A 64,427-nucleotide genomic window follows, 5' to 3' on the forward strand; every position below is an offset into this window, starting at 1 on the left:
ATTTTTATTTTTATTTTTATTTTTATTTTTATTTTTTATTTTTTTTTATTCACAGCTCTGCTACTAAAGTCTGAACAAAAATGCAACCAATGGAAATGCTAAATTTCTCTAGCCATTTTTTTTTTTTAACTTCTCTTGGTAATGAGTCAGAACAAGTTTTAATATGAGGATTTCTCTGAGTAGGGTTCTAGAGTATGCGTAAACACATGAAGGAATAGAAGATAGGAAACAAGGCATCTAAAAGCCTTTGTAGGGGTTATCTTGGCATGTGAGCACGTGAGTAAAAATATATATATATATGATACTTTGTTTTGTCAGAGATGGGATGGGATATTGTTATCAATATGATCTATCTATCAATCTGTTATAGACATGCTATTTGGTGAAAAGAAAGAGAGGGACAAAAAAGACGGAAAGGAGGACAAAGGGGAAAGAAAGGAAGGAAAGAAAAAAGGCTTGATATTGATTCATGAAGGCTGAGTCACTTACTTACACCTTTTTGCTGACGCGATCTTTAGCAAGGAATGCATATAAATTTATCATTCAACTCAATCATTAGGTGGCTCAGCATTCTCTTTCTGACTCGAGTCTTGAATACGATGAATCATTTTTTTCTTTTAAGGTTCGGAATCATGTCACATGATCCTCGCATGATATGAATGGCCGGCCCACTTTTCCTGCAATATTTCAGTGACAGCACGCACGCCAATTTGTGCACGGGTACGATTACTCACACTATAACTGTACTATATTACTCTACTGCTGTGTCTCAAAGCTAGAGAGTGTGGAAGTGGGTTTTTATAAAAGACGTTCACATGAGCATCAACTTCTTCTTCTTCTTCAATTCTTTTCTCTCATTCTTGTAAACGCTTCAGACAATTCTTTATAATCAATCTCTTTCAAAATGACTCTCATCAGCGCCCCAACTCCTCTCATTCCTCTTTATCCTTATCCTTGCATCCATTCTCAACCTCAAGAAGAACGCTCTTACTCTCAACCCGTTTCCTCGGGCCTGTCCTGGCTCCACCAGCCAACGGTGACAGCGCCCGAACTCGCTACTACGACTTCTACCACTTCTGCTGTTTCCTCTAACCAGACACGCTCGCAAAAGTACCGTACACTTGCATCTATCCGCCTTTACTCCAACAACAGCAACAGCAACTATTACAATAATAATGATAACAACAATAACGATTGTTCTGTCGCACCTCTTTCGCCTTCAGTCAAACCCACACCTCTTGACAGTCTCTCCCTTGAGCATCATAGTATTACAGTCGCTGCTGATGTTGCTGCCGCTGTAGGTTTAACAAAGTCAGCCTCCAGCATCACTAGTGCTATTCAGGACATGGACAACAGCCATGGCACCTGCTTCTTAACCTGGATCCACAACCCTGCTAATCTCGATTATATCTCGCTTCGCCTCCGACCGCTTTGTCTCGAATATCCTCTTGTGGATGTGGCAAATGTTTTACGTTGGATCGGCGCAGATTGGTCTTCTGCAGATTGCAAAGCTCTTTTCAGGGCTGTGACTCAATCTTGGGATCAGGGCAAGAGACGCATGTTGGCCTTCTTGCTTATCCGAGACGAAGAAATGAGACAGAAGGCTAAATCAAAGCTCGTGGAATTTGCTCAAAAATCAAGAGCCGCTAAAACCCTTCACCACCAATACCAGCAGCGCCAGCATCAGCATCAACTCCGTCGCCCTATTCAGCCGCAGCAGCCGCAGTTGCAATCGCAGCAACAAACTCTTTTTCAGCAACGTGAGCACCATCTCCAACAACTCCAATCACCCTCAGCTTTGGCTGAAGACAACTCTGTAGAGGGCATTGGAGCTGTAGGGGATGTTGGGGATGTTGGGGATGTAGGAGATGTACGAGCTAATGCTCCTTCCTCTCTCGAAATGTCAACCTTGGAGGAAATTGTAGCCTCTTCTATCATCACTGGTATCGATATATCAGATGCTATTTTATCATGGCAGTCCAACAATTCCCGCGTCTCCAAGACAACAGAAACTGCTGCCCGTGGTCTTTATCAGCACCGCTATTCTCCCTATTAGCAAATACAATCCCTCTTTTTTTTTTTTTTTTTTTCACAAGTCCTTACTGGTTCTTTAAAACTACCAGTCCATTCCATCCAATTTTTTTTTTTTTTTTTTTTTTTTTTTCCTCTCTTTTCTTTTCTTCTTTTCTATTGCAATGAACGAAGTTTAGCAACGACCTTTTTTTTTTTTTATTTTTTATTTTTTTACTTTTTCTTTTTAGTGTGTCAAACACAAATACATGTAGTTTGAGATATGAACAATCAAAACATGACATTAACTCAATAAAATAAAAGTATATGATGCCCTAATGACCCCTGTTATTGTTAAGGAATACGAATGCAAGTAAAATGAATGAACGTCTTCCTAAATTCCTAGACTTTGTAATATTCAAAAATGTTCATGTTGGTGGCGTGCCCAGTCAGTCAAGACAGACGTTCGAATAGCATCTGTATCTGTCCGTTGTATTTTTTTTTTTTTTTGTTGTGTTCCCAGGAATCCATCGCCCCGCAGCAGCTTACAAAAGCTTGGCGCAGTTTTTTTTTTTTTTTTTTTTTTTTTTTTTTTTTAGTTTTTAATTTATATTATTTTTAATAGTAAACAAGGTTGACTTTATTAATACATGTATTATGTATGTCCCACATCCACCTCTGCAAAGCTCTCGACGAGAATGACAGTAAAAATAATAATAACAATGGTAATAAAGCGACAAAACAAGCTCGCTTTTTTTTTTTTTTTTTTTTTTTTTTTTTTTTAGCCGACATGGAAAAGAATCTTCTTCTTATTCTTCTTCTTCTTGCCGGCTCCTGACTCCTCGTCAGCGTCTGCTAGGCTATTCCAACCAGTGACCCAACCATTGGGCATTTCGTCATTGTTACTTTGATTCTTGTTCTTTTGCACTGGCATTAGTCCCAGGGAAGGCCGGCTTCCTGTAGGTGCCTGACTGGCCAAAGAAGGGAAATGTTCTGTTGAAGTCGACGTCGTAGGTCGGCCATAGCTGGCCGTAGACGGCCGAAACTGAGGGGTTGATGTGTTTGAAGCGGAGGACTGTGGGATGCCTGCCCAAGATCCGGGAGTCTGACCGCTCCGGCCGTTACTAGCCACCGAAACTGATTGTTCAGGAGTGCTGTCGGCTGATCGTGGGACAGACCATGCTAGTGTCGGGTTCAATTGCGGCGTGGGATAAAAGACGGGTGTAGCAGATTTTGAGCCTGAAGGAGAATTATTTCTATTCAACGATGAAGCCGCTGCTGCCGCACGATCCCAAGTGGCTGTTGATTTTGGTTTTGTATGCCCCGACCCTCCACGTGTCGTTCCAGAAGATTTGATCACAAGAACACGACGCATAGATGGCGTCGCAATGTCCGCCATCGTAGGGTTAGATGTCACAGCGGACTCTAGTGAAGGAAATTGATTCTGAACTGCTTTGAAATCATTCCAGGCTCGCATCATCTCTGATTTCTTGCTTTCTGAGTCTAAGATTTCATACAATCCTTGGATGATCTTGCCTGTCTTTTCCAGATCAGATCCAAATAAAGATGATAATGAGGCAACATACTGATTTGCGGGAATTTGGGAATTGCGGAACTGAGTCGTTAAAGTCCTAAATTGAGACAATGTGCCTGAAGTACCCTGTAAATATTGCTGTACCCGATCCTGTAATGCCGCATGTTTGCTAGCAGATTGAACATAGCAGAAAAGATGAGAGAGGGTCAGTCTGCGACCCTTCAACAATGCACAAAAAAAAAAAAAAAAAAAAAAAAGATTCTTACTTGAGCGTATCAGGAGCAACGCCCTTAGATGTACTGCTGCTCGAAGCTGGCTTAGGTTGAGCTGCTGAGTTTGATGAGGAGGGGGTAGTGGTAGTCGATGCTGCCGACACAGCAGGCCAATCAGCTGCAGATTGAGTGACAACGACAGGACTGGATGCTCTCAATGGACTATTGGTTCGCTGGATATTGGCGGCTACGCGGGCAGCCGCCGACATGGCAGGGCTCTGAGCACGCACTGGAACAGGCTCACTCAATGAAGAACCGAAACCAGCAGGAGGACGTGTCCGAAGCATAGTTTTTGATCCTGTTGGGGATGATGAAGACTCCAATGACATTTCTGAAAGACCTTCCTGTGCAGCAGCAGAAGCAGCTTCAGTTTCTTCCTTGAGACGCTTCTCTTGCTCCTCAGCAAGTTGTTTTTGAAGTGCGATCTGTTGAATTTGATGAGGCGTAAGCTGAGGCTGGCGGGGTGAGTCCTCCTCTTGATCTCGGCGACCTTGCCCATCACGTTCGCTCTGACGGTTGCCGCGGCCACCGCGCCTCGAGCCCGAGCTCTCACCCGTTGGTTGATAGCCAAAACTGATATCAATCTTGCGAGCATCACGCAGCTTGTTTCGCTGACCATGAGTTGAATTAGGATGCATTTCGGCCTCATGGGCTTTCAAGTCCAAGTCCGAGTCAAATACAACAAATTTTTTCTCCAAACATTCTGGATCCATGCAAGCATAATGTTCAGCGTAAAAATGGCGCTCCTATAATAGATTCCCAAAAAAAAAAAAAAAAAAAAAAAAAAGAGTAAAAGAGTAAAGACTATAAGTAGTTGCTCATGGTTAAGAACTGACATTGATATAGGTATTTATACACATGATCACTTACAAGATCCGGGTACTTGTTATAATATTGATGGCGAATATTTCGTCGAATACATAGGAAGCATTGCTCATGATTTTTTTTGCAGTGCTCAAATAGTTCGTCATCACCATAGAAGCTCTCTTTACAGAAACCACATTCAGGATGACCTTTGAAACCTGAAGGTTCCGACGAGTTTTGGTTTGTTTGCCCAGAGTCACCGCTCCTGAAGTGTCGCATCAGCTGGGAAGCCGTCATGAGGTTATGTTCATGCGCAAAAACTTTTTTGTGACGAACACAAAGGTCACTGCATTACAGATATAAAAAAAAAAAAAAAAAAAATAATTATTATCAAAGTGTTAGCGCTGAAGAATCTCTCATCAATTACAGTATGACGATGTGAAGCATCTTTTATAGCATTATTCCGCATAGCATTACCAAAGCATCAACTTGTGAACCTTCTTTACATGTGACTTGAGCTGATTCCAACCATCTGGACAGGCTACTTCGCAGGTGGGATCTGGACAATTAAACCGCAGCAACACCATGGTATCCTCGTACATTTCCTGGTCTTCAAAGTAAATGTTGAGCTTGCGGTCAAAGAATGCCATAGCTTTGAAGTCGTACTCCTCGAATGGTTTTTCTGCATCCCGGGTAAAAACCATGATGTTTTGCTCCGCCTGGAATTATGAATTCCAGCAAACAAACAAACAAACAAAAAAATAAATAAATAAATAAATAAAAAAAGTTCAGAAGCATGTTCTTGATGACTAAAAGAAAGGAAAAAAAAAAAAAAAAAAAAAAAAAAAAAAAAAAAGCAAATTACCTTGCAGTATGCACAATTCTTTGTTTTGTAAAGCGCACGCAAACGTAAGGAGCAAAGATGACATGTACGATGGTTACAGTCCGAAACTGCGAAAATGACGATACTTTCAGTGCAAATAAAGCAAGAGTGCTGCTCTATGTCTCCTTCTGCTGTCACATCGGCAGCAGCATTGATATTAGCTTCGCCTGTAGCAGTGGCTGTTGCTGTAGTTTTCTTTTCTGGGTGGAGATCAATAGGGTCAGTTGCGGCAATAGTCCGCGGCGCTCGAGGATTGGGAGCTGACTCAGCCTTGTTCTCAGCTTGTTTATCCCTTTCTTTTTCCTTCTCTCTTTTGCGATGATCGTGGCGATGACTGTTGGGTCCCTTGTGATCCTTGACAGATGCATCCTTACGACCAGACGATTCGGGATGTTGGTTGCTAGAACGATTGCCTCTGCGGTTATGATTCCTCTGCGGTGCTCCTGTAGAAGCAGAGCCAGAGCCAGAACCAGACTCATTAGCAAGAGCCGCCGTCGTCGCACGAGCGGTTGAGGAGGAAGAGGGAACGACTGTAGTTGCAGGAATTGAATCCATGGTCCGTAATAGGGCGAAAGTGTAAGCGAATGAACAGACGAAAGTGTAGGGATGACAGTACAAGCCTTGTTTTGTTTTTGTTTCTTGATCTCTATTCTTCTTTTGCTTATAAATCCAAAGATCTTCCTGATGGTAATGATCCAGAGAGTGGTGCTGTTTTTCTATGAGGAGGAAGATAAAAGAGGAAAACGAACTGAAATGAGAAGGATCCAGGGCTGGGTTGATCTGACAAGATGGGAATAACTAATAGGGCAAATATAAAAAAGATTGTATTCCATGGAGCGTATGGAGTACGAAATTTCCCACTCAGTCCCAGCTTGACACGCCGCAGCCAATTTGTTGCTGCATTAATATACTCTTTCACATAGTCTCCCTTGCCCTTGCCGCCTTGCCGCAGGCACAGTCATGAAGCACCTTGGGTTGTAGTGGATATTTAGCATTATAGAATATTTATTGTCAACATGTTTTTGGTTCTTTTTTCTGCTTAAAATAACAAGGCTTTTTTTTTTTTTTTTTTTTTTTTTTTTTCCTCCTTTCTTTCTTTCTTCGGTCGTATGGATTTGTTTTTTCTGGAAACATTGATTGATGTATGTGTGGAATAGAGTAATCAAGGCAAAGTGCAAATGTGGGAGAAAGGAGCCTCTGCATTGTGCATAAAGGATTTGACGACGATAGAGAAAATGGTTTGATCTGCCTTTTTTTTTTTTTTTTTTTTTTTGTTTGTTTGTTTGTTTGTTCGCGATTATGGATTATGGCACAGATGTGAATGACGTTTCGTATGCCTCCTTGGGCATCGGGGGCAGCGGCCGTTCCATAGACTCAGCCATCGAAATCGGACGAGCTCGCATTGACTGTGGTCGTCCAAAACCAAACGATCGTGGAGAGGTGGATGCGCGTTCTAATTTAGCAGAGTGCGTTCGTATGTGCATTGGTTCCCTTGGGTGACCATTACTGTCCACTCGCTCGCGTTCCTTATCCTTCTCACGATCACCATGATGGAAGACGAGGCTAAGTCGTCGTAAGACTCCTCCGCTCGACTCCCGCACACTTCCGAATAGCGAGCGGGCTGCGTGTGCAGCTGCTGATTGTCCGATTCCTCTGACTGAACCCTTGCTGCTCTTTACTGAGCCTTCTCGACTAGGACCTGATGTCATTCCGTTATTATTTCCATGATAGCCATTTTGGTAGCTGCCATTGCCATTGCCATTAGCATTAGCATTAGTATTAGCGCTAGTGGTCGTGTTTGCATGTCCAGTTGTGTTGGATCGTAATAAATCTCCAGTTGTTGATTTTGCTCGGGGTCGAAGACTCTTTCGGCCAAAAGAAGTAAATCCACTCAATGGTGAACGCGTAGACGTTGCAGTGCTACTTGGTCCTATAGTGTTGCTATTACCATGGCTGCTGTGATGATCATCCGAGGTTCCATCTATTCCGGCACGATGATCGGAGGTCATATGGCTCATACTCTGACGATGGGCGATCATTGACGAAGATGGCTGCAGTTGTGATGACTGCATTGAGCTCGATTGAGAATATTGGTGTTGTGACCCACTAAACGAAGGCTCAATGCCATTGTGGAAACCTGACGAAGCAGGTCCAGTGATACCTTGGGCGGACATTCGCTGCATAGCTTCTCTTGCCTGCTTCTCCCGCACAAGATGGTAGATAGATGTTAAAGGAGTTGTGAGGGGTATCTGGAGCTCTGCTTCACGGGCTGCGAAGCTTTGCATCTTCTTTTTGTGAGAAAGTGTACCACTGACAGAATTGTTCAGCGCATGCCAGTTCTTTGCGGCTGTTTGGTATGCCTCACTTCGAATGATTGCTAGCAATCGCTGCTCAATCTCCTGCTCTGTGCCAAATTCGAATCCAGTCATTCCTCGAATGACATTCATATCCAATGGCTCTGTCAGGGGGCTTCGCTGAGGGCAATAGCTGGGCTGTTGATGGTCATAAGACTTGTTCATCCATGGATGGGCCAAAACCTCCGCCATGGTAGCTCTTTGACTCGGTACTGTCACTAACATTCTTGACAGCAAATGTCTGCAGTCTGCTCAAGATAAAAAATCATCCAATGTTATGATAATATGTGTTATAGTGAGTTAGGAAGAGGGAAAAAAAAAAAAAAATAAATAAAAAAAATAAAAAATAAAAAATAAAAAATAAAAAATACATTTATATATAAAGACGCACCATTGCTAAGCCAAGCGGGATATTCAACGAAGCCGCGCTTGATTTTGGCATGCAATGCTGGCATGGACTGATCGTCAAAAGGAACCTTGCCACAAACGAGGACATAGAGGACGATACCAAAGCTCCACACGTCGACCTCAGGACCTGTGTATACCTTGGCGTTGAGTAGCTCTGGAGCTGCAAAATATAGGGATCCGCAGAACGTCGACAGATGGGATCGTGGCGAGTAAAGGTTTGATAGTCCAAAGTCAATGATTTTGATATTGCCTGATTTTGAGATCAAGATGTTTTCAATCTTTAGATCGCGATGAACAATGGAGTTCCTATGGCAGTAGTCTAGGAAACATAACCGTGTAATGTGAACGTTAGAAACTGGGAGGGTGCCAAACAAACGCAGTGTGACTTTTAAGAGCCAAAAATAATTACTAACCAAGGGCAGATGCAATCTGTCGAGCAAATTTCCGAGCATGCTTCTCTTTTAGTTTCCCATGTGAGATAATATAATCAAGCATTTGTCCTCCGTCGACGTGCTCGAGGACCATATAATAATGATGTGGTAGCACCATGACTTCATAGAGGCTGACGATGTATGGATGATGCAGAACCATCATAATGGATGCCTCTCTAATAGTTCTAGTTTCACGATTGTCCTCCTTTTCTTGTTGAGCCGGGGTCATGTTGGGATTTGGCTGAACTCGAGGGATGATCTTAATAGCCACCTGTAGATATCATCAGGAACAAGATTAAGCACGATGAGCATTTATAGCATTTATAGCATTTATAAACCATATCGGATAAAAATGAACCAAAAACACTGTTCCTTTGCGCATGTCCCGAATAAATAAAACACAGATGTAGGAAGCGCTCAAGAGAAAAAGAACGTTCAGGAAGGAATGTGAACAAGTCATGTTCCTGCCTGGAAACTACTTTGTGTTACATCGTGGCATGTGTAGTAAAAGCAAGAAGGGAGACTTCTAGTGGGGATCAGCCATTGCATTGTCCGTACCCATTGCTCAACTGCGTACATCCTTTTTTCTCTCTTCATGCTCTCAAGCTGCCTTTTGATATCTCATCTGCACAAGTTTACCATCATCTAAATCATGCTTGGTTAATCTCCTTTTCTTTCACCTTCCATATAACTTTCCCCAGCCCTCCCTTTTCCCTTCCCTTTTCCTCTCTCCTGTTTCCCAGAACATATCTCAGCATTATATTCAAATAAAATAAAAAATAAAAATAAAAAATGTGGTGGACGAGGGCGTGATTATGTTGAAGGCTAGAAAGCCAAAGTACTGCTCACAACTCATTATTAACATTGGAAAGTTCGCTCTTTTTTTTTTTTTGTAATTGTTGTTTTTTTTTTTTTTTGTATTTGTGTGCTCATTCATTCATTACCTTATCGCGGGTTCGGCTGTGAACTCCAAGTTTAACTTTTCCCATGCTTCCTGCTCCTAGCGTCTTGGACATATGATAGTTGCCCAATACACGGCGAGGCTTGATACGAGACGGATCTTCAGCATTGGGGTCAGTAGGACCACCTTGAGGTTGACTATCAGGATGGCTGTGGCTACTAGCAGTATCCCGGTCGCCATGATTGATATTATTAGTGTTATTATTGTTATTGCTCTCTGAATGATGATGGCTCGTCGGTAGAGGAGCGCGGTCGTCAGTATCTCCATTTCTCTCCTTGACATATTGGTGAGCAGTTTGAATGCCATTGGATGGCTCTGGTGTAGTCGAGGTACGAGTGGTGAAGGTGGTGGTGGTGGTGCGTGATGAAGATGGGGTATTATCTTGTGGCAAGATGAGTGCACTCTCGGGATTTGTGGGACGATATCCATTCGTGTTTGAGATCGAGACTGCTGGTTGGTCCGACTCGGAATGGCACTGCAGGTGCTGGCGCTGTTGGTGCTGTTGTTGTTGTTGTTGCTGTTGCTGTTGCTGCTGGGCATTAACATCAGTTCCACCAAAGTAAGATGGCGGTGGACCCATGAGAGTGACCCTCTTGGAAGTGGCTCTATCTCTATTGTCTGGGACAGAAGTCTGATAAGACACAAGCATCTCCTCTTTGTCAAAAACACCTGGGGCCATGGTTATGCTCTGAGGTCGGTCAGAGCCTCTAGAACTGATGGGAGGTGGGGAGGATGGAATTGCAACTGTGGCTGTGGCGATAGAGGTCAAAGGCCGTGAGCTAGAGTCGGATTGAGGGTTGGGTGTATGGATGGTAGAGATGGGGGCAGGGAACATTGGAGAGGCAGGAGAAACCGAGGAGGAGGTGGAGGAGGAAGTGGAGGAAGTGGAGGCAAGGCGATGGGTCGAGTTGTCCGGGGTAGGCTCCAGTGCAGAGGAGACCGAGGTAATTTTGGTGGGTTGAGGGGATGCAGGGGATGCAGGACTGGAGGATGGAGGATGGAAAGAATTAGTGTGGTCGAGATTACTATTCTGTGCGATCACAATGCCTTGGTTACCCGAGGCTACAGCAGCGGTGACTTCTGGTGGGCCTAGATGGCTGGAAGAGGTAGGAGTGGGTGGAAGGTCTTTGTCATAAAAAGGCTGGGAGTTTGTACGAGCAGGGATGGCTGTCTTGATAGCCTTTGCCGTTGTTGGAGCTGCAGGTGATTCTAAGGAAGTAGGGTTTTGAAGGGTATTGGGAGTGGTGATGGGCATGATAGCCATGGCTGCTACATGCAGGGGAGGTAAAAGAAGACTATGGTGATGATGCTAAACAGTCGATTGAATAGGTTATGACAAGATGGAAACGAACTTTGGAAGCAAAGCAATGAGGCTGATGTGAGAAGTGAAACAGAGAAAAAGAGAGAGAGAGAGAGAGAGAGAGAGAGAGAGAAAGATTAAGAATGGTTAGTCGAAAGAATGATGACGAACGACAGAATTGATGTGTAAAGAAACGGATGAAGTAGAAGATAAGAAAGATGGAATGAGACGTCGAGGACCAGATGATACAAGACAACTAAACCAAACAAAGAAACAAAAAGAATATGATATGCAGTTGAAGATACATGCTCGTGTCTGTCTTCAAGATTTGGATTTGGATTAAAAAAAAGCTTTTTTTCTATTTGTCTCCCATGCAACACAGAAAAAAAGAAAGAAAAGAAATGGAGCAATGCAATGCAAGTCAAAATAAATGGACGACAGAGAAAAGATAGACAAGGTTGGGTTGAAGTAGAGACTCTGGAGTATCTTTCGATACAACATCAGCAATCGCTGGCTGCTGCCATAAATAAATAATAAAAGTGAGCATTCAAAAAAAAATAAAAATAATAGAATGAATGGCAATGGAGAGTCTTGGAAAGATCATGGCTGTGTCTCAATTTTTTGTTTTTTTTAATATCTCTTTTCGGGGAACACAATAGGCTCCATTCTACCTATTTAGCACCAGCATCAGGGTCAAGTCTCGATTTCATTCGGTTTATTTTTGTGTGGTCATCGTGTCATCTTGTCATCTCGTGCAAGCTTTTTTGTGTATGTGTTATCATCATGCAACAATTTTTTTTTTTTTTTTTTTTTTTTTTTTTGTGCGAATCCGTCCTATTAATCAAAGCCTTCTTTACTGCTTCTTGCTCGCACTGAGCTGCAGGTCTAGGGGGGGGAGAGAGGTCGAAGAATGAACTGCAATGACACTAAAGTACAAATGATGTACAGAAAAAATAAAATAAAATGAGGGGGGCGGGGACCGGAATACGCGCAAGGGGCGGGAAAAAAAAAAAAAGCAAAGAGCATATAAATCATACAAATATGAAATGGTTGCGCAGGTCAAAGAGTATGATGTATACATATCTCAATACGAACAAAGAAACAATTCAAAAGAGCATTGACAGATGGCAAGATAAACTGGTTTCATCAAAAGATAAAACAATAAAAAAAAACGTGGGAGGAAAAGAGAAAGAAAGAAGGAGAGGAGAGATGGGAATAACGGACAAAGAGTTGATCTGCCTTTTTGTCTTTTTCCCGAAAAAGGGAGGAAAAGGTAGATAAGGAGAGGGTTGTGAATGGATAGAGATGGATAGGAGAGAAAGATGGGATTTTTTTTTAATTGTGTAGACAATTAGACTTGCCTTTGTTATTCTGGTACGAAGAAGCTCTTGCGGTTGGCAAATGCAATATACACAACACAACGGACAAAGAGAAATGAAATCCCCCACAGGGAAATAGACACACAAAAAAAAAAAAAAAGAAGCTTAGGAGAGATCAAAGATGAAAAGAAGGACACATGTATATGACAGATGTGTGCATGTGTGGAAGAAGAAGAAGAAGAAAAGAAAAGAAAAGAAAAGAAAAGAAAAAAAAGAAAAGAAAAAAAAAAAGGAAAAGGAAAAAGGAAAAAGGAAAGCAGAAAGAGAGGAGAGAAAGGTGAATGGACAAAGGAAATGGTTGGATTGTCAATGCTGTCAATTGAATTTAGTTCAACGAAGGAAGCAATGAATGAAGAGAATGACCGAATAAGAAGCAATTCCTTCTATTTTCATCAATGCATGAAGAGTACAGAAGAGGTAATAATTTATCGTCTCTTTCATCTTTTTCTTCTTCTTTCTCTTCTTCTTCCTCCATGTCCATGTCCATACCCATGCCCATGCCCATGCCCATGCCATGTGTTTGAATGGACTAGTTCACTCAAATAAGCCATGTTTATGCCACATGGGAAAAAGAAAAAGAAAAAGAAAAAGAAAATCTATACTTTCTGGGAACTTTTTATTTTTTTTTGCATTGTTGTGTTTGAGTGGATTGGACAAAGAAACAAAGCGATGGATATGCAGGCATTGATCTGATTCCCAAAGACAAAGATCCCCTTTTCTGCATCCATTCCGGTTTCTCAATCATTACATCGTCTTAATGTACATTATAGTTCTTGTGCTTTCATTTGTTGTGTCCCAGAAATAAGTTTTGATGTGTACATGAACTGGGCCTGTAATCCAAGAGATTACATTACACTTGACCTTGACATGGCAATTTCCACTGCAACTTGTTTTTGTTTTTTGTTTGTTCCTGTCTTGTCTTGTTCCTGTCTCATATCATATCCAAATCATATCCATATCACCATATCATAGACATCTCATATCCAAATCATATCCAAATCATATCCAAATCATATATAAATATTACAAATATATAATATATATATAATATATATATTATATATTTGTATATCTGTATTGTATATCTATACAAATTACATTTTTATATATATACTGTATATATTATCGATAGAGTTTGTCTTTATTCAATTGTCATGTTCACGTACAGGCGTTGCGCAACATCAAACCTTGTTTGTACATAAAGACGTGTGCACATGATCTCGACTGTTCTTTACATTGTTTAACACTTCAAATCCCACCTTGGAAACAAACGAAAAAACAAAGAACAAAAAACAAAAAAAAAAAAAAAAACCATTGGAAGGATTCTGCATTTTTATTCCTTTGTAAATAAACATCATAAACTAACCCTCTCTCTCTCTCTCTTCATGATCTCCACTGTCCCTGGAAACGGACTAAAGAGCTGTCTGGCTTGTTCTCCTTCAGTTGCTTTGCCTCGTAGTATGTATCAACATCGATCCATCCAATGTAATGGATGCCACCGAATCCGCCAATATAATAAATCTCCTCGATTTCAAGGTGGTACCACTTAAAGTCGTGGAAGCCTCTATTGGGCAACCACCACTTGGCCTCTGGGTGCTGCTTCAAGAAGCATGCCTCAGCCTTGGCATGCTACAATTATACACATTGTCATCCAACAACAACAACAACAATAATAATAATAGTAATAATGATAAAAAGAAGTGTCAAAAGTACTTTGGTCAGTAGAAGCACAAGAAAAAACAACAAGACAAACATTACTGTCAACTTTTTTTTTTTTTTTATTTTTTTTACCTTTTTCTCCTCAAGAGGAACCAAATGTCCTAGCAAAGTAACGCGAGGATCCACCATAGGGTTACCGCGTTCATCTGGGCCTGGAAGTCTTTTTTTTTTTTTTTTTTTTTTTTTTTTGAAAAACAAAGTGTTATTTTAGCGTTAACAAACACTCCAAAGGCTTTTTTTTTTTTTTTTTTTTTTTTAAAAAAATAATAATAATAATAATAATAATAATCAGCAACGTACTTTCTAATGGCAAGTGAGACGCGGTTTTGGCTTCTCGCGTTCTGAACATTGATTTGCAAATGCGAGAGTAACATCAATGGAGTTCCTGGCTCTTCGCAATCATCAGCATAATAGTCCACGCTTCCAAAGGGATAGCCTAATGTGATGTTACATTACATTAAAAAAAAAAAAAAAAAAAAAAAAAAAAGTTTTCCTTTCTTTATAAGCAACAGCAATGATGAATCATTATATGAATGATTCTCTCCTTCCTCTTCTCCCTTTTCTCTGTTTGCGCGTCAAGAGCAATAAATTTATACCTTCAAGGTCTCCATCCTTGTAGTGGTCGTTCATTATGCTCATAAACGTGCCAACGCCAGTGTTCTTGATGAGCTTGCGGGCAAGACCTGCAGCCTGTTCGTGGGTCTCGCCCATAGCTGAGGTTAAAACGCCATCATGACCACCGTGGCATGGGGCTGCAGGAAGTGCTAGAGCTGCGGTTGAGAATAATGTGAGCGAAAGAGCCGCCGCAAGAGAACGAAAGATGAGCATTGTAAAACTGTCAAGGAATGAAGGAACAAAAACAAAAAAAAAAAAAAAAAAAAGTAAAGTCAATGCGTGAATGACAAAAGAAGGAAAGAAAGAAGGAAAGAACAGAAAAAAATAAACAAAAGCAATAGGAATATTATCTCAGTTCAGTGTCCTTATCAGATCCTTTTTAAGGCGTAAATCTGGTGGGGGAGAAATTATTATTAACATTACTTAAAGAAAGTTACAGTCCTTGTAATACATGCGGAGCATTTTGTTCCATAGCAACTCTCCTAACTCTAATGTAATGCAAAGTGTAAGCCATCTTACATACATTCTATACAGGAATATCTAAATGATAATCCGTTACATGGTGTTCAAATGAATGAACTTCAATTAGTTCTGCAGATCGACATGTGTGTCATCCATGGCGCTCAGCTCGCAACCTAAACCGATCCATAGAAACTTCCTCAAGTTCTTTTTCCATTCTCCAGTGCCAGTCTCTTCACTAGTCTTTTGTTTATTTGTTTGTTATCAGATCCTCTCCTTTTTGGCATATCCGCCTTCTTAAACATTTTAAAAACAAAAAAAAAAAAAAAAAAAAAAAAATTCCTCCATTCACTCTCCGTTCATCTTCGTGTTGGAGTCATGGTTACAAAACTGGGTGCTCTGACATTTAATCAAATACCCTTGCTCTCTATTACTCGAACCTATATAAACACAATGCGTAAAATAAACAAGCCCTATAAACATGTATTCCTTCTAATTCTGAATCAACGTTATGCATAAAACTCATCCCAGTGAATAAATCCGACCCGAATGCTTGGTGTCCTCTCATGCCAATACGACAGCTTGTTCTTGATCTCCTCCTCTTGATCAAACTCATCATTCATTTCCCAGCCTACACGCCAAAGGAACTCCATACCGCATACTGCCTCCATCACATCGTCCAGTTTCACTCCAAAACATCTTGCCAGGTCCAACATCTTTAAGCCTGTGAGGTTATGCGCAATTCCTTGAAGAAACGATACTGTTAATGGCCATCGTCCCAATAGTTGCAACGTCTGTAGTTTCTTTAGAGTTAGAATCTCCTCTATCGGATTGTCAATCCGGCCACACGATTCCTCGCCATTGGCCATTAACTTGAACGCGATGAGGTTTGGACAACATCGCAGTAGGCTGAAATGAAATTCCAGTGCAATATCTCCCTGAAGCTGAAGCTCTTGCAGAAACGGCATATGGATCTGAAGGAGTGGTCGCCCCCATGTCAACGTTGGTTTTGGAACAGATTGACGCACCATTGAAGTTGCTTTCAATACCCTCAGCGACTGACAAAAGCCAACAGCAGCATCATCCAAAGCATTCCGTAGATTCAGATGATTGCCAGAAATATACAGTCGCTCTACAGAGGGTATATGAAATTGCTCTGCCTGTCCGATAGATCGCTTTTCAGAGACAGATCCTTGATGCTGATCCATGAAGCGTGCTCCATAGAGCTTGGCAATACCCTGGAATGTATCCGGCCCAGGGATGAAAAGATCAAGGACTTTAAGCGATCGGCACCGTAATAAAAAGCTAGTGGTATCCTTGGTTGTTTGTCCTTCACCATAATCCATCACAAGTCTATCTAGTCCTTCCACCGGAATAGAGTCAATCATGGACCAAGCCTCACGCCAGGATCTTGTATCAAGAGCGCGGAGTGTCCTGAATGCCTGGGGAAGTTGTACGAGCTCCTTCAAGCTGCTCTGATCAGAAATTTCCATATCCATTAGTCCCGTCAACCCCCCGATCTGGAGCTCTCTAAGTGTACCATGAACACGATCATGTTCCTTGATCCATTCCACAAGCTCTGAAAGGACTTGTGGCGTCACTCTTTTGATATGATGTATCTCCAGTCGCTTGAGGCATCCAAGCATGGGAATGAACCCAACAAATTGTTGAACCCGTATAGATGAGAGACATAGTGAGCTAGCACGACTGCCACAGTGTCTTAGAAATATACTATCCAGCTGTGCTAGTATGGATTGGTTTTGGATCCGAGTGCTCGTTCCAAAGAGTTGAGAGATTGCGCCAGAGGCCAGAAAAGAATGATCAAGCTTCCGATAATGATAAAAGTAGCCACTACCAATTTGAGAAGCGTAGGTCCTATGGCGCTCCTGATTTACAGCATCGATGTTGTCTTGACCATTTTCGTCCTTGTATCCGTCCTCCTCGTTGTCCTCATCCTCAAAGTCGTAAATGACCAAAGGAGGCAGTTCTGCTACAAGATTGGGATCTAGCTCTTTAAGGAAGAGTCGCAAGAGGAAGACGAGGCGCTCAGTCTTTTCAGCTTCAGGCCAGGTGCGATGATTAAGGACAAGGAGGAATGGATTCTGATAGAGAATAGGGGCCGTAAGCTCAAACAGGGCCTTGTTGACGCGCAGCAGAGAACAAAGAGTTGGAACTTGATTGAACTGTAAAAACGAGATAGTGTGCGCTAGACACTCAATAAGTAGCGTTGGTCTTTCTTGTGTGATGGACATATGATCTTTTGGTCTGCGATCAATTAAATAAAAAGATGCAAAGCAAGTAGGTGAAAGAGATGTGAAGGAAGGAAAGAAATGTGTGAATGTGAATGTGCGTGAACTCACGCACGCAGTTGACTGCTCCTTTGACTTCGACGCGCGATTGCGCCAATTGCACAAAGTGTGGCGGTGTTGAGTTGAATTTAGTTTTTATTAATGAATAGGTTAATACAGATGTTTACATTAATGTATTTTAAAATCACACAAACTTATTTCTCTTCCTCCTCGCTTAGTGCGTTATTGCGATGTTGTGATGGATTACTTTTGCCATTTTCATTTTCATTGGACAACTCTTCAAGGGTCTTGCCCTTCGTCTCAGGGATGAAGAAAGTCACCACCAAACCCACAAACATGAACAAAGCAAAGATCTGCAATAACTGAGGGATGAAGTTATTGGGACCACCACGATCCTTGAGCTGAGAAAAGCCAACCTGGGCAATGATGGCTCCAAGTTTGCCTGATCCAGCAGCAATGCCGTGACAAGTTGAACGATAGCGTGTAGGAAAGACTTCCCCGGGGATGACAAACGTCGTGGCGTTAGGACCAAAGTTTTGGAAGAACTGCGTAGCAGCAAAGAGGAAGACAAAGAGTGCGGTCGAGTAATTTCTGATTTGATTATAGGCAAAACCAAGGACACAGAAGAGGATGCAGGACATCGTAAATCCAATTAGCTGGATCTTAATGCGTCCAAGGCGCTCGATCGTGAACACAGTCACCCAATAGCCGGGGACCGAGCCAAGTAGGACAATAATGATTTGACCAATAGCAGCATTCCAACAGGAGCTGAAGTTATCACCCTTGATAGACGAAAACTTGATCGAAGATAGAATAAAAGAGTTGTTCAGACCGATACCATAAAACGCAACATCGAGCGCAAACCAGGCCATGGAGGTTCCAAAGAGAATCTTAAAGTTCTCCCATCTGGAAAAGTAAATGCAAAAATCGGAAAAAGATCCTTTAACAGTGGAAGGATTGTGGGCGGCTTTTTCATCTTCCTCTGATTGAAGATGGTTGTGGCTCTCCTTGAGGACGTTAGCAACATCGCGCTCAGCCTTGTTCACGTTGTTTTCGATATCCAGCACGTAGCGGGGAGTCTCTGGGATGGTCAAACGGAAGTAGACGGCAACAAGCGCGGGGATACATCCAAAGCCAATGAGGATACGCCAAACGTAATCGAGGTTCTGGGGGTTGGCTATGATGCTATCCTTGAAAGCGGCCAGGAGGATGATGGCAACAACACCTGTTGTCAAATAACCAAATCCTTGCATCGCAAAGACTGCAGACATCATGGCACCACGACGGTTTGTGGTGGCAAATTCCGAGGTGATGACAGCAGATAGAGGGTAGTCTCCTCCAATACCGATGCCGACAAGTACACGCCATATGATCAGGGCAGCAGGAAGTGAGAGGACATAGCCGTTTCCAGACAAGGCTTGACCCAAGGTAGCCACAATGATAATCATCAATTCAACGCCATACATTCTCTTGCGACCCAGGCGATCAGCGAGGTAACCAAATCCGATTTGACCAATAAATGTTCCAATAGAAGCAGCAACCTTGATGCCCAAATCCAAATCAGGAGGGAGAGTACCGTCTGAAAAGTAAATGATCCCCAGCATGGGTGTCACCAGATTGATAGCAAAGAGATCATAGGCATCAGTGAAGAATCCTACACCAGCGACGAGACAAGCTCGGATGTGAAACCAACCAAACTCTGCATTGTCGATCTTGGCCAGGGCCTCACGGCGGCGTTCGCTCAGTTGCTGGAAATCCACTTTCGTGCTATTGGTGTTAAAATTAGACATAGATTTTCTTTCTGATTAAAGAGAAAGGCAGAGCGGAACAGATGCGCTTGAAAAGGGCTGGTAGGGAAGAAAGAGAGGAGCAATGATCTAAGAAGAGAGCAAGAGGCAGAAAGAAGAAGAGTCTTTGATAGTACGACTTTTTATAGCGAGCCATGTTATTAAAGAGTTGTGGATTATCTATCCACCATTCTGGCTACTGTTGTCCATTTTTGTAACAGACTGGGCGAAAGGATAAACTCTCGTTGCGATTATGTGCTTGAACACTAAGTAAGAAACGAACAAAAGAGCGTGTTAATTATAATGTTTTCTGCCGAACTTCCACTGACTTGAATGTAAACAGACGCTGGCAACCAGTAAACAGTGAACGTGCCTTGCTCAGTAGAACCAGAACATTGCTTCAGCTTAGTTGAGAGTCTACTTTTTTTTTTTTTTTTTTTTTTTTTTTTCTGTTTTATTGTCTTATCGCTTTATTTGGTCATGATGCGTTGTCCATTCCCCCATCTTTTACTTTTTTTGATGTAATGGCAAGTGTGGTTGGACAATATTTGTGTTTTTGAAGACACGCGCTTGGCTCTTATTTATTTAAAACAAATGTTTTGCCGGTGAGTCTTCATCCAATCGAGTTGTCATGCTATGGACCTAGGACAATAATTGGTTACATAACCTGTCGGTTTATTCTACAAGAATATTATTGCCCAATTAACCTCTGAATTGATGCCGTAGACTGATCTATTACTAAGATTTGTTCAGTTGTAAAATTTAATATATACTGTGAAGATCAACTCACAGATTGTTATCTAATAAAGCCATGGCTGTAATCAAAGTACTAGCCAACAAGCCGACGTGTCCTTAATGCGTTAATGGGAAATAAGGTCTGTAGCTATTTACAGCTGGTTTGTATTATGCTCAAGAAGATTTAAAGGAGACTATCATTGATGCATTCTTCTATGAAAAAAATAAAAATAAAAAAACCCCTACAGCTGTTCTGGTTCATTCGACCCTAAAAGCAAAACCTTTACAATATCGAAGACGGACTTGATACGTTCCAACCATCCTGCGTAGATAATATTGACTAAATCACGAGTGACGACAATGGCATCACCCACATTATTCATGGGGTACTGCAGTATAGGTGGTAAGGATGTCTGAATCAACATGGGCCAACGATCAACAGTGATCGACCTTTGATGACAGACACCTCGAAGGCCCTCTGCACCTCCGAAGCGACCATAACCGCTTTTTCCTACACCACCAAATGGCAATGATTGACAGAGATAATTAACACCGAAATCATTCAGATTGCTCATGCCGACACGGAGACGATCCATGATATAGAGTCCCTCCTTTTGATTGCGTGAAAATACACTAGAGCCAAGGCTGTAAATCGACGAGTTAGCGATTGAAATGGCTTCTTCCAGTGTTGAAAATTTGAAAATAGCCATAATCGGTGCAAACGTTTCTTCCTGAGCAATCCTCATGTTGGGGCGAAGATTCGTGATCAACGTAGGGGTAAAGAACTGACCCTGAGGGAAATGAGGATGAATAAAACCCTTTCCTCCGCATATTAACGTAGCTCCCTTGTTTACAGCATCCTCAATTAGGGGCTCTAAGACCTCAGCCTATTTTATAAAGGATGACAATACGTGATCAGCCCCAGTCATCCGTTTACAAAGCAGGTGATAGGCCTTGAGGTTCCAAACTTTACTTACACGGCCGCTCATGGTCATTGCGCCACAATCAATATTTTCGATCTCCAAAGGCGGGCCTTGTTTTAGTTGCTTGATCCGGCTGCCAGCCATGTCGACAAGCTTGTCATGTAGGTCTTTGTGAACAATGATTCTCTCGATACCAATACAGTTTTGCCCGCAGTTTTGGAAGACGCCTCTCATCAGAATAGGCACAAGGGCGTTCAAATTCACGTCTTTGTTAATAATTGCAACATCTTTGCCTCCTAGCTCAAGTACACACGGTGTTAGATTGGCAGCTGCAGCGGTGGCAACCTTGGTACCGACATGAGGAGATCCAATAAATGTAATGCCGTCAACACCGCTTGCCACCACAGCCTCGCCACAATCTTGAAAGCCCACTAAGAATTGAACAAGTTCTGGATCATGTCCACAGGCCTCTAAACATGTCCGTGCAATCTTGGCAAAATAGACTGTTGTTGACCAAGCGACTTGCTCCGATGCTTTGATCAAAATACCATTTCCAGCAAAGATTGCCGTGATGAGAGGTCCAAATGTGTTGTGGAAGGGATAGTTCCAGGACACAAGAGCAGCAACCACACCCATAGGACGGTATTCCACTTTGGCAGCTTTGTAAAACATAAGTAATCCGGGATCGCGGTATTCATCTCGGAGAGCTTTCTCTCCATGAGCTAATGTCCAACGAATGCGTTCACAAACCGTGAGGATCTCTCCAAACTTTCCATCAACCATCGTCTTTCCTGTATCTCTAGACGCAACCCGACAGATAGACTCTTGGTGAAGAAGAATAAAGTCTAAAAGAGATTGAAGGACGATCTTGCGTTGCGCAAATGTAGTGTTACGCCATTTCGCCTGAGCTTTCCGTGCTTTGTCCAATGCCAGATCCACGTCTGTTTTAGTGTGAGCGCGGATGGTGGCGAGATGACGCCCTGTCGAAGGATCGTAGCAAATGATTTGACCAGGTTGTGTTGAGTCCTAGATAGTGTATATTGGATATAACATGATGTGCCGTTAGTACTAGGGATGTGGTCGTAGCGTACATAAATATGTTTAGATCCATGACTCCATTATCTTACCTGGAGACAAGGATTGGACAAGATACTTCCACCCTTCCAACCGGGCAAAGCCTCTAAAGATAAAATGCATAATGACACGAAGTACAAATAATGGTCAATGTTGTTTTAACACATCAATAATTTAATACCTCTATTATTAAGGATTTTACTTTGGTGCTTTGGAAACGAAAAGTAGAATAAATTTACTTACCTTCGGGCATCACGACGTCGAATGGCACAGACTTGTGCGAACGGAACCGTAAAAAGACATGGCCTGCCAAAGAGACAGTTAACAGACTAAATACACCCAAGAGAGCGATTGAGTTGTCCATGAGGACAGGATGGATCAATGACATTGAAGAAATTGGATGTAGAAGAAATGAGAAATGAGCAGAAAAAAAAAAAAAAAAAATAAGAGAGGGACCAGTTCAGTCTTGTTAAACTTAAACTCACGCCACTTATAACTTGGAACTTACAAGAGTGGCGTGAGCTTTTTGGGAAAGATATGAACTGATTTCCTTTTCTGGAGAGAGACGCGTTACTTTTTCTGTTTCCAAACAGAGCGTCGTAACTACCAAAAATACAGGTATTCGGAGCACCAACTGGATGAACATGGAGAGATCGAGAAGTTGGATCCTTATGAAATACATGCATGACTCAACCTGGAAGATCAGATGCTGGCTGCACACTAATTTTTGGACCAGAACCCTTGTAGAGGTTGGACACATCCAAGTACTTCAGGACATGAGCTTATTCTCAACGGTTTTTTTTTTTTTTTTTTTTTTTCAACTGATTCGACCTAATCGCAATTACGTCATCGTACCAATGGCTCAAATTCATCATATTTTTATTGACAATGCCACTGTCCTGGGAATATCATTTATGAAAATAGATATTGTTCAATTGATCGCTGGATACAAAAGTCACTCGACATTGGGGTTTTTTTTAGGTCTCTACTTCAATAGGTTTGGTGCAGAATGCACCAACAATTTCTCTTAAGAAATGACGAGTTTAAGGAAGTTGATCATGCCCTCCCTTGATATATTGCCCAAATACATGAACAGACAGCGCTACTTACCCACATGTACACAGTCTAATCTACTGTATGGTGATCACTTGTTCTCTTAAGTAATATTAAAAAAAAAAAAAAAAAAAAAAAAAAAAGAGAGAGAGTGACTCAGAGTGTAAATGTATGGCATAATGATATCGAAGAATTAAAAATCACCGTCGCGATTTGCTGAAGAGCATCAGTTCCAGGGGGAAGATTTTTATCTTTATTGTCTTAAAGACACTAAGCCTATATCAGTTTCTTTTTTGATAAAAGCAAAAAAGTAAAGAGCTTTAAAAGTAAGGCTCGCCTCTGCAGGAAACACGGATGCTCTCAATTGGTTGTGACACAGTTTCTTTCATCCAGTGTCCAAGAGATGTTCCGAATTGGTTACCACAGCCATTATCGCTGTAAAGTCTAATCCTGCACAGGTGTTCATTGTTGTAATTCAATGCTGACTCAAAGATGAAGGATTTGCTGCTACGAATATCGAAGCATGCGCCATCATTCTTATAGTTTATTCTGAAGTTCTCATTGTAACAGGCCGTGTCGCTGAATGTTGCAATAACAAATGGAGCGCCATTCAAAGCAATTGTCCTGCAGCCTGCTTCAGCTGCGGCAACTGCCATTAAAGCCAAGGTGAAACCGGTCAACTTCATGTTTTAACTATGTTTTAGAGGAAGAAGTGTGTATGTATGTGAGGACGACATGAGCCTTCAAAAAAATTCGAGTGCCGAGAACAAAGTGAGAGAGTCGCTCTTACCTTGTTTGCGGGTGGAGACTGCGAAGAGAGAGACGAGGCGGCTAATGTCCTATATAGATGAATAGAGAAGCCATGATCTAAGGAGAGGGTATGGGTGATTAGACGAAACGCGGACATGGGCTAACTATAGAGGCAACAAACCAGTGAGATGAATGTAGGCTGTTTACCTTGCTTGCAGATGGAAAGTGATGGGGTAAGGAAAAACTGAGGAGCAAACGGGGCCCTTTATATAGCTGTGCGTTCGCCGAGGACAGAGTAGGCGACATTAAAGGAGCGAGAGAGAGATAGAGGTGAGGACTAGAGAAAGTAGAATGATTGTACTGTACATGTACTATGAACCGCAGTTCTTTCATTAAAGACACGCCGCGTCGGGGTGAAAAAAGTTTATCTTGTTGTCGGTTATAAACGCCGTCTCTTATAACGTCGGTTCCACAAAATTGTATACATCCATCGCCACAATACCATTTCGCGTTACATAGCCGTCAAACTACTGCGGATCTATCGTTTTCTATTCACAAACCAATAACGAAGCGCACTGTCCACACAAATATTTGTACGCGTAGAAAAAAAACATTTGTATCAAGTAAACTCTACTCTCTCCAATGCAGTCTCTTTCTGAGGTACCTGGGAAAGAATGTATATATATAATAATTCAGTACTCTCTCCATTTCTGACAATCTTTTCGAACGAGAGATATGGATAGGTTCATAATCCTGATACTCATTGCCTCACTGGGCTCAAGGTGACTTCTGAAAGTTTTTTTTTAAGTAAATTATAAAAGGTTGCGCAATCCGTACATAACTTCCTATGGAAAAACGCGTCGCCAACGTCCCAGGGCCAAAGGGATTATGGAGATTATTCCAAGTCGGATGAAACATATAAAAAACTGTATAGTAGCTCCTTGTAAGTACAAATTGTATTCGCCACCCGCAGCTTTGCTTATCATCTTTATAATGCTTCAGAGTGTTGTCAGGTGTTGTTACTCATTGATCTTCTTGTTTATTTCTTAGTCGTACCAATACATATGCTTTGTCTTGCCTAGGATAGCGCATACTGGATTCCTAGGCAAGACGCGTACCTTCGCCTTAGTAATTAATAGTAATACTCCCGATTAAGTTTTCCCATCAAGGCTTGAAAAAATTTAGACAGATAAGTAGTTAAGTAGGAGAGGAGCAAAAGTAAGAATAAGATGTGGGTACACACCACATCCGTAGGGCATTTATTCAGATTCATACCAAAGCATAACTATAGGTTTGTCTACGGGCCCCATAAATAGAGTATCCATGAGGCGTGTTTTCTAGAATCTAGAGCGTGTATATTGGGGATCTAGAACGTGCAAGATATACAACCGTCAATATATATATATATATATATATAAGGTATTTTTTTTATGGTTTTATGCGGTGCTCATATCATGAAGAGTATAATCTTATCTTATATTTTCATGGGAATATATTTTAACTTTTATGCAACAGGTGAACTGTAAAATATGCAGCCAAGACCAATGTTAGGATGTAACAAAACTAAAGCAAGGATTAGAGTGGGATCAGGACCAAGGTGAAGTCAGTGTGTCAGTAATCAAGGCCAAGAATACTTTGACAACACTTGCAGGTCGTAGGAGCTGCAATATTCTGAGAAAAAAAATGAAAGTATATGAAATGTACTGAAGATAAATTGATTGAGGTGTAGTAGAGTTCAGAGGCACTCCTTATCTCCAACAATCAAATAAACATGTACAATAAGAAATAAAGCCCTGCCTGCGAAAAAAAAAAAAAAAAAAAAAAAAAAAAAAAAAACACAAATAGGACCATGCCCTTTTATTACGTGGAAGCGAACAACGCGAGAGAAATGGAGAGCACTAATGTTAAAGTTTTGGATACGGTTTGTTTGTTCTTGTACTCTTATCGCTATTAGGGTTACTATGATTACTATTATATGTATATATATTAAAGTTCCAATAAAACCGTTCAGAGTCTTGTTCAAATGCTTCTATCTGTGCGTGGAAATAGTTACTTAAGAAACGCTTATAGGACGCATCATACGTGGCCGCATTATCGTTGGTACATGTGCTATTGGGTAACACTGGAGGTGCGCCATCGAACGTACCATCCCAGCGGTAGCCCATGTCGATGCCGTTTAAATACGTGGCGCAGTCATTGGCTGCGACTGAGAATTCGCTTACCATGGTTGGACCGAATGCCCTGACGCTAGTCGCCACGTCTGTACTCCAGAGTTGACATGCGAACTGTAGCTGTCTAGTCTGGTTCATGCGCAGCAAACCATCGTCAAACATGATATATTGATGGGTATCTAAAGTAGTTATAGTACAACGGTAGTCCCAATAGGTATTTCACGAATTTAGGTTATAAAATTAGCAAACACCCTCTTCTTATATCTGAAATTGTTATACACGTAGAAAATTATTGACACATCAAGAGCTCGCAAGCTAAATAAGTACCCATCATAAGGCGATCAGCCCCTGCTAAGAAGCCGTTCCAAGTACACAGGCCAAGGAAGCCATCGTGAATAATGGCCAATGGGCCTTTGCCTATTCCAGTTGCGGTGCGGAAGACATCAAGTGCCTGTGTATACCAAGGTCATGACTTTGTAACCGCCAATCATAAACCCAGCAGGCTCGTTCAAGAAGCCCATGATAGGGCCATGGGCATAATCCGGACTAGAAAAGAAGGTTACCATTTGCTGGAGATACGTGAGTGTACGTTGTGCGTTTACGGCGCCGCCAGTACCATTGATCCAATTGATCTGTCCTGACCGACCTGAATGGTTCCAAGCATTTTGAGAACCAGGTGCAGCATGAAGTTCAACCATGACGCGGATACCATATCTACGTGCCCATTCAATTGCCCGGAGGAGATAGTTCCACAAGACACTAGGAACATAAGGCTCATCAGCACTAAGAGTGCCCAGAGCCCAAAAGCCAATGGGGATGCGAACGTGATTAAGGCCGAGGCCGCGGATGCGGATAAAGGTCTCTTCACTAACCCAGCTAGTATAATGTTTTTCAAGCAGAGCTTTTGCGCCTTCCTGTCCCAAGTGCTTGCACAACGTGTACTCATCTACGACACCCTTGGAAATATAAGGATTAAAGAGAGAAGGGGTGATGGAGGCCTCTAGAACAAGCCATCCACCGATATTGACACCCGCTTCTTGGTTCTGCCTGAGGCATAGTCAAAGGATTCATCCAAAGCAGGGGTGTAGGCGTTGCATTTTGCAGAGTCATCCTTGGAAGGGAGTGATAGTCTGATTAGGAGTGATAGGTGTGGGAATAAGGACGTTAAGGGTCATTGTTAATGTTATTGTTATTGAGAGGACTTTTTCTCCCATGATGTTATAAGAGCTAGGAGTACGGCGACAGCGGTTGCAATAACCAACAGCTTGAGGAAAGCAATCTTCCCTTGATGTCGTCGCACACACGAGCGTTGATGATATTGTTCAGTACCCATTGTTTTTATAATGTTGCACTGAGATAATGACGAGTAAAATAGAAACAAAAATGGTTTGTTAAGATTGGGCAAGAGAGAGAAGCAGGAGTACAGTCTTAGGAACAAAATTCGGCAGATCATTAAGCTTAACAACTGAGAAATGCACTATAGGGCGAAGAGGAGAAAATGAAAAAAAAAACATGGAGTTGCGCCAAAGGAAAATCCTCTTTGCTCTCTCAGTTATAATTTCTGTGTAACTTGATGATGAAACATTTGGGCCAATGAACGCACGTGCTCCGTTACTCAGTGAAGAATTGAAGCAAGTTTTGCACAATATGAAACGTTTTGAACTATGAATAGACATGGATCAAGTAGATTGGCGTTTTTCATGAAATGGTATGGGTATTTATATACATGTTCATGTACATGAACATTCCTGACTTCATTCTGCTGATGCAGAGAAAAAGCAGGCTGTGCTGTCCTGCGCCAGAGATGTATATTTATATGCCTTTCTTAATCACTCCATCTGTCTTATTTAGTATACAAATGATGATGGAAATGGATTCGGATGTACTTTGAGTGCTTGGCCGGACGAGAAAGGACAGAAGGAAAGGATGGTTAATATGATATTTTAGTCTAACGTGCCAAACATTAAGACAACACAACATGTAATAGCTGTCCATGTGGAAAATACGCAAACATGTTCTCTAATCTCACAAAGATTTCTTTCTCGCCCAATTGCACCGCCAGACAAGAAAGACAGGCACAAGCCAGCCCAGATTCCCAAAAACACTTTTTTTTTTAGTTTGTCTCCTTTAGTCGAACTGCCCTGACTACATTGACTGCTCAATCTTCATCTCATCATCACTATCTTCCTCTTGCAACTATTTAAATTCTTTTTTTTTTTTTTTTTTTTTTTTTTTCTCTCTCTCTCTCCATCCTCTTCTTCATCAGCTTGTTTCCGACATTTTTTAATTTCACATTTTATAACATTCAGGCAATTGCAGCATAGACAATGTCTGCATCAGTGCCTTCTCTGGGTGGGATCCCACTCAAATACATTTCACTTGTTGTGTTATCGGTCCAAAATTCATGTCTCATCATCGTCATGGCTCTGGCGCAGGGTGTCGGTCGCAAGCCTTTTTATTCATCTACTGCTGTTTTCATCAACGAGATCGTCAAGTTGATTGTGTGCACAGCCATGACCATTCATGAGACCATCAAGGACACTGGTCGTTTCTACCCACAGGATTTTCTGAATGATGTCTTTGGTGGCGACGCCTGGAAGCTTGCTATTCCTGCCATGCTCTACGCTATCCAAAACAATCTCCAATACGTGGCTTCGCACGCACTTGATCCTTCAACTTTTCAGGTCACCTATCAACTCAAAATCCTGACCACAGCCCTCTTTTCGGTCTTACTCCTTCACAGGACTCTGCCCGCTCTCAAGTGGTTGGCCCTGGTCATGCTCACAGCAGGGATCGCTCTCGTCAGTGTCGAGGAGTCAAATAACAGAGCCGCACAACGATCTAAAAGCGCTGGGGCAGATCTGGATGCAACTTCGTCGGCTCTTGGCGCATTACTAGAGGAACAAAAGAACGATATCTATAAAGCTGCCGCGCCATCTAATGATCGCCCAGAAGTCTTTGTGGGATTGATGGCGGTCATGATTGCCTGCGTCCTCTCAGGTCTTGCAGGCGTGTACTTTGAAAAGATTCTTAAAAACACTCAGGGATCAATTTGGCTCAGGAATATTCAGCTATCATTTTTTTCGCTGCCTTTTTCATTATTGGCTATTTATCTTAAGGATGGCGAGGGCGTCACGGAACAAGGTTTCTTTGCAGGATACGACATGTTGGTTGTCACTGCAATTGCCTGTCAGTCTGCAGGTGGCCTCATTGTGGCAGTGGTACTAAAGTATGCAGACAACATTCTGAAAGGATTTGCCACAAGTATTTCAATCGTCATCAGTGCCATTGCCAGTGTAGCACTCTTTGGCTCCAAGATCGGTACCATCTTCCTTTTTGGCACTATCCTCGTCCTTAGCGCTACTTATATCTATAACCTCCCAGATAAGCCAGTTATCAAGTAAGTTATCGTGGATAGTTGATAACTTTCTATTATGGGATGAATGACCATTGCTGATAGAGCGTTTGTTCTGACTCTTTCCTCATTTTTAATTCTCTTATTCCCTCAGATATGTAGATCTAGGCAGCCAGTTGGATACCTTCCATGCAGAGGAGAGTCGTCTAGGTTCACCGCACCAAGGAAGTAACGAGACGCTCTCAACACCAACCACAAACAATGGACCATCAGTGCGACTCGATAGAATCCGAGGACAATCATAATTTGCTTTGTTCTTTCACAGCTCTTCCCTTTCCTTTCTTTTTGTTTTGCAAACTTTTTGACCGATGATCATTCATTATAATAAATCCATTTTCTTTTTATTTCTGTTATGACTTCAAATGTAGTGAGTTTTAGAAAGCCTTTTTTGTATGTTGTCTTGATAGGGCTCATGCTCCTTGTTTGTATTTGAGATCATACACACAAAAAAATTCCAGAACAGTCAGGCCCAAAGCTGAAAACAGTCAAAAGTAACATGAATGCGCACAAATAGTTCAAGGGAAGAGAGGCGGTGCGAATGTATGGATCGGAGGCAGTGCGTTTGCTCAGTTGTGACAAAGGCAGGTAAAAAAAAAAAATTGACAAAATGATACGGAAAGTGATGAGCCCTTGCCTCCTCGCCTCGATGTAGACTATTGAATGTATATTTGTGCAAGGAAAATTTAATTTGGATGTACACCTGTAACATGAAGCAGGAAGCTTTTAGCTTACCGTCATCCTGTCACTGTTTCTCGTCTACTACCCAACAACTTTTTCTACACAATTGGCTGAACTGATTCATTTTCCTTTTTTTTTTACTCCATCATCATTTCCTGTCTGTCTCCCCCTTAAACTGTCGAGGCTCAGCGTATTTTCTTTCTTTCCTTTCTCTTCCTTGCCACTTCCACCTGGCCACAACTTTCCTCTTCTGCGACTAGTGCCCAAATACATACAGGGATCATCATGCCATCCACCCCTGTTCGTCCTCTCTCCAATCACTTGGTAATCAACACTCACAATCTCTCTCAGGCACATAATCGAGGCTCTCCCCGATCAGCTAATGCCAACAATGCAATGTCATTTAAAGATCCTCATCGTCCACCAGTGGAAAAGCGCCACAGCTTTGGACCAGGTTCAGGGCATGGAGGCATTAATGGTGGTAGTGCTGGGGGCAATGGCTTCTTCCCAACCCATTCGCATCTCGGACACGGGCACTCTCGGCCACGCAACAGCCTCACCTTGACTCTCCTCCGCATCCTCGCTTCCATGCCGGGGTTCCTGGGGTTAGTTTACAGTCTCTCAACTGCCCAGGACAGTGACTTTTTGGAATTACAACGTAACAAGTATCGAGAATCATCCTACCGTAGCTCGAGTGATGAAGTACCGTTAACAAGCTCTGACTTTTTGGTCGCAAGCACGTAAGCTGCCTGTCAATGATATTAGACATAGACATGTATCTTACTTATGATATATGTTGTGCCCGGTCGCCATCTTAACTCATGGCAAATCATTATCTATTTTTCTCCTTTCCATAGGTGGGCAAGTTCCTTTCATCATTTTCTTTGTTTTTTGTTTGTTGTGAATGGAAAGGATCCTGAATTGGAGATGGGCGTAATGCTTGTTTCATGATGTTTTCTAATCCTTTTTAATTTTCCCTCTTTATTTTCGCACCTGATGACGATGGATGTATTTATGGATTTTAGTGCGGCCTGTCCATGTTTTGGGCATTCTTACTCACAACAGCACTAATTCAACGACTTCTTCAGTCATATCGTCATTCAAATGTCGTCTTGAGGATTGCGCTGGCGCATCTTCTCAGCTGGGTTGTCATTGGAATCATCGTTACCTCTAGGCCTGTTACTGAACCGACACGGCCTTGGGTTCTCATTACTTTTGGTCAAGGCCTTCTTCTATTAGTTATTGTTTATCTTCCATGGTTCAAATCGCAAATTCATGCAGCAGGCTTTCCAAAGCTTTCAGAACGGCTTGCGAATCATGCCATTGAGGACGGATTCATGGGACGGGAGATCAATGGACATTCAGCAACTCGCTTTTTGGTTGTACCCTTTGTAATAGTGGCTCTTTGTTCGTGGATGCTGATCATTACACGTGGCAATGGCTATTTGCAAGATCGAAGTCAAAACGGGATCATGAGTGGCTCAATAGACCAGTCGCCCAGTGGATATTCACCCTCAAGTGTTGCTGGTTCGTTCTTGAAGGATATTGACCGCCAGGAAGACAGTCGTATGGTGATTTCTATGATCGTTCTCTCATCCTCCACAGTTCAGGGATATCTCAATCGACAACTTTTCCGTGAAACGACCTTGAAACTCTTCCCGAGCCCACGCAACAAGGCTGTAGTCGTGAAATATCGCTTTATCATTGGCAACTCTGGACCAGAGCTCGAACGTGAACTGGAGCAGGAGTATAAGCGAATGGGAGACCTCTTGATTGTCTCTGCGCCGGACAGACCTGACACCAAGAGTCAAAAGTTGTACAAAGCTATTGAATGGGCTAATCAATTTGATTTCGATTACTTAGTCAAAACTGATGATGATGTTTTCGTCAGGATGGACACTTTATCAGGGGAGCTTTACAAACAGGGCAGGAAGCCATACTTTTGGAAAGGACTCGTCTTCAAGTACGTTTATGTTATATGAGATGTTGCTATTAAGTTCTATTATTCTATCCCTCTCACGGCTTCCTACACATTGACTTTATGATTAACCCAAAGTTTGTTTATTGCTGCTCTCGGTTAATAGAAATGTCCCCAACACACGCCTGGATGACATGGATCTAAAAGAAATACCACCATTCACGGACGGCACATTGATAACGCTTTCTCGTGATATTGTCCGCCTTTTGGCTGTTCCTGCTCCTCGCTTCTTTGTCGCGAGTAGTGCTCAATCTCTTGGTATCTGGTTGCATGGTTATGGTATCAAACCCCAACATGACACTCGCATTCAACCCGGCGCATTCGTATGCGAAGAAGATTTGATCGCCAAACACTTTGATAATGAACCGAGTCTTCTGCGCCATCCTCGTGAAGATCCTATCAAAATGCTTGAGCGTATTAACCGTATTCGAGCTGAGCTGAAGGAAAACAAAAACAACCGCAACTTTCAGACGTCCATTTCAATTTGTGATCCACTTATTCAGAAGCGATGCGCTATGTGCTATTCATGTAGAGGACGCGCCTCTAATTGGAAGTTGATGGGCTTCGACTGTAAACAAGGGGGTGTTGTCGTAGGAGACAAGTACAGGAAGCCCGAGTTGGTGGATGCTAAACAGATGGATGAGTTGCTTAATAGGCCATCTAGTGGAATTTCGGAAGAATTGGGTCCTGTCACCTTGAAGGATTACCGACCAGAATCAAGGGCTCGACAACAATTACAGTCATCGAATCAGGGTGGTACTGGCCCCATAAATAATGCAGATATTGGTACAAGCTCTGAAGAAACGCTTGATAGTAATGATCAAGAAGAGGAAAGAGAGGATGTTCCTAGTGATGGAGAAACAGAACTATCTCAAGATGAAGTCGTAGAGCCGCAAGATGAAGAGACGCTGACTGTTCAGGATGATGAAGTCTTGGATGACTCTGATAACGAGAACGAACATCACGATGAATCAGAAATTTCCATCTCTGATCAGGTAGTGGACTACCTAGACCGCCGTCATGATGAAGACCAACTTTCTCCTCCGCTCGACCCTGTGCGCTCCAGTAGGAAAAAGTCCACTTCCAAGGTCACCAAATGATTTTTAATTTGTCTTATCATCAATGTCATGTAAAAAAAAAAAAAAAAAACTATTTAAAAACATTATTACATAAACATTTTCATTTTATAAAAGCATCGTATATATATTTTCCATCTATTACTCCCATCCAACAATAAAGCATGTTAAATGATGACAAACATCAAACAGCCCAACTCGAAACAGACAAGGCGATATGCGCAATCTGTCTGACACATTGCGACGAACGAGTATACCTTTCACCATGCTTCCATTCATTCTGTGCTGCTTGCATCGCCGCATGGTTTGACATTACTTTGAAATGCCCCCTTTGCAAGACAACGCCGGCCAAGCTGCACTGGGGAGTAAATACTAGATTGGGGATCATAAATACCATTCAAATCACCACCGAAGAACATCAATCACACCCCTCGAACTCACAGCGCACATCGTCAGCCGCTAGACCGATGCCCTTTGATATTGTTTCATGGAGGACCGCTCTGAGGAATGTTGTCAAGAATGTTACTAACGTTAAGCAACCGACTGGAGGCGAAGAAAGCACTGACGGATCGAGTTCAATTACTCTAGATGGAACATCAAGCCCCGAAATATCAGAATTGTCCAGCAAGGCTTCACATAAGAGGAGTAATGGTACAGACTTGGAGCAACGACGCAAACGACCTCATTTTTCCTCCGTTACGCGTTCACGTTCACGATCACGGTCTCGTTCACGATCCAGGTCTACAACGCCTATTGATAGCTATCACCACGACTATGAGTCCCCATTTCTCTACTCTTCAACGTCATCGCTAGCCCCCACCGACTATACCGATCCAGGCAATAGTCATGTTATGCAAGAAGAGTGTGAATCCTTGGATCAGGAAACTCCGTGTAGCCCTCCTACTCGAAGAGAGATTTACATTAAAGGAATGGCTCCTTACCCACCCAGTGAATATCCACTAGCGGATCGAATCCATGCCTCCGATATGGTGCTTTTATTACCTTTTCTTGAGCGTGATCTGGCAGTGTTGACGGATTCGGCTCCAAAGTCAGTTGATCCCATCATCATGGCTCATGTCAGCAGTCTTTTACAAATACATTCTAGGAATCAGGCTGACTCGAGATCGAGCTCCCAAAAGGATAACAAATACATAAGGAAGGCACATACATCGGATTCGAGTCGGTGGCATCCTATCATAAGAGAAATATCTCAGTGGGTGACCCTTACTTCAAATAACTCTGGCACGACAGAGATGGCTATGGCTGAACTTTTTGTTCAAGAAATGCGTCGAGTTGTACATAAGCGATGGAAACTTGCTATATGGGATCATCGTGTCAAATATGAAGTTATATCGTAATACGACTCTTTCTGAAATAGCATTAAAAACAGCTGCAGCTACAGGTCATGAAATGCTTTTTTTTTTTTTTTTTTTTTTTTTAATACATATGACAAGAAGACAAGAAGTCGCCACTAATTGTCCAAAAGACGAAAAATTCAAAGGCGTGCGCGGCCCGCAAGGACTAAAATGCTTTCATTCGGCCCAAAAGGTTCATAACGACCTTGAGTCCAGCAGAATAAACGATCATCAACCTTAGACAAATCAAAGCCTTCCTTCTTGAGTGTAACTTTTTTGTTCTTGAATGTTCCTGTAATCTCAAGCTCTTTCTGGCAGATACGTACAAATCGCGGGATTGCATAAGAAGGCAGATGCTTTCTAACATGCTCACCTAGTCGACCCATGAACTCTTCAAGAGCTTTCTCATTCAACTTCCTGTTGTCATTTAGTATGAGGTCCGTATTCTGTTGCTCAGTTATGGTAGTAGTGATGGCAATAGAATCAGCAACATCTGTAGTAGTAAGAGCAACTATGTTCTCGCACTCTCTAAACCTCGGCATTGCATCTTTATCGACAATCACCAGTTCCCAAAAGTGATCCTTTAAGACAATGGCCACCATCCCTGCTCGACCATCATGATTAGGAATATTGACTCCATATACTGCGCATGCGGCGATACCATCCATACAACCCAGTCTATCAGCAACTTCAGCTGTCGAGACATTTTCTCCCTTCCATCGAAATGTGTCGCCAGCACGATCTGCAAAATACCAGAAATGATCCTTTGAACGATAGAGAAGATCACCAGACCGCATCCACTGATCACCTTGTTGGAACACATCCTGAATTAGTCTTGCTTTAGACATCTCTGGCTGGTTAAAGTAGCCAACATAACGTGTGTAGCTCTTGTTGTTATCAACCATGCTGATCAACTCGCCCGTCTCGCCCGGTACACACTCAATACAAAACCCGTTCTTGTCCTTGATCAGCTCTTCATTGTCAGTATCAACTCTGACAAGTCGAACCCCCGGTTGGATAGTGCTATTCAGACAACGGTATTTTTCATGCCATCTTTTATGTCAGTACATATTGAATAAAGCCCAGGAAGCTTTTTTTTTTTTTTTTTTTTTTTTTTTTTTTTTAAAAAAAAAAAAAAAAAAAAAAAAGTAAAGATGATACAGTTTTTGACAAAGGTTCACTCAGCTACTCACCGAATGAAAGGCCCTCGGAATCTATTAAGTTAATAAAGGTTGTTAGAAGGTGCTGTGCTGTATTGATTTCAGAGTGGTGTCTCATTGTCAGGCACCTTACCCTACAGCGCCGGCGCCATCCTCCCCTCCGCATACATTGAATAGAGCGCTTGAAGCCGCTGTCATGAGATTTTTAAATTTATATTATTAATATAATCCAAGCCTAAATGAAGTTTTTTTGCGTTTTTTTTTTTTTTTTTTTTTTTTTTTTTTGTTTTTACCTTCGCTCATTGAATAGTATTCGAAAACGTTGTCAATGGCAAAGCGGTCTTGAAACTTGAGCCAGACGTCAGGGCGTAGGCCATTGCCAAGTACAATCCTGACCTTATTTGCTTTATCGAGAGGATGTTCCGGCGTATTTAAAAGGTATCGGCAGAGCTCTCCTATATGTATAATCGCAGTTACTTCTTGTTCTCTGACTTATATATATACAGAAAGCTAGTTAATATACTTTTATACTGGTATTTTAATATATGGATGGATCTGCCATTGTTGTTAAATAACATACCTTCTTTCCAGAAAGTCGAGGCCGAGAACTTTCGAGCTAAAACAACAGTGCCCCCTGTTATCCAAGTATGAACAACGCCAAGAATGGCTTGAGTTGAAGGAAGAAAATATATATATATAGATATTAATAAATATTCCTATTCGTATTCATGGTAATTATTAATGTCAGCAGCATGAGGCATAGTCATTACCTCCTGCTGTGTGGTATAAAGGCAAACAATCATACAGGCGATCCTTCTCTGTAAGTTTGGCAATGGCTACGCAGGTAGCCACAATCACTGTTTGTTCAATTGAGAATAGAGAGTTATTAGTGTTGGGGGCCATCCTTGTTGGTGTTGTTGGAGCCTATCTAGAAAAAAGGGGATAAGGCAATGCTTACATGTGCATCGCCCATGGTCCATGACAGCTGCTTTTGGAAGTCCGGTGGTGCCGCTAGTGAATATAAGACCTGCTGGGTCGCTAATATCCACATCTTTTCGAGACTCTCGTGGGAAGCCGGTAGCTTCATATCGTTCCCAATCCATAAAACCAAAAGGCTGTGGCCCTGGTCTCGATCCATACTGATAAAATCGTACCAACACCTCCTCTTTTGGTGTGATTGTATAAAGGGAGTAACCAAGATCATCTCGAATAGCCGAAATAGACTCTTCCAGGATATTAAAGAATTCAAAGTCAAATACAAAGAATTTCGCATTTACAACCTTGAGCGAGTGTATAAGACCAGCTCCGGTGATTTGGTTGTTGATAAAGGCTGGTACGGCCTTGATCTTGAGCAAAGCCAGCCAAGAGAAGATAAAGAGAGGAGAGTTGGCCATGTACATGGCCACACGATCTTTGGGACATATTCCTTTCGAGATATACCAGTGTGCCATTCGATTGGATGCTTGTTCTACATCTCTCCAGGTGTATGTGCAGCCTTCAAAGACAATGGCAGGCGCGAAGGGACGGCGATGGCATTGATCGTCAAATCGGTTGTAGAGACTGATATCGTTGTTGGCTATAAGTTTTTCGAGCCTAATGGTATATTTGATTGGTGTCTGAAGTTGAGTGACATTTTTGTGTATGGACAAGTACTTCTTTTTGCCTGTTCTCATAAGACTCACCAGTACTTATTTTTCATGCCCGGAATGCCAAATTTTAGGTCACGCGAGAATCGGGTCCTGCCATCGAAATAGAAACCTGCAGATAAGAGTGCTAGCGCGCTGGTGGCGATAGAGATCATTGCGTTCTTAGCTTTTAAGCTTTTGTCTTCGTAAATAGTGAGGTTTCGGCAAAAAGAGCAGATAGCCTATAGATATGTAGAAAGAAGACGAAAAAAAGAAAGGGAAGGAAGGAGGAAGCTGAGTTCTTCTTATTTCTAACAGAGTGATGATCTTGGGGCTTTAGTGGTTCCATTTCCTTACTCCTCAGCCACGATCATACTGTGGAGGCAGTCGATAGGATGAGTACTCAGTGAGACTTACTATCGAGAAATTAAACAAACTGGACTATAGCTTATGGCAATGAGATGTAAGTACACCTCTCATGTGATTAAATACAGGATTCATGTGCGTCATCACTGAAATTCTGGTAGTATTTAGCGCGATAATGCTTTGCCATTGTTGTTATTGTTGGTGGCGGTGGTGTTGTTGTTGATGTTGATGGGCATTGGGCATTGGGCATCGAAGTGCGCGGGTGTACGTTCAACGTGAGCGCGTTTGTCTGCATTGCTTCGATTGATAGTAAATCATCGTCATTATCATCAAACGTGTCACACAGACCAACAAAAAAGTTGATGGGCGTGGGCTCAAACTCATTAATGACGTTCTTGAGAGATGGTTTATCTTTCTTTCGTCTTCTTTCTTCCTCCATTTAATTTATCATTGCCCATTCTTTTTTTTTTTTTTTTTTTTTTCTTCTCCTAATTCAATCTTTATTTTTGAAAGTGAAATTGCAATCTCACCATGCTCCCCACTGCTGGAATCACACAGATTTACACCTTCCCGGACACTGGCGCGTTGTCGCAGGGCCTTGACAAATATGTCGCCAAGCTGTCTGACGAGGCCATTAAGCGCCACGGCAAGTTTACTCTCGCGCTTTCAGGAGGATCTCTTCCCAAGCAGCTGAGCGCTGTCCTCAAGCATAATAAATCTATCGACTTTGTAAGCAAACCACAGTCGGGTATCTAGGAGGTGGCATCTCATATTTCTTCGGCATGGAAAATGTGCGAAACTAAATAGTAAATTTTTTTTTTTTTCCTCTCACATCTCTAGTCTAATTGGATTGTGTACTTTGCTGATGAGCGCTGCGTTCCTCTGGACCACGAAGATTCCAATTACCTACTTGCTAAAAAGGAGCTTTTTGATTTTGTTGATATCCCAGAGGAAAACATTCATACTATCCTTCCTGACCTAGATCTTGCCAACAAACCATTGGCGGAAGCTCAGGAGGCGGCACAGGAAGCCGCAGAGGATTACATTTCGCAACTCGCCAAAACCTTTGCTACTAAAGACTCTGTCCGTTTCCCAGTCTTTGACCTAATCCTGCTCGGCGTCGGTCCTGATGGCCATACCTGCTCACTTTTCCCAAATCACGAGCTTTTGAACGAAACCGCAGAATGGTGTGCCTCGATTTCAGATTCGCCGAAACCACCACCATTCAGAATTACGCTCACTTTGCCAGTGCTTAACCATGCTCATCATGTGGCCTTTGTTGCTGCTGGTGAGGGAAAACAAGATGTGCTTCATCACATTCTAGATAATCCTGGTCATTTGCCTGCGCAGTTGGTTAAGCCCAAGACTGGTACTCTGAGCTGGTTCCTCGATGACGCAGCAGCAGCTAAAGTCACTTCTGCCACTCAAAGGGGTCTTGAGCGACTTTAAAAAAAAAAAAAAAAAAAAAAGCCTTTTCATTTTTCCCACATCACATTCCCTCAGCAAATAGCAATGTTTCATTCCTGAAGGTAAAAATAAAAAAAAATAAAAAAAAAAAAAGTTGCATTTTATAGGATTGGAGCAGCATTCTATGCTGCCAGTGCTCTACAGAGTTACTGTTTTGACTCTTCATCTAGTAATGAACAAAGTACTTTGCGCGCAAAGTCTACATATGGCTCTCGCTTCATGCCCAGGAGGACAGAATCAACTTGAGTGTGTTCCAGTAAATATTCCACTGCAAACTGCTCGATGGACTCGCCTTTAAGATCAATGCCGCGATCCGTTAACATCTTAGTGACCCGTTGGGTCTCTTGTGAGCGTACTTGCTGATGAAATACTCGAACAAAATGATCCAAATGTTGCACGAGGTTTTCTACTTCCTCAGCACTTGGTTTTAGGGAGATAGGCTGAGAGAGCTGTGATGGATTAGATTTTTTGTCCGAGTTTGTTTGCCCTTGGTTTTGACTATGGCGCCCCTTGTCGCCTTCACCGTCTGTGAAAGCTTGTTTTTTATTCTCTGGCGCTTGTTGAGATCTAGGAGACGATGATGGTGTATGGAAGGTTTTGATTGGGCTGGCGAGCTCGCTATGTAGTTGGCTCTGAATAGAGGCGCCTTCCATATGAATAATTGAAAGATGATTTGTTTGAAGTGATGCATCCAAACCTTCAATCATCGTTCTGAGCCGCTGCATTTTATGTTGCAAATACTCTCGTTGTTGACCAAGCCTGGAGAGAGCCTCAAGTACCTGAGCTTTGGCTTCTAAATAAGTTGGCGACTGTGGTGCTGGATAAGAAGCAAGCCGGACAGGGTGGTGGTCTGGAGACATAGCGTTCAAAGGGCGATTCAAAAATACACTCAAGCCTTGAGCTTTGGCCCATTTCGCAGTTGTTTGGACACCCTCCATCTCCAGGAGGTTACCTGGCATTTGAAGGAAACCAAAACCATGAGACGTCCTAGATAAAGTGTTAGGAGTAGCAGGTGAAGGACGAATGTGGTCCTCAGACCAAGTTCCCTGCCTTGCACTATTGGTTGTCGCTACGCCTTCTACCTTGGGCCTTAAAGGAGTCCTGTGCCTTCCGGCCATTGTCCCTTGAGCTTGTTTTTGTGCTCGCACTCTTTCCGAAGCCGTAGTTGCGATCTTGACCAGATCCTGATAAGGCAAAAAGTGCCCGTGAGAAGGCTTCAGAGAAAACGAATTACTGCTGATGCCGTAAGCTCGAATACGTCCCCTATCAATCTCCCGTTCTAGTTCCTCGAACAAGAGAGCTAAGCGATTTAGAAGAATCCCTTGGTGCTCTATGAAAAATAGATCATATTGATTAAATAAAAAAAAAAACTAAAATAAAAAAAAAAGAAAACAATAAAACCAGGGAAGAAACACTGATAAATGATAACCACCTACTTTTTACATTGGACTCTGGGTTATTTACATTGGTCATGAGATAATATTCAGGATTGTGGACAAAGAGAATGTCCACAAATTTGGTTTTCAGTCTTTCTAGAGAGCGCGTAAGCTGATCTCTTGAAATGGTTTCAGCAAACAACGGAAAGACCAAAATGAGATCAGCACGTGTATGTTATTGTTTGTTTGTAATCACTGTCAAATGGAGTTGGAGTGGATATGAGCGCATTTGGATATCTGAAAGAGACAAGAAGCAATCTTAATTGACCGATGAGGGCTCATCAATCCGAACAATGTCCTCACCTCATGAACTCGGGGTGGATACAATGATAGCATTCATTGGAATATTCCACAATCTCCTCTGGAGGAACTCTCTACGTTGTAAGTGCAATGAAAAAAGTAAATGGGTATCGTTAAGAAGTGAGATTGTGGGAAAACCTTAAATAAACAGGATTAAATAGATGGTTTTGTCTCCGCTTCTTTTATTCGTGCCGTTTACTTTGAAGACGCCCTCTGACAACAGTCGCATGTTCTCGTTCTGAATATAACCAAATTTCGTAGCAATGACCAGTTCGTCTCGTGTTAGCGTGTTGTGTTGGGGATTGGAAAGAACCTATTTACCAGCATAAAAAGAAAAAAAAAGAAAAAATTAATGCATAGGACGATAATGTTTTCTACAAAGTCAATAAAAGAGGAATAGAAAGCCATTTCTGTCATTGCCTTTCCAATAAGCTGCTCGCTTCGTCCATTGGCATAGTTGGTAGAGGTATCGATGAGTGTGATGTTATGTCGAGGGTCTTGTTGCCGTTCCAATGCCTTGTAGAATACACGCTCATGCTCAGGTACGCCAAGAGCGAAGCGATAGGTACCAATACCCAAGCGGGAGACAACACGTGAGACTGAGCTTGTCATTGAGTTATTCAGCCTAGAAGGTGATAGGGTGATGAAGAGGAAGAGGGAAACAGGAGGCTAAAGTTGGAAGGAAGAGAAGAGAAAAATAAAAAGTGCCCTTTTAGTGGTTACTTGCATACATAAAGTGGACACAACAGTCTCACCCAATGACCTGAACTTTATTTGGATTGGCTCGCCAACCAGAGGAGATTTTAATCACTTCTGCACGTTTTCCAAGTCAAAAGTAGTCTAAGTAATTTTATCGCATTTTTAAGACCTCACTAAAGACTTAAAACTATTCCACACTCTGTTAATTGGGAATCGTAACTTGCACTAGGCTCGAATCCAGTCAGAGAGGGAAGCTTGCATCTAAACGTGCAAGCCAAATTTTGTTGCAACGACATTTTGCTTGCACGTTTAGATGCAAGCTTCCCTCTCTGACTGGATTCGAGCCTAATAAAGCACCACAGCTGACTAAGAAACGATCAATTGGGCCTTTAATGGTAATTTTTTTCGTTTCGCGAGATCTTTTTCGCGCTGTTTTCGAGGGCTAGATAACACACTTGGCGTTCTGAGTCGTTCTTGTGTCTGTGCACAAAGCCATTGAAGTAGTTCTGCAGCTTACCATTTCAGCTTTACCTTTTAATAAATCTGTTTGTAATATATTTTGCAGGTGTTCCTTGTACTTTATAATGTTTTATTTTCAATGAACGCTGCAATAGGCTCAAAGTGTAAATCTCATCATAGAAGAGGTTCATTTCAGTAGCTTTGAGAGCACCTATTATGACTTGTAGAAGGTCAACATCACTTCTCCCTTGATCAATATAGCTTTTGCTAAATTTGAGTATTGCTAGGTCATTACAGTCCTAGGTTAAATACTAAGACTAGCGAGGTCGTATGCAATCTCAGATCCTTCACTTTCTGTTAATTAATGCGGATTAAAGTTCATTCTCACAGAGGGAATAGCACGATATCACATAAATTTCTTTCGAGTAAGTAAGACGCAGACCCTTTGCCTTCTGAATAACATATTGTCTATGCTGAGAAAAGCGTTGGGATACAGAGTCGCTGCTGCCTTTACGGTAACCTTTCATTGAAAACAGCGAAGCGTATGAAATGAGTAAATACGATTTGTGAATGACATTCAGCAAATAGGCAAATAAGTTGATAGTGATATTTCATCTTGCATTCTTCACTTGAGGAAGCTTGCTTCTCATCTCGTAGAGAAGTCGATTCTTGAATAATATTCAGTCCCGGTAGTGCAATAGGCCCTATCGAAAGACAGAGACATAGCCTATAGCAAAGGCAATTAATAACTATTATGAGCTGCATCTTACTATCTGAAGATAAGAGTCACCCTAGACTCAATATTTATCAGCAGAGAACTTAAATCTGTAAGAGACCCTGCGATGGCAAGGGTCATACTCAGCTTTAAGGCATCACCTGGGCAACAACAAAAAAAGTGAGTATTGCGAGTAAACACTTCATATGCGTGTATGTCTCGAAAGGTTATAGATAATTGCGAAAATAACATCGGTACCTCGTTCATGACGCTCTATTAACATTCAGTGTGTAACTGGAAATATAGTATCGTTTTATCCAAGTGCTTTGCTATAGAAATCGTAGAATAAAGCATTCCTCCTTAGATTTCTCTAACTTCGGCTTTTGCACTCTTCATTACCTTGAAAATACAAATAAAGTGAAAGACTAGCTAGTTTGAAAATAGAGAGTTCAAGAGAATAAATGTTATAAAATGGCTGTGACAGATTGATAATCAAATAAATAATTTGCTGCTATGATCCACTCACGATTATCTATGGCACCTAATATCTTTTTTCTTTTTTTTTCTTTTTTTTTTTACTAGACTAAGTAAAATAGAAGATAATTGACATATCAATTTTTTCCTTCTGTTGCTTCATTTTCTTCTATGCCTTCTTAGTGGTTTTTGCACTCGAGTCCAGTCCTCCCCAAAGGTAAACAAATGTAAAGATCAGCAATCCAATGCCCATACTAGCTGCGCTCGTATAGTAAGGCTTAGCTTGGGAGATAAAGCGAGGGTACTGGTCATGACGGAAGGGATGGATACCGACCGTTGTCACACTTTCAATGTAAGTGAGTCCAGGGCGCTTGTAGTTAACCGTAAATTTAAACACGCCATACTGATCTGGAAGCTGAACGGTGGTTGAAAAAGTGCCTACGATGCCTTCATCCTTGTCCATAGGACTTTCATCAAGTGTCTTGCGAATATAAGGGTCCAGCATGATCAATTCCAGCTGAACATCGTTCGCGGAGAATGCACGCCATTCACCATTATGGTACTCACTAATGTAGATACTGTAAGTCTATAGCGCACGAAAAAAAAAAAAAAAAAAAAAAAAAAAAATTAACATCACAGCATAAAACAGTATGAATAATAGATAGGAAAGAGATCGAGACCAACCATGTTGTCCTTGATGCGATAGTGAGCGGGCGCATTTTCCTCTCCAACCTTGTTGTGGTAGACACCAACGACATCAAGTACGGCTGTCTCATGGAAAACCCATTTGGTCAAAGCTTCGATGAATTGGCGGTTACCGGAGATGGTTCTATCGTAAGTAAATACATAATGTATCATAAAAAATGAAAGATTAAATCGTGTCAAAAAGTGAGCCATCTTAAATAGTCATTTTTGAGCTCTGGCTAAGGTCGAACGCCTTAGCCTGCGCCGGCTTCTAGCTTAGCCACAGTTTATATCTTAGCTACACTTACTCCTTTTCACCTTGCTTCGCAATGGGCTCAAAAATGAATGGATCTGTCAACATTTCTGTACTTCCCAAAAATGCGATGCGAGCGTTGTTGCGGGCCTGCATCACTGAGACTAGGCTAATGTCCTTTCCAGAGATGACGGGGTCCTGATCTGCACTCCCATTCAAGTTTACAGATTCCCACGAGTACGCCTCCTGTGGAGCCCAAAGGATTGGAGTTAAGAGTGAGTTGGAAGGGTTGACAGAATGAGCAATGCCACGGAACAAGATTGGACCTGGGATCTTATCTACAGGTATAATGTTATCAAGCTTGGCCATATGTGTTGCAGGGTTGATCACAATAGCGTCATGTTTCTCTTTTCCAAAGCCAGTGTCATAATTGAAGTGATCCAACACGGTCGTGAATTTGTTATCAAACTCAACATCGAATTCTCTAGAGAGCTCGCGAACAGTGTTTCCTAACTCTGGTGAGCCGGCCACCAAGAGATTGCCTCCATCCGCAACGAATCCGACAACAGCCTTTGCGCTCATTCCTTCAGGATATGCTGATGAGATAAAAATTAATAAACAAATAGTTTGGAGAAGACGAGCAATAAAAAGGGGTCAATTAACTGATAATATTTCTCTTGCTTCACAGCTTTTTTGCCGTTGCTGCTGCTGTTGTTACTGCTTCGATAGCAATGTGATATTTGGTATCCACCAAAAAAAAAAAAGTCCACAAACCTTTCATTTTTGGTGAGAGGATGAGGAGGTGATCGAATTGGCGCTGGCCATTCTTATTCAAAGCAACAGGCTGACTAACATCATGAAGGGTGAGGTTATACTCGCGTGCTATTGATGTATAGCAAAGGTTACAGGTGGGACAAAGAAACATGCGCTCAAATGTTAGATGGTGATTTGGAGCAATAAAAAAATGTGAGAGAAGGGTCAACATTTCTTAGCGCAATGCATTATTTCCTGTCCATTACCCTGGAGATCATTCCAAAGCTCCAAGTATACATGTGCACCCTCAACATCGTCCAAGAGAACAAGAGCGCGCTCTCCAGTAAGAGAGCTGGCATGGGCCATCAAAGCCAGAGCCAAGGTCGACAAGAGAACAAGTACGCGCATGACAGTCTTGATGAAAATGAGAGAAGTCCAGTATGTTAGTCTGTCAATCTGTCGGTCTTATCGGTCCGTCGAGTAATGGAAAAAAAGTGCCCGAGAGATGGATAATAACAAGAACGGGATGAGTGAGAGCGCGTCTTCTTCTTCGTGTGCTTCAGTGACTCGTGCTTCCCTTGTCTAATTTCAGTTACTTGATAGCCAGTAGTAATTGTCCAAGTCACGTCTCTAACGTATTTTGAGAGAGGTTTGTGCTGTACTCTCAGCATTTTGAGGTAAACGATCCAGTCTTTATCTCCGTTGATTGATCAGTTGAGTGCTGCTGCTTCGCTATGACCCGCGGATTGCAAAAGTTGCAAGCTAGAGCCAACGCTGAAAAGCGCGCAGCCGCCAATGCGCCTCCCAAGAGCCAACTGAAGGCTATGGTAGAAGGCAATAAATTCAAGTGCCCCAAATGTCTCATCATGATTGCCAATTACAAGCTGATCGTCCAACACATGGAGGCGAAACATCCCAAAGAGCCTATTCCACCAGAGTCCTCTTTCAATGTTTAATTTAACACATCTACACATCATTACACATCATTACACATCATAGTACCAACCGGTCCTTAGACATTATTAGAATATTAAAAAAATGTGTTTTCATTCAGTCCAACTTATTGTGGGTCTCTATTTATCGGCAGCATGCACTCTATCGTCTATCATATCTTTAAATTGCTGTGTTATAAACACACTGTTGGATGCAGACTATTACAATATAAACACTACGTATTTATCAGTTCAAAAGTGAGCTAAGAGATATACGGCTGCTACTGCCCCCACTTGACCCCTGTCCTTGTCCTTGTCCTTGTCCTTGTCCTTGTCCTTGTCCTTGTCCTTGTCCTTGTGAATGCGGGTCATATTGGCCAGTTGCTGGAGGGAAAATAGGGCCACGCTGATTAGGATGAGAGTTATATCTTAGATCAGTTGAATGTGCCCCTTGAATGTTATTTGAAGGATGATAATCCGGATGTCCTCCTTGTGTTGAATGATAGGATGGTTGACTAAGATGTTGATGGTGTTGGTGTTGGAATGACGATTGCTGGTAAGATGCATGTTGTTGTTGCTGTCCATGTGCTGGAGGCTGTTGTATGTGCTGTGTATGCTGTTGCTGATGGGAGTGCTGTGATCCATGGTACTGCGAGTGATGCTGTGCTTGCTCTTGCTTCTGATGCCATTGTTGTTCTGCTCGAGATGGGTTCATCCTTGGGTGGTCTCCTGGTTGTCCTGGTAATGCCGCTTGTCGATGCGATGTCTGGTACTGATGCTGCTGAAAGTGTTGCTGTTGCTGCGGTTGCACTTGCGGATGCTTCTGTGCTTGTTGTGGTTGCTGTGGTTGCTGCATATAGGCATCAGAAGGTGATCTATTGTGTGATCTTGACTGAGAGTGCTGAACAACCATATCCTGGGATCGCGAGATGCCATGACCTAAATTAGGATGCATCTCTTGAGGGTGTCGCGTCTGTTGTTGCTGAAGCTGAAGTTGCTCTCGCTGCACCATCTGGGAGTACTCCAAACTACCACGAGCGGGATGGGACTGTACCTGTGACGACAGCTGCCCAGGATGCGTCGGTTGGGAGGATATCTGTGAAGGATAGGAACCAGTGCTCGGAGATTGCCTTGGACGAGGCGTATAAGGATCTGCGAGTTGGCTTCGAGGCGGTGGGGCAATGTCGTAAGTGACAGACGGGTTCCTAGAATGAGTTCCTTGATGTTGTCCAACAGCAGCAGCAACAGGTGTTGGGATAGGCGCTGGTCCATGAGATGTGCTATATCCACCAAGAGCAGGTGAAGATCCCCTACTCCTATTGTGAGGTTGTGTGCTCAAATGATATGGATGTCCAGATGGACCAGGACTACCAACTCGTACTGGGTGGTCTCTGGATAGTGCATGCTGATCCATATTAATGGACGATGGGTTGGATACTGGGCCTACCATCATCGATATGCCCTGGTTCCCATTCAAAGAGTTGTTTCGTGAATGAGCTGCTGAATGGCGACTAGAAGTTACTGGGACCGGTGCAGGACCTGATGAGTACTGAGGAGGCTGATGCTGCTGAGGGGAGGTCACATGCTGATGAACTGAAGGCCCTTGTGCTGGATGGCGGGCCATTGGTTGTTGTTGAGGCAACTGTTGCGCTGAGTGGCGTGATTGAAGTATTTGATGTTCGTATTGTTCATATTGATAGCGCTGCGCTATTTCTTCCTCCTCGCGAAGTCGAGTATCCATTGGAGCTGAGGATACGGCTTGCTTTGGTTGGGGTTTGGCTTTCATTTTTACAACTGGAGCGGATTCTGCAGGATGCATAATTTCATGAGCTAGTGGACGTCCTTGCTTCGCCAAATGTTCCTGACCAGGATATGACTGCTGCTGTGGTGGGAGCACGTGTTGAGGAGAGGACTGCCGCTGAGAGTATCGGATTGTCCGAGAATAGTCAGTAGGCTCTTTGGCTGATGCTGGAGGCCCACCATAGCGATGTACATCAATTGAAGTATTTTTCGAATGCCCACCATACTGCGCTCCATAATCTGGCCCATGTCCCCATTCTATTTGGGCTTCCAGAGGAAGAGACTCGCGTGATTGAGGAAGGGATGGATCATGATGCTCATATTGATGTTGCAAGGCTCGTTCTTGCTGCACTCTCTGCTGCTGAATCTGTTGCTGTTGCTGTTGCTGTTGCTGTTGCTGCTGCTGTTGCTGTTGCTGCTGTTGCTGTTGCTGCTGTTGCTGCTGGTGCTGTTGCTGTTGCTGTTGCTGCTGTTGCTGCTGTTGCTGCTGTTGCTGCTGTTGCTGCTGTTGCTGCTGTTGCTGCTGTTGCTGCTGCTGTTGCTGTTGCTGTTGCTGCTGTTGCTGCTGGTGCTGTTGCTGCTGGTGCTGTTGCTGTTGCTGTTGCTGTTGGTGCTGGTGCTGGTGCTGGTGCTGTTGCTGCAGATAACGTTGCTTTTGCTGATACTCATACTCTTGCTGCTTTATCTGAAGATGATCAGCCTTTATCTCTGGACGTTGTAAAGGCTTCTCTATAGGCTGAAACACTCCACCTGGTGGATATCCTCCTGAGGCTTGGCGGTGATGCCGTGAGGACGATGAAGTGTAGTGCACATCTCCAACTACTTGACTCGGATGCATCTGCTCAAGTGGAGTGCCTTGACCGGATGGCGACCTTTGGTGCAGAGGTGGGGTGCGTGTCCCAGAGGGATGCGCCGCTGGATCTAATACTCCTACTTGATGAGCTGGATGGGTCATGTACTTTGAGTCATGGTTCAATTGTCGTGAATCAACTGCGTCCGTCATTTCTATTTGACGACGTTGCTGGGTCTCTAGGCTGCCAGAGTGATGCTCTGGGCGATATGCCGTATTCAGAGGCATGTGGGAGCGTGGAGATGTGGCAACCATCGGTGATCGCTCTTCTTTGAAAGCAGAAGGCGCCATGTGTATAGCCTGCTGTGGTTGCTGTTGTATTGGTGGTTGCTGCATCTGCTGAATGTGATGTGCTTGCTGCCGCTGTGGTTGCTGTTGCGTATATGGATGATGTGTGTCATATTGCTGTTGTAGTTGCTGCTGAATTTGCAGTTGAGGCTGCTGAGAGGGATGCTGTTGGGTTTGTTGAGGAGATTGCTGTGGAAGCTCTTGCAAGGCCTGATGTGGAGGCTGCTGGGAAGACTGTGATGCCTGCGTATTTGTACTAGCTTTCTTGTTACGCCCTGCAACTTTGATGTTCGAGAGTATACTCGGCGTTGTGTTAGCAGCTAGCCATTGAGGGGTTCCGGATGGAGTCCTTTGATGTTGATTGACAAATGTAGGCGGTGGTAACTGTCGCTGTTGCTGCTGCTGTTGTTGTGGTGATGGTATTGGTGACTGTTGTGGCTGTAGTAGTTGTTGAGCTTGCTGCTGAGATGTCTCTGTATGCTGTTGTCGTTTCTGTTGGTGCTCTTCAGCCTGATGCTGCTGCTGCTGCTGTTGTTGTTGTTGCAGTCGCTGCTGCAGAGCTGTTTGCTCCGAGGCTTTAGTTTGTTTCTTACTTGCTTTAGCTTTCATTTGCTGAATAGGAGGTGGAGAGTGCTGGAGGCGGGTACTATCCGTCTGTATTTGATCTGATTCGACACGCTGATTAACCTGGGCAAATGTAGCAGGATTAGGATAGTAGGCTGTTGGCATTGCTTTGTCTAGTTCCTGCTTCGTAGCGACAGATTCGTCATCCGATAATATTACAGGTTCCCGATAAAGATCCTGAGGAACAGCATTATCTGTTTGCTCTGCCTTGATGCGCTTTGATTTCTTCGCTCCTTTCTTGACACTTATGGCAGTCGGCCCCCCTTGTTCTCCATTATTTCTTAGTATGCTCAAGACAGATGAACTTTCATGAGGCGTGGCTCCTCCAGGCTGTGGCATATCCCTAGGTGGAATTGAGGTCCTCTCTGGAATATTCACAGCAGATGAGGCTGCATCGCTAGCATCATCTAGAATTTGACGTCTTCGCTTTTGTGGAGTCAAGCCAGAGCCCATCAGCTTTGGCTCAAGCTGATCCCCCGACACAGTGCGTTTATGCTGTTGCGGGGATTCGGGTAGCGTATGTGATGGGATAGAATCTGATGTAGGTTGGGTAGGTGGTCGATGGGTCTGTGGAACAGACGATTGCTCCAAGACTAAGTCCTGCTCAATATCGTCTTCTGCCTCCAAAGTGCGTCTGGGGTGATCCTGTACCAAGGGTTGCTGCTGCTGCTGTGAACTCTGTTTGGATTCTTGCTCCTGCTCGATCGCAGCAGCCGTGAACTTGTCGATGGTATCTTCAGCTTTCTGTTGCTTAACAGCATCTGGACTTTGGGCAATGATAGGCCGAATGAGGACACTGCCCCCTTCCATGTTCTCGTCTGCTCCTTCGTCTTCATCATGTGGCTCGGTATTAGTTGGATGTAACGCTGTGCTATCGAGTACTGGAAGATCAGCAGACGCATTATTTTCAATTTTTGCTCTATTTTTTTCCGTCTTAACAATGCCGCCATTCTTATCATCTTCGGTCGCTCCCACTACTTTTATGGGACCAGACAGTGTGGGGCTGATTAGTGGAGCGTCTCGCCTCCTAGAAGCTCGGCTTTGCATTTCTTTCTCAAAATCTCGCGCGTCGAACTCGTCCATGATACCATCTTTACCATACGCTTTTAACAAATGTTGAATAAAATGTGAGAGGAGTTGATGCGCCACAGTGTCATGTTCAAAGTTGCTATATGTTCGTGGAGTAAAATCGGCATTATTAATTCAGAGTGTTGTACATATTACCAGATTTTGGCAGGCAAGGCGGGAAGGCAAGGATTCATACCTCAAAGTGGTGTTGAGCAACCTGGTTGCGCACTTGACACCACTCTTGTAACCGTACACATCGCTGATTCTGCGTAAACTGATAAAACTTTTACAACGAACATAAGCCATGTTAATATATTGATAGCATGGCTTGATAAACATGATAAGAAAAAAAGATTCTGATTATCGCATACTTGTGCTGGATTTTCTGTGCTACATTCCTGTTCCAAAGTTTTGGTGTAGCCCCATGGCCATCTTTGAAAAACAGTGCTGGCAAGTTTGATCGGATATTTCTCATGATTGTCTTGATATTGCCAAATTGTTCCATATCTCGCGCGATTAATGCCACGTTCTGTATCAAGCTCGTGTTAGACAAGGCATTGTTAGCCTTTTTTGACGAGTGCATAAACATGAGTTGTGTTTCCAATGGCGGCACCCGTAAAGGGAATTGAGGTTTGTCATGGTTTAAATCGGGGATCCAGGGAGCACTTGATGTGACAGTACTTTTTGGCAAGATCAGGAGCACGAATTTCTCCGAATGATTATCATCGTCTTTAATTATCGGAAGATGATCAAATACGAACCAGGGATTAGTGCCACTTCGATATGTAGCTTTAAATGGTACTGACACTAATCCTTCGACATATATCGATGTAATTACCATGACGGCCATTCATATGTACTGGGGCAGAGTGGAATGGACTAGCAAAAAAATGGGATGCCGCCATCAATAGACCATACCAATTGCGGTCTGACTCGACAACATTGGAAAGCGAAGCCATGGCTGTCGCGAAACTAGGATCATCTTTAGGTAGGACGCTTCCTGTTGAGGAAATTAATCCTGATCCAGTCAATGAGCTAAAAGTGGGGCTGGAGCTCAACAAACCCATGTCTGATACCCCTGGCGCAGACAGGCTTGGCGAAGCTCCCTGTGAGTGAGAGAGCCTCTTGGATAATAAGCTAGCTGTTGTAGATGATGATGACGTCGGCTTTGGGTTCTTATGCTGTGAATCTTCATGTGTTCGCCTCCATTTTCGTAGACGTGTGCAATTCTTATCTGGATACTGCAATGCCACAATGGCAACCATAGATTCCTGTTCTAGGGCTTTATAGAGGATTGAGTACAGGTGCTGTTGGGATAAATTCTCGGAGGAGCCCCAAGATTCGATACCTTTTTCATTTTTTTTTCCGCCAGGAAATTTGACGGTATGCTGTTGGGCTGAAGAGTGAGATGGTTGATCTAATGGCATGCTATTTGTACTATTATCTTGATGGAATCCAGGCGACTTCGAGTTAGTAGAGAGCATTTTCGACATATGCGTCCCCCCTGGAGAATTGTTAAAATTTAGCTGAAAGTTTGGCTGATGGTGTTGGTGTTGATACTGGCGCTGCTGTGGAGGGAAATGGCTACTGGGAGGCGGGGGAGGCGGGGGATGTGGAGGAAATAAGGTCACTACCAGAGAGTCTTCTGGCTTTGGCTGTTTAATAGGCAAGGAGCTATCGTTATTTTCAATTGCCAGCTCTTCCTTAACATTGGTCTTAGCGATTGCGTCCTGTTCTTCAGGACGATCCATTACAATCCAATGGCGTGATATGACTGGTGGCGACCGCACGGCGTCTAGCTTCATGAAACCGATAATAGACAAGTCTGATGCTAGTGTCGATCCCTGGTTATGGAGAGTCTGCTTATGAATGGCTCCAAATTCCGATCTCGCTGTCCTCTTGGCTTCTGAGGGTGTTGTAGAGCTGGGTGGGGCGTTATCGATGAGTCCCTTCTTTCCCTGACTGAGAACTGGATCGACATCCATTATATTAGCATTCCCTTCACCGCTGCTTCCATCATTGTTTTCCTGTATTCTTTGCTCATTGGTCGCATTATTACCATCTTGATTGTCATTGCTATTGTAAGTGGAGTTGTTGTTATTGGTTCTGATGTTAGAATGCTTGGGCTGAGTTTTTAGATCGCCTCTGAGCCTCCGCTGGTCATCTCGTGGGTCAGGGTTGAGGCAGATACGGCTAGACAGATGACCACAGACAAGCGTGAATGTAGAACGTGAATCTTTTTTTAGCTCGGCTGGCATGGCTCTCTCTTTTTCCCCAGGTCTGAGAGAGTTGGAATGAAGATCGATGTGTTCACGCGCATCACCTTTTTTATTAAAATAGAGAATACAGTCACAAACGGTGTGCACGGGCGCTTTTTTTTTCTGCACGACCACATGTCACACTAAATGGAAACTACTTTGGTTCATGGGGTAATCTCATTTTTATTCCTCAAGATAAGGGACTAAGTTCAAATTCACAACGAGAAATGATCTTAGCGCTTTTCACTTTTCATGATCTCGGAGACTGCCGCTTCTCTTTTTAACAGTCGCAAGTATACGAGCACTGGCACCCAACGCCTGATCCCCTGCAATCACAAGAGGTCGAGTGCTCCTGGAAGGAGCGCTCTCGATTATGGAACTCCACTGAAGCTCGTCTCTGATGAGGCGCCACCTGCGCTGTAGGGGATCCAAAGCCAGCTGGTTGCATCCTCGGTGAGGCAGAAGCTGAGGCTCTGCGTGTGAGATAAGTCCTTGGAGGTGAGGTGGCAGAGGTGGCATTGATGTTTCCATCGCGGGCTGAGGATATACTCATGGTGGCCATATTGGCATGTTGCTGCTCCAATGTCCCATCCGTGGCTGAACATTGCTCAGACTGAGGCGGTATCTTGTACCGGGCACACTCTTCACAAGAGCATGTAGGGGGACCTGCATCCTTAGACACGGTATTGTGATGTGAAGCCGAGTGGATACACGAAGGATGGCGGTCGTTTATATCGTTCATGGTCGCAAAGCAAGTGAATTGGGGTTTGGCAGCGTGAGAGCTATGTATAAGCGTTGACAGTATTTTAGAGAGTAGGGGTGTAAATGAGATTGCAAGCGAGAAGAAGAAAATAGAAACGAAGGAAGGAGAGATAAGGGCAGAGAAATGTGCGAGCAAGCGGAAATAGTAAATCCTGATGTGTGACACCCTCCACGCTGTCTCACTTGCTGGCGAACCAATGCAGAACAAGTCAAATTATTACTTCTAGTGATCAGGTTTCCAGGCATCTGGATTTTTAACACTTTGAACAATTAGCGTCGCCATCATCGTCGACAAAGACCCCTTTGGGTATGAGACAGCCCTTTGGAGATTCTTCATTCTTGATAGGAATTTGATCTACTTTTTTTGGACAGAGATCTTAGTCAACCTTTTTTACATCCTCCATCTGACTAAAGAACCAATAGCCACTACTACAACTGCAACTGAGAAGCTCGTTAAGTGGCTTACATCAATATAACGAATTGCTACAGATCCTGCAGAAACCAGTACTTCTTGTTCTCGCTTTGGCTGTGGTATTCAATATCAATCAAAATGTCTCTCTAATGGTATTGGTCTTGATCACTAATATGATCGCGCTCTGCTTCTGTTTCACTAATGCCCCTTTGCTGTAGGGATTCTCCCTGGTTCACGTCTTACCTTCTTCGTAATAAAAAGAGAAAAAGCTGACGCCCGAAAACGAAGAAGGGAAATTAAAGGTTTAGATTATTTTTTCTATTTTTTTTTTTACATATAACAACGGTTAAGTATTCCCTTTTGAATGTTGTTCTGCATCTTTGACCAAGCCCTGTAGTAAGCCCTTGCCCCAAAGGGACGTTATCGCCAATTGCCTTGACAGTTCTAACGACTGATGAATCCACAAAATCACGTCCCACTTGCGTATCCCGATATTTTCAGAATCTCCCATTCTCTTCATCCTCTCCCTTGCAGGACATTCTTCAGCCAACTTGAAGTCGCACCATCCCAAAAGACTCACATGAATGCACTTGCTGTCATTTTGGAGAAGATTGGTATTATATTCACACCACAAAGGCGAGAATTACCTGCGGTGGGCTTTTGGCCTTGAGGAACACTCGTTTTCACATGCAATTAATGATGCAATTAATGGCTGTGTTATCTTTAATGCCTTGGCCTTCAGTCAAGATGGTGGTAAAGATTAGCCATAAAGGGTCCATGGTCCTTGACACTTTGACATTGAGGTCCAACCAGCGATGAAAATCATTAGTGATGGGTTTGTGACTACTGAGGATTTTGATGAACGATGGATATTGGCTATTAAGGATCGCACTGCGACCCTTGTCATTTACATGGCTGTCTTGAGGAGCGTCAACTTTCAGAGCATGAGCTCCAAGCAAACCAGAACTCATGATGTTTTCGAGTTCGTTTAATCGATAACTTCAGGATGAGGGCGGTTCCAAAGCCACTTTAACCACAACCAAGGTAAGAGTGAGGAAATCGACCAATGAGTATATAGCCAGTGCTTTTATGTGACGAACAGATGGGCTTGTCGCTATTCCATGGGCACGGTATCAGTCATAGCAATTCAGGATGAGAAAGTGGACCCGTAGAATAACCTATTTTTTAGTCTCGAAATAGGACTGATATGAATAAGGAAATAAGAACATAAAATTATCGTGTCACCATAATAAAAAAAGAGAGTAGATTATTCGCAAAGTTGCGCAACCTGTATGAGCCCTGGTTCTCGACTCCAGTCCAAAGTGTATTACATCTTTCTATTTATTAGGGTTAGGCTTCATTGAATGCGCTCTATCGCTGTAAGAATGAGAAGATCTTTGGTAACAGAAATAACTTCTTCAAAAGTGGTATAGTCCGTTTCATTTGGTCGCGATCCCTTATATTTTTTGAATACTCTCGAGTGTATTGGCAGCCAATTGACTCGCTTGTTGCAAGTGCGTCATGTAGTGAGATGCCACCAAACCAATTCAATCATGACTTTTAGATTAAAATATATGGTGCCGTGACCAAATGAAATGGACGAAATGTAGAATAAAATAAAGTCTACCTATCAGTGATGTAGCATATTTTTAAACAAACATGACGGTGAGACCACAGTGCGACAATTAGTCCTCATTCTTGTGCCCTGTCTTGAAGTAAGGCCCTGGCATATGTTTAACACCCAAGGTAGGTTAGTGATGAACAACAATCTATTCGGTCATCATCATTTCTAAGTTCAGCAGGGATGCTCTGCCTTATGTTTGCATTATGGATATTATCTTGGTCCTCCATCACCGCCTTCTTCTTCTTCCTCTTCTTCTTCTTCTTCTTCTCCTTAATAGCTTACCACAGTGATAGCCCTACCTATAATAAACGTCAACGACAATCACTTATTGTTCGTTTATATAATATCATCTTGATCACTTTTCACCTCACCTTGTTGCTCACATTCTCATCATGGCAGATGCCAAAACAGATGCCAGTGATACAGACGCATCCGTGTCGACGTTCGTCTCCTCCGTTGTCTTCTCATCTGCGGTCACTTCAGCACTCTTCCTCGCCTTTGCGATCTTTCGTACTAGATTTCCACATGTTTATGCCCCCAAGACATACATTGGTCCAGAGCATGAGCGATTAACTTCTCCAGTTGGGGGTATCTTGGGCTGGATTCGTGCCTCTTTAAAACCGAGTGAACCAGAGTTCATTGCGCACTGTGGACTGGACGCGTACATGTTTATCGAGTTTTTAAAAAAGTCCTTCTTCTTATTCTTGATCTTTACATTCTTTGCAATACCAATCTTGATCCCCTTGAACTGTGTGAACCAAATTGGACTCGTCGGGCTGAATCAATTCACAATCGGCAATATTTTGGACCAGAAGCGCTTATGGGCCCATGCAATTCTGACGGCCCTGTTTTGTGGAGCGACCCTGACCATGGGGATACATAGTATCCGTCACTATATCAATCGTCGCCAAAATTACTTGATGAGTGAGCGGCATACGCAATCCTTGCAGGCAACTACGATCCTTGTCTGCGGGATCCCACGTCACGAATGTAATATAGAGACACTTTACAAGATGTTTAATGTATTTCCTGGCGGTGTCAAGCGTATCTGGATCGCCTATGCTGCTCCAGAACTGCATAAAGAGATTACTAAACGAATCAGTACCACCAACAAGCTAGAAGCTGCAGAGTGCAAGCTCCTTAAAGCCAAAATGAAGCAGAATGACAAAAATGGCAGACGGACTTCCTACTCCTCCACTAATGCTTTAAACCGAGACACTGAACGCCATCAGCAAACACAACAACAGCAACAGCTCTCGGATGAGGCGTTCCCATCAACGTCGCGGCCTCACCATCGTTCAGCTGCTTTCCCAATGTCATTGTTCGCTAAGAAGGTTGATTCGATCCTTACTTATCGATCAGAGCTCTCGAATATGAATGCCTCCATCATAGGGAAGCAGCAAGCAGCTCTAGCAGCCATGCGTGAAAACCAAGAGGAAAACCGAATGAGGGCAGCATTTATTCAATTCAACCACCAATTGGGCGCACATTTGGCCACACAGTCCGTATGCCATCGGAAAACCTTGACAATGGAGCCTCGATATCTAGAGATCCATCCAAAGGATGTGCTCTGGGACAACTTAGGTTATAAATTTAAAACCAGGAATGTTCGACGGACAGTTGCAATAATATTGGAGGCTGCGTTAATTATCTTTTGGGGGGTTCCAGTAGCCTTTGTAGCATCAATTTCCAAGTTGGATGCCATTGTTAGATTCGCACCGTTCTTAAGTGGCGTATACAACCTCCCTAAAATCGTCGTTGGCATCATTCAGGGTATTTTGCCTCCTATTGGATTAGCGGTCCTGATGATGATCCTACCGATAATTCTCTACCGTAAGTATATATGTATATATATATATATATATATATATATTTTCCGCCTAGTACCTTTCATATTGAGCAAAGTTCTTCCTTTCAGGACTGGCGCATTTTGGAGGTGAGGTTTTAGCGACACAAAAGACTCTTGCGGTTGTTACGACCTATCACTGGTTCAGCGTAAGCCTTCTTGTCATTAATTGCAATGTTTATGTTGTTGTAAGCATTGTTCCGCGTAGAGGTTATAGATGTTTTTTTTTTTTTTTTTTTATTTTTTTTTCCCATACCTAGGTGATACATGTATTATTGGTGACAACTTTGGCGAACGGTATTTTTGCAGCTGTGCAGGCTATTAAAGATAATCCCAACAATATTATGGAAATGCTTGCGTCGACATTGCCTCAGGCATCGACTTTCTTCCTCAGCTTCATCCTGTTATCCATAACCAGGATCCCATTGTTGTTGCTTCAACTCGGGCCTCTGATCACATATCACATCGGCAAGCGGCTCACATCTACGCCGCGCAAGATGTTTGCAACGGAAACAGATTTTGCCTCTGTTGATTGGGGAATGACCATCCCTGTGCATACAATCGCCTTTTCCATTGGTAATAAGATAAAGCTATTCATTTGAGAACTTTCCTGATCAACGTAAAAAAAGCTGATGTTAACATCTCAATATATTTATTTATTTATTTATCTTAATCATAATAATAATCGCTCAGGTTTGCTCTACTCAACAATCCAGCCACTCATTTTGCCGTTCATAACTATTTATTTTGGACTATACTATGTGGCGTTCCGGTACATGTTCCTGTATGTATATCGGCAACCGTTCAACTCAAGCGGCTTAGTCTTCCCCAGAATTGTGGATCAAATGTATATTGCAACAGTCTTGTTTGAAATTGTCATGCTGGGGATCTTTGTCCTCCAAAAGGCTACTGGACCGTCCATTGTCATGTTCATCGTATTAGTTGTTAGTCTCATGACCATCGTCATTAGCCGCAACAAAGTCTTCAAACCCTTGATCAAGTATATTCCCGTGACGGCATTCGAAGCCAGAGATGTCCAAGCTGCTGAGAACGGAAATGCGTTGTTGATGACATCGGGCCACCGTCGGGACTTGACAACAGCATCAGAAGCGTCAACGGCATCAATAACAGCAGCAACAGGGGTAACAGGGACAGCAGGAGCAGGAGCTATACTATTTAGAGGTACTAACGATAAACCCGCGAATATCTTGGAAAAAATCAATCCTATCCCAGAACAAGAGTCATTTTACGAAAAGATCCCCTATAAAGACCCGACGCCGCCTATTGTGGAGCCTGAGTCTAGAAAGACCTATTCTAATAATAAAGTCACAGAGGCCCCTCATACTGCTGCTAGTGATGCAGAAGGCAGGTATGGACATAGGCGTCAAGGATCAAATGTACCAAGTCGATCTTCATCACCATTACCTTGCATCCGTGTGGAAAATACTGAAAAAGTGGAAACATCGCATCCGACCTTTGTTGCTCCCATGAGCGCCAACACTACTATGACTCAGTCCACTGCTCCCTCAGTTACGTCCGGCGTTATTCGGTCGACTACATCACATGCAACGCCTGGAGCGACAGGGTATTTGAGCCTACAAGGATCTGACAACGGTGGTGGAGTACAAGAAGGAGCCAGCTCAAGTCTTCGGGTCCTCGGAGCAAATCATAGTCTACTGTCAACCTCCGGCCTTGACGTAGGGAAGGTGGTGCCGGAGATACTGACGTTTGTAAACCCGGCTCTGTGGCGTCAAGGGCTGCCAATCTGGTTACCCAAAGACCCAAGAGGCTTTGCAGAGCTAGAAACAGTCGAATTGAACAACGCAGGGATGCCCTGCACGACCGAATATGCGACCATGGATAAGAAGGGACGTATCTCAGTAGAAGTAAGGAGTCAAGAGGCTGCACCTGGTGATGAGGTTTGGGAATGATGAAAATGATGAAAAAGAAAGGTATATAGAAAACCGTTCCAAATAATTAAGTTGTTATTGAACATCAATTTATTGAATTAATAATTCAATTTTCATGTGTCGTTCTTTTATTTTTTTTTTTAAAATGAAAGTAAAATGAATTCACACAGGGATATCCCAAAGGCCAGATTTCCTTGCTGAGGTACAGCATTTTACCACGTTCGGGACACATTTCGGGTGGGTCTTGTAGCCGCAATCTAATATTAAAAGGAGATATCAGTTAAGAAATAATAATAAAAATAAAATAAAACAATGTAATGGCAAATTCAGCATACCATCACACTCTAAGTGTTTCGAAGACCACCCAGGTAAGACTCCCAGCCTCTTTTGACAGACATCGCACTTTGGCAGCAGCTGGGTTGAAAAGACAACCAACGAGAATCGATGTGGAAAACCGGTCAAAGTCTTGGTCCGTCGCTTGACTGTTGGTGCTAGCTCAGGTCCTTGGGGAATATCACTGGGTTTGTTCCTATCCTTGTCTTTAGCCATCCCTCCTCGCCTATCTGTCTCTTCGTCCTCATGCTTTTCTATCGGTAGCAGATCCAAGTTTGAGATACCACGCTTTGATAACAATACACGCTGTTGCTTCCCTTCCTTGAGCGACGTATGTTTCCTGAGCATGGTAATAGCAGTACGGTTATTGTTGCCTGAGAGATCTTCATTTGGCTGATGCTGCTGTGTGGTGGTATAATGCCCAATCCAATGCCCAAAGCCACCAGTACCACTAGTCCAGGTCTTGGCTCCCATAGCGGCGATTAGATTGCTTGTCATAGTGCCGCCAGCCCCAATTGCATCCGAGGCGCTTCCCAATACACTGTCAGACATACCACGAATCAGACCAAGTCCTCTATACGGTGCAGGTCCTATGTCTGTATCCCTATCGATATTGCATTCGTCTTCTCCGCTATCTTGATCCTTACTTTCAGGACTTGGTGTATCTTTGATGTTGTTTTCATCATGCTCCAATGGCACAGCAGATAGAGAAGAGGCAGAGGAGCGAGATGTTGATTGTGAAATTGTAGTAGCAGTTGTGGTGGTGACGGTGGAAGAGGAAGAGTCCTCTGTGGAAATACGAGGCCTGTCAGCAGAATTTCCTATTGTGCTCTTCTCAAGTGAAAGTGCATCTACAATAGCTATTGGAGTCGACTGTTGGTCAGTAGATCCTTTGGTTGTATTTGCGCGGAACAAGATGCTGGACTTTGAAGGAGGCGTAGGTGGTGTGGGCGGTAGATCTTGATCTTGGACATTTTCTTGCTTTTTTTCGCCTGTTATTACATGCGATTCTAAGGACGGAAGAACGGCGCTAGTATCGCTGTCTTTGCTGTTGTCGGCTCGTTGTAAAAATGTCTCAACAAAGTTGCTATGTCCAGTATTGGAGACAACAGCCGAAGCGGTTGCTTGCGATAGAGACGTCCATGGGTTATCATAACCTGCTATGGCAGGCGATGATAGCCGGGATATCAGGCTTGGCCGTTTGAGTAAGATGGTTCCTCGCTCTTGCTCTTGACCCCCGGTTACATAGGACTTGGAAAAGCAATCGTCATTACCACCCAGCTCTGCCTCTACATCAGTAATCACAGGCTGCAGCTGGTGATGATTCTGTAATAATTTACTCTTTGAATGATCTGGAATCTCAAGATTGTCTAGAGCCATGACCACGCTTTCTGTCAGGGAATCTGCAGATAAAGATTCATCGCTGTCGCTACTGAGCTCGTACATATCCACCAACTGCCCACCTTGTAGCTGGCGGCTGCTGAACTCCCGATCACTATCTTCATCGAACAAGGAATCCTCATCTTCGTCGCTAGAACCACCACTTCCGAAAGTATAGTTTCCGTCGTCATCGCCATCATCCTTATCATTAAAATCAATCTGAATGCTGCTGAGTTGAGATAATTCCTGAGTCTCCCCTTGTGTATTCTGTTGACGCGTCAGATCCCAGGATCGTAAATAGGTGCTGTCACTGTCTTGTGCTGTCGGGTCTGACCCATGCCATTGCCTTAGCAGCATCTGATTATGTGGAGAGTTGATACTGTCCCAAAGTGGCATCCTCAACCCCATATCATCATCCTCAACAGCATCAGCCCATTGTAAGGTACTACCACTTTGTTCTTTGTTCTGACGGCGCCTATCTTCCAGCACAAATGGCACTGCGGAGCTACCAGCCTGATCGCCTTCTTCGCCTCTGTTTACTCTTTTCCATTGTTTGCCTCTATACGTACTCTGGGATCCATTCTGCATGCTCTCAGCCATGTGCGACGACAAGTTTTCGTCATCTGTCATCCTCCAAGTATTGGCCTCACCATGTATACTTGAGCTCGCCTCTGGATAGAATTGAAGCTGGCCCATTTGGAGCCCATCTCCATGAGCTAATAGTTGTTGGTTCTGATGCTGATAGAGGTGATGCTGCTGTTGTTGTAATCTTTTAGTCTCTACCTCCTTTTTCCTCATCATGTTCCTTGCAGCCCTGGCGACTGAGGGCGCGACCACCAGAGTAGTTCCTACATGGATATCCACGTTCTCAATTGCTGTCAGGCGTTCGACTATTTGTTTTAGTTTAGGGCGATTCTGCGGTAATGGTTGGACACAATGGATAGCGAGTTCTCCAAGCTCAATGGGACATCCAGGCTGAGCTCGAAATAAGATCTCATCCGGAGAGACACTCATATCAGGAGGCACGCGTTGGAAATGTTGTGGATCCACGACATGTCGAGCCATCATTTCTGCAAGGACAATGCCGAATGAGAACACGTCAACACTACAATCGAAGTCTTCACCCAAAAGTATCTCGGGTGCCTATTTTTTAAATAAGGGGTCGTAATGGAGGGGGTGAGTGGAAGTCAGATCCCTTTTATCATTAAAAAAAAAAAAAAAAAAAAAAAAAAAATAATCCCTTCATCGATTTTTTACCATATATCCATCAGTACCACAGTAACTGATCCTTCGCATTTCATCATCATCCTTGGCCTCCACGCGACTAAATCCAAAATCACAGACCTAACATGTATTACCAACAAGGACATCAAGTGTTAACAGCATGAGGATTTTCTTCCTTTATTGCTACCGCTGCTATTATGATTATTCACCTTACCTTAATGCGCATGTTCTCAGAGATGAGCAAATTCTCGCCTTTCAAATCCCTATTAAGAAAACAAGTTTTGTCTTTAGTGTCGAATTACTGTGAAAAATAGGGGTAAGCAAGAGGATGGAAATAAGATTGTGATTGTCCCTTTTTTTCTTAATTACAGTCCCCTTGCATCCTGCAGGGCCATGTGCCCCTCTCCTGTTTATTTATTTATTTTTACTGCGACTATAGAAAAATGGAGGCAAAAAAAAAAAAGCGAAGGCGTAATGATGATCACCCTTTTTTTAAGTTCGTTACCTATGAATGATATTCTTGTGGTGCAAGTACGCCAACGCCAAAGATATATCGATTGCGAAACTGATTCGAGTATCCCATCCAAACTCTTTTGTCTCATCTTGAATCCACTGTTTGAAAAAAAAAAAAAAAAAAAATGAGGGCGTAAGAAAATAATAGCCATAATAACTGAGGGACCTTTCCTTTTTATCTTTACCCGTCGAAGGTTTCCGAGTGGGAGAAACTCAGTCACGATATAAAAGCGCTTTTTCCGTTTGCATATACCCATGAACTTGAAATAAGGAGAATAGGAATAAAATAAAATAAAAACTTATTAGTATGTAATAGAGAGAGGAGTAGGAGATATTGCTTCGAATGAAGATAAATAACAATAAAATAATACCTGAACGATGTTGGGATGTCTGGATTGTTTCAAAATGTCAACTTCGCGTTTAAAGTACTTTTCATCAAAGGCTTTAGAGTTTGATCGAACGCATTCCTTAATAGCAACCTCTGTGCCAAGAAGGTCGCCATGAAAGACTCGCCCGAAGGAACCGGACCCAATGATATCAAAGGTCTTTAGATCTGACCATTGGATTCGCATGTTGTAGCAGTATCAATGATAATAGTTGTGTGGTGGCGCCGCTTTAATGGCAGTAGTTGCAGTAGTGGTAGTCACTATGGCAATAGTAGTAGTGGTAGTTAGTGATAGTTGTCGTCCTGGTTGTAATTATGCCTATGATGAGTATATAACGAGGAAAGGGGCAATGAATGAGGTGGATAATGAGATGTTGTTGTGCTTGAAATTTCAGGAACGCGTCTTATTTTTTTTTTTTTTTTTCTATGCTATGCTATGCTGTGCTGTGAAGCTCCAGTTAGGGTTGCAGTGAGTTTGGAACAGACGAATGTAAGTATAGTGAATGAGTGAATGAGTAGAATCGGAATGAGAAGAAGAGGAAGAAGCGAAGAAGAGTGGTAAGAACTCTTTTTTCCTTGGAACATCCTTCACTCTTTACTCCTTGTAACGTTTTTTTATCTATAATTCATGTCAGAGGGGCATGACCTACAAAATGTTATTCTGGGATACTCTTTCCCCTCCCCCTTTTTTTAATATCATGTGGACGCACAAACGTCTGCTTAAGAAACCTGGGCAGGAGGGGAATGTTGTCATTTCATCATTGTTGTCAACCATTAGAAGAAGGGTTGCGCGTACAGGAATGATGTTGATAGTCATGACGCCTTCCTTCCTTTGGGGAAGAACTCAATTTGTATCGAAATTCATTTAAAAAAAATTTTACAACTGACTTCGCCTTTCATTAAAACATGTCTGTGTGAGGAAATAAAACATTTAAAACATCAGACAATTTAAGACAATTAGATGAAAATTGCGACGCAGCAAAATTGGCAAAACTCTAATTTCTGGACGCAGTCAGTGAGTTGCTGCGGGAGTTTAAAAAGATCTGCTTTTCTGGTCATTGTCGAATAAAAATGGACAATCCTTGGTCCCATTAGTCAGCTCATGGAAGACTGGGTACCATTATAAATATCTTCTCTCTTTCTCTTATTCCTTTCTCTCCTGTCATTCATTCTTCATATTAACTTATTTTATTCATTCACATCTCATCACAAGTTCTGTATACTGCTACTGCCACTACGACTTCAACTTTCAAAATTATTACAGCGTTATATAATACGAAAAATAACAACATGTCTTATGCTGTCGACATCCCCGCTGCGACCATCGGTAACGACCATAATAATTAATAACAAAGCATTAAAATAATGTCAAGCATCATTTATCACTACTATGA

At 42.8% G+C, this 64,427-nt stretch overlaps 22 protein-coding genes across 22 annotated transcripts in view; 8 read left to right on the plus strand and 14 right to left on the minus strand.

Annotated features, from left to right (window-relative positions):
- The first annotated feature begins 857 nt into the window (after positions 1-857).
- BCR41DRAFT_348729 (hypothetical protein) lies at positions 858-2,070 on the plus strand. Its single transcript, XM_022023351.1, has one exon. The coding sequence runs from the start codon at positions 905-907 to the stop codon at positions 2,054-2,056; it is 1,152 nt and encodes a 383-aa protein (XP_021883900.1). The 5' UTR covers positions 858-904; the 3' UTR covers positions 2,057-2,070.
- A 550-nt stretch (positions 2,071-2,620) lies between these two features.
- BCR41DRAFT_236597 (hypothetical protein) lies at positions 2,621-6,306 on the minus strand. Its single transcript, XM_022020108.1, has 5 exons — positions 5,486-6,306; positions 5,098-5,339; positions 4,687-4,966; positions 3,811-4,562; positions 2,621-3,713 (listed from the first exon to the last, which is right to left on the minus strand). The coding sequence occupies exons 1-5, from the start codon at positions 6,056-6,058 to the stop codon at positions 2,792-2,794; spliced, it is 2,769 nt and encodes a 922-aa protein (XP_021883901.1). The 5' UTR covers positions 6,059-6,306; the 3' UTR covers positions 2,621-2,791.
- A 1,536-nt stretch (positions 6,307-7,842) lies between these two features.
- BCR41DRAFT_301914 (kinase-like domain-containing protein) lies at positions 7,843-8,856 on the minus strand (the record flags this gene model as incomplete). The annotated part of the gene is made up of 3 exons (XM_022020642.1): positions 7,843-8,105; positions 8,249-8,584; positions 8,679-8,856. Coding segments are annotated over 3 exons (777 nt in total), but the record flags the coding sequence as incomplete, so codon positions are not given.
- Positions 8,857-9,625: 769 nt separating this feature from the next.
- On the minus strand, positions 9,626-10,921 carry BCR41DRAFT_368732 (hypothetical protein; the record flags this gene model as incomplete). Its single annotated transcript, XM_022026404.1, has 1 exon — positions 9,626-10,921. One exon carries the CDS (start codon positions 10,919-10,921, stop codon positions 9,626-9,628), a length of 1,296 nt encoding a protein of 431 aa, XP_021883903.1.
- A 2,780-nt stretch (positions 10,922-13,701) lies between these two features.
- On the minus strand, positions 13,702-14,926 carry BCR41DRAFT_384733 (pyridoxamine 5'-phosphate oxidase-domain-containing protein). Its single transcript, XM_022027605.1, has 4 exons — positions 14,652-14,926; positions 14,356-14,491; positions 14,128-14,215; positions 13,702-13,965 (listed from the first exon to the last, which is right to left on the minus strand). Exons 1-4 carry the CDS (start codon positions 14,881-14,883, stop codon positions 13,720-13,722), a joined length of 702 nt encoding a protein of 233 aa, XP_021883904.1. The 5' UTR covers positions 14,884-14,926; the 3' UTR covers positions 13,702-13,719.
- A 581-nt stretch (positions 14,927-15,507) lies between these two features.
- On the minus strand, positions 15,508-17,461 carry BCR41DRAFT_348734 (hypothetical protein). The gene has a single exon (XM_022023352.1). It carries the CDS (start codon positions 17,379-17,381, stop codon positions 15,639-15,641), a length of 1,743 nt encoding a protein of 580 aa, XP_021883905.1. The 5' UTR covers positions 17,382-17,461; the 3' UTR covers positions 15,508-15,638.
- Positions 17,462-17,586: 125 nt separating this feature from the next.
- On the minus strand, positions 17,587-19,327 carry BCR41DRAFT_348735 (phosphate transporter). Its single transcript, XM_022023353.1, has one exon. It carries the CDS (start codon positions 19,226-19,228, stop codon positions 17,633-17,635), a length of 1,596 nt encoding a protein of 531 aa, XP_021883906.1. The 5' UTR covers positions 19,229-19,327; the 3' UTR covers positions 17,587-17,632.
- Positions 19,328-20,073: 746 nt separating this feature from the next.
- On the minus strand, positions 20,074-22,373 carry BCR41DRAFT_348736 (Aldehyde/histidinol dehydrogenase). Its single transcript, XM_022023354.1, has 4 exons — positions 22,201-22,373; positions 22,011-22,063; positions 20,938-21,909; positions 20,074-20,847 (listed from the first exon to the last, which is right to left on the minus strand). The coding sequence occupies exons 1-4, from the start codon at positions 22,343-22,345 to the stop codon at positions 20,203-20,205; spliced, it is 1,815 nt and encodes a 604-aa protein (XP_021883907.1). The 5' UTR covers positions 22,346-22,373; the 3' UTR covers positions 20,074-20,202.
- Positions 22,374-23,330: 957 nt separating this feature from the next.
- BCR41DRAFT_420170 (glycoside hydrolase superfamily) lies at positions 23,331-27,364 on the minus strand (the record flags this gene model as incomplete). Its single annotated transcript, XM_022029858.1, has 6 exons — positions 27,134-27,364; positions 26,495-26,978; positions 26,259-26,382; positions 25,843-26,110; positions 23,801-23,849; positions 23,331-23,690 (listed from the first exon to the last, which is right to left on the minus strand). Exons 1-6 carry the CDS (start codon positions 27,262-27,264, stop codon positions 23,331-23,333), a joined length of 1,416 nt encoding a protein of 471 aa, XP_021883908.1. The 5' UTR covers positions 27,265-27,364.
- An 894-nt stretch (positions 27,365-28,258) lies between these two features.
- On the plus strand, positions 28,259-29,518 carry BCR41DRAFT_377044 (nucleotide-sugar transporter-domain-containing protein; the record flags this gene model as incomplete). The annotated part of the gene is made up of 2 exons (XM_022027081.1): positions 28,259-29,331; positions 29,449-29,518. 2 exons carry the CDS (start codon positions 28,259-28,261, stop codon positions 29,516-29,518), a joined length of 1,143 nt encoding a protein of 380 aa, XP_021883909.1.
- Positions 29,519-30,138: 620 nt separating this feature from the next.
- Positions 30,139-33,126, plus strand: BCR41DRAFT_348742 (hypothetical protein). The gene is made up of 4 exons (XM_022023355.1): positions 30,139-30,764; positions 30,796-30,799; positions 31,050-31,987; positions 32,109-33,126. Exons 1-4 carry the CDS (start codon positions 30,310-30,312, stop codon positions 33,100-33,102), a joined length of 2,391 nt encoding a protein of 796 aa, XP_021883910.1. The 5' UTR covers positions 30,139-30,309; the 3' UTR covers positions 33,103-33,126.
- A 72-nt stretch (positions 33,127-33,198) lies between these two features.
- On the plus strand, positions 33,199-34,491 carry BCR41DRAFT_348744 (hypothetical protein). The gene has a single exon (XM_022023356.1). The coding sequence runs from the start codon at positions 33,243-33,245 to the stop codon at positions 34,434-34,436; it is 1,194 nt and encodes a 397-aa protein (XP_021883911.1). The 5' UTR covers positions 33,199-33,242; the 3' UTR covers positions 34,437-34,491.
- Positions 34,492-34,573: 82 nt separating this feature from the next.
- BCR41DRAFT_333531 (hypothetical protein) lies at positions 34,574-37,266 on the minus strand (the record flags this gene model as incomplete). The annotated part of the gene is made up of 7 exons (XM_022021894.1): positions 34,574-34,846; positions 35,024-35,486; positions 35,727-35,784; positions 35,887-36,084; positions 36,174-36,260; positions 36,364-36,450; positions 36,552-37,266. The coding sequence occupies 7 exons, from the start codon at positions 37,264-37,266 to the stop codon at positions 34,574-34,576; spliced, it is 1,881 nt and encodes a 626-aa protein (XP_021883912.1).
- Positions 37,267-38,056: 790 nt separating this feature from the next.
- Positions 38,057-39,033, plus strand: BCR41DRAFT_319579 (hypothetical protein; the record flags this gene model as incomplete). Its single annotated transcript, XM_022021357.1, has 2 exons — positions 38,057-38,313; positions 38,425-39,033. The coding sequence occupies exons 1-2, from the start codon at positions 38,116-38,118 to the stop codon at positions 39,031-39,033; spliced, it is 807 nt and encodes a 268-aa protein (XP_021883913.1). The 5' UTR covers positions 38,057-38,115.
- Positions 39,034-39,144: 111 nt separating this feature from the next.
- BCR41DRAFT_348747 (NADP-dependent oxidoreductase domain-containing protein) lies at positions 39,145-41,464 on the minus strand. The gene is made up of 5 exons (XM_022023357.1): positions 41,208-41,464; positions 40,987-41,100; positions 40,791-40,861; positions 40,488-40,606; positions 39,145-40,381 (listed from the first exon to the last, which is right to left on the minus strand). Exons 1-5 carry the CDS (start codon positions 41,397-41,399, stop codon positions 39,198-39,200), a joined length of 1,680 nt encoding a protein of 559 aa, XP_021883914.1. The 5' UTR covers positions 41,400-41,464; the 3' UTR covers positions 39,145-39,197.
- A 1,839-nt stretch (positions 41,465-43,303) lies between these two features.
- Positions 43,304-45,232, minus strand: BCR41DRAFT_393889 (Dolichyl-diphosphooligosaccharide--protein glycosyltransferase subunit WBP1; the record flags this gene model as incomplete). The annotated part of the gene is made up of 5 exons (XM_022028596.1): positions 43,304-43,720; positions 43,819-43,963; positions 44,127-44,667; positions 44,846-44,953; positions 45,091-45,232. The coding sequence occupies 5 exons, from the start codon at positions 45,230-45,232 to the stop codon at positions 43,304-43,306; spliced, it is 1,353 nt and encodes a 450-aa protein (XP_021883915.1).
- A 257-nt stretch (positions 45,233-45,489) lies between these two features.
- BCR41DRAFT_348750 (putative zinc finger protein) lies at positions 45,490-45,878 on the plus strand. Its single transcript, XM_022023358.1, has one exon. It carries the CDS (start codon positions 45,559-45,561, stop codon positions 45,778-45,780), a length of 222 nt encoding a protein of 73 aa, XP_021883916.1. The 5' UTR covers positions 45,490-45,558; the 3' UTR covers positions 45,781-45,878.
- Positions 45,873-52,671, minus strand: BCR41DRAFT_420178 (hypothetical protein). The gene is made up of 4 exons (XM_022029859.1): positions 51,225-52,671; positions 50,758-51,115; positions 50,583-50,669; positions 45,873-50,486 (listed from the first exon to the last, which is right to left on the minus strand). Exons 1-4 carry the CDS (start codon positions 52,642-52,644, stop codon positions 46,004-46,006), a joined length of 6,348 nt encoding a protein of 2,115 aa, XP_021883917.1. The 5' UTR covers positions 52,645-52,671; the 3' UTR covers positions 45,873-46,003.
- Positions 52,672-52,758: 87 nt separating this feature from the next.
- BCR41DRAFT_348752 (hypothetical protein) lies at positions 52,759-53,506 on the minus strand. Its single transcript, XM_022023359.1, has one exon. The coding sequence runs from the start codon at positions 53,384-53,386 to the stop codon at positions 52,925-52,927; it is 462 nt and encodes a 153-aa protein (XP_021883918.1). The 5' UTR covers positions 53,387-53,506; the 3' UTR covers positions 52,759-52,924.
- Positions 53,507-56,107: 2,601 nt separating this feature from the next.
- On the plus strand, positions 56,108-58,328 carry BCR41DRAFT_284046 (hypothetical protein; the record flags this gene model as incomplete). The annotated part of the gene is made up of 3 exons (XM_022020258.1): positions 56,108-57,325; positions 57,549-57,864; positions 57,982-58,328. Coding segments are annotated over 3 exons (1,881 nt in total), but the record flags the coding sequence as incomplete, so codon positions are not given.
- A 3,462-nt stretch (positions 58,329-61,790) lies between these two features.
- On the minus strand, positions 61,791-63,220 carry BCR41DRAFT_301881 (kinase-like domain-containing protein; the record flags this gene model as incomplete). The annotated part of the gene is made up of 6 exons (XM_022020641.1): positions 61,791-62,054; positions 62,169-62,255; positions 62,350-62,398; positions 62,641-62,747; positions 62,834-62,908; positions 63,020-63,220. Coding segments are annotated over 6 exons (783 nt in total), but the record flags the coding sequence as incomplete, so codon positions are not given.
- Positions 63,221-64,117: 897 nt separating this feature from the next.
- BCR41DRAFT_384747 (C2H2 type zinc-finger-domain-containing protein) overlaps positions 64,118-64,427 on the plus strand; it is a 1,897-nt gene continuing 1,587 nt past the window's right edge. Inside the window, exon 1 of the mRNA XM_022027606.1 lies at positions 64,118-64,360. Within this exon, the coding sequence (XP_021883921.1) occupies positions 64,324-64,360 (37 nt within the window). The 5' untranslated portion in view covers positions 64,118-64,323. The remainder of the gene's footprint in view (positions 64,361-64,427) is intronic.

The sequence above is a fragment of the Lobosporangium transversale genome (genome assembly GCF_002105155.1).
Source record: "Lobosporangium transversale strain NRRL 3116 chromosome Unknown BCR41scaffold_8, whole genome shotgun sequence".
In the NCBI taxonomy this organism is placed as follows: domain Eukaryota; kingdom Fungi; phylum Mortierellomycota; class Mortierellomycetes; order Mortierellales; family Mortierellaceae; genus Lobosporangium; species Lobosporangium transversale.

Excerpts from the sequence above, each read along its gene's own strand:
- BCR41DRAFT_348729 (XM_022023351.1), top strand. The coding sequence starts at position 905 with ATGACTCTCATCAGCGCCCCAACTCCTCTCATTCCTCTTTATCCTTAT.
- BCR41DRAFT_236597 (XM_022020108.1), bottom strand. The coding sequence starts at position 6,058 with ATGGATTCAATTCCTGCAACTACAGTCGTTCCCTCTTCCTCCTCAACC. Across the intron at positions 5,340-5,485 it reads AGAATTGTGCATACTGCAAG|GCGGAGCAAAACATCATGGT; the intron begins GTAATTTGCTTT and ends TCATAATTCCAG. Across the intron at positions 4,563-4,686 it reads ATAACAAGTACCCGGATCTT|GAGCGCCATTTTTACGCTGA; the intron begins GTAAGTGATCAT and ends AATCTATTATAG.
- BCR41DRAFT_384733 (XM_022027605.1), bottom strand. The coding sequence starts at position 14,883 with ATGCTCATCTTTCGTTCTCTTGCGGCGGCTCTTTCGCTCACATTATTC. Across the intron at positions 14,492-14,651 it reads CAAGGATGGAGACCTTGAAG|GCTATCCCTTTGGAAGCGTG; the intron begins GTATAAATTTAT and ends ACATCACATTAG. Across the intron at positions 13,966-14,127 it reads TTCCTCTTGAGGAGAAAAAG|CATGCCAAGGCTGAGGCATG; the intron begins GTAAAAAAAATA and ends GTATAATTGTAG.
- BCR41DRAFT_348734 (XM_022023352.1), bottom strand. The coding sequence starts at position 17,381 with ATGTCCATCACACAAGAAAGACCAACGCTACTTATTGAGTGTCTAGCG.
- BCR41DRAFT_348735 (XM_022023353.1), bottom strand. The coding sequence starts at position 19,228 with ATGTCTAATTTTAACACCAATAGCACGAAAGTGGATTTCCAGCAACTG.
- BCR41DRAFT_348736 (XM_022023354.1), bottom strand. The coding sequence starts at position 22,345 with ATGTCATTGATCCATCCTGTCCTCATGGACAACTCAATCGCTCTCTTG. Across the intron at positions 22,064-22,200 it reads CGACGTCGTGATGCCCGAAG|AGGCTTTGCCCGGTTGGAAG; the intron begins GTAAGTAAATTT and ends TTTTATCTTTAG. Across the intron at positions 20,848-20,937 it reads CAATGACCATGAGCGGCCGT|GCTGAGGTCTTAGAGCCCCT; the intron begins GTAAGTAAAGTT and ends TTTATAAAATAG.
- BCR41DRAFT_348742 (XM_022023355.1), top strand. The coding sequence starts at position 30,310 with ATGCCATCCACCCCTGTTCGTCCTCTCTCCAATCACTTGGTAATCAAC. Across the intron at positions 31,988-32,108 it reads TGGAAAGGACTCGTCTTCAA|AAATGTCCCCAACACACGCC; the intron begins GTACGTTTATGT and ends CTCGGTTAATAG.
- BCR41DRAFT_348744 (XM_022023356.1), top strand. The coding sequence starts at position 33,243 with ATGTTAAATGATGACAAACATCAAACAGCCCAACTCGAAACAGACAAG.
- BCR41DRAFT_348747 (XM_022023357.1), bottom strand. The coding sequence starts at position 41,399 with ATGACAAGCTCAGTCTCACGTGTTGTCTCCCGCTTGGGTATTGGTACC. Across the intron at positions 40,862-40,986 it reads TGTCAGAGGGCGTCTTCAAA|AGAGTTCCTCCAGAGGAGAT; the intron begins GTAAACGGCACG and ends CTTACAACGTAG. Across the intron at positions 40,607-40,790 it reads ATCCACCCCGAGTTCATGAG|AGATCAGCTTACGCGCTCTC; the intron begins GTGAGGACATTG and ends AACCATTTCAAG.
- BCR41DRAFT_348750 (XM_022023358.1), top strand. The coding sequence starts at position 45,559 with ATGACCCGCGGATTGCAAAAGTTGCAAGCTAGAGCCAACGCTGAAAAG.
- BCR41DRAFT_420178 (XM_022029859.1), bottom strand. The coding sequence starts at position 52,644 with ATGCCAGCCGAGCTAAAAAAAGATTCACGTTCTACATTCACGCTTGTC. Across the intron at positions 51,116-51,224 it reads ACATATGAATGGCCGTCATG|ACGATGATAATCATTCGGAG; the intron begins GTAATTACATCG and ends CGATAATTAAAG. Across the intron at positions 50,487-50,582 it reads TTGCTCAACACCACTTTGAG|CAACTTTGAACATGACACTG; the intron begins GTATGAATCCTT and ends ACGAACATATAG.
- BCR41DRAFT_348752 (XM_022023359.1), bottom strand. The coding sequence starts at position 53,386 with ATGAACGATATAAACGACCGCCATCCTTCGTGTATCCACTCGGCTTCA.